Genomic DNA, 72,089 nt, shown 5'->3' on the forward strand with positions numbered 1-72,089 from the left:
ACACTCGTTATGTTCCACGTGTTGAGAGGGATAGGTTGGCTCAGGAGTTCCTGGAGCTGAAGCAGGATTCAGAGTCTGTGATGGAGATCGCTAGGATGTTCACTGAGAGGGCGATGTTTTGCCCGGAGTTTGCTTCGGAGCAGACTCAGATGTCCCGATATCTGAGTATGCTCAAGAGGGACATCAGGCAGTTTGTGTCCACGTAGAGTTGTGATACCTTGTTAGAGCTGCAGGAGGCCGCCAGGCGGCGGGAATTAGAGATGGAGTTGCAGTTACGAGAGCAGAGGCAGGCCCCGGTGCAGTCGCAGCCGGCGCCGAAACGGTTCAAAACCGTTGACTCTAGGTTTGGAGGTCAGAGCAGTCGCACCTGTGAGAAGTGTGGGAAGGGTCATGCCGGATTTTGTAGGTCCGGTGGTGCGTGTCACAAGTGTGGGAAAGAGGGACATTATGCAAGGGATTGCCATCAATTGGTCTCGACTTAGGTTATGAGGATTTGTTATCACTGTCATCAGGTTGGACACTTGAGGGTCAACTGTCCACAACTTGTTGCTAGACCGGTGCAGGCTCCAGCACCGACCCCTTTGAGGATTACGGGTGGAGGTCAGGGTGGAGCAGAGCCTCCAAGGGCTCAGGGACACGCTTTCCAGCTTACAGCATAGGAGGTCACGTCAGAGCCGGATGCAGCTGCGGGTATGTTTCCATTTTAATATCTTGTTATTTGTTGATTATGTGGTATTGTAAATCTGTTCGCCGTTTTCGCATGATCCATAGTATGATCGAGGACCTAGTGGTTAGGGGTTGTAGTCGGTTAGCATCCAAGAGGATAAGAGATCGGAAGATAGGATATATGATCTCGTTGCTTGGAGTAGCAACGATGTTGCGAGAAGTATTCAATTGAGACTCGAATTTCCTTGGAGTTCGGGATATGCGATGTTGGGAGAGTGACTTGTGAAGGTTGCTCGCTCCAGAGGGAGTTAGTCCGGGAGAGAAGGGGGAAACTTATTCAAGTAAGGTCGATCAAGCTATGTCGATTTGTCAGCGGAAGTTAGTAGTTGGTACACCAGGTGGGGAGAATTGGAAAATTCTCTGGTAAAACAGCAAGTATTCGGGTTGGTTAGCTATTTAGATTTATCGGTGTTGTTAGCCAAGAGTGTGGCATCATTGGAACAAGTGACAAACAAGTGGGGCAGGGAACAGAACATGGTTTTAGGGAAGGTAGTTGGTCGATGTGAGGCCTGGGTTTAGGCCACGGAAAGGATTTCGGGAATGGAATGGGAGTTTGGAACCCCTAAAGGGCTAGAACAAACTGCATGGGAGAGATTCCCAGGAAGAATGGTTCAGGCAACGTACATCGGTTTTGAGCAGTCCGGATAGACTGAAGGCCGGGAGGCATACCAGTCAGGCCGAAGGCTCGAGGAATGGTCCAGACAGGCTGAAGACCCAGGAGGGCGGTCCAGACATGCTGAAGGTTCTGAGAGTGGTCCAGATAGGTTGAAGGCCTGGTAAGGAGGTCTAGTCATGTTGAAGACTATATATGTGTTAGCGGTTCGGTATGAGGAGAATGAGGGAATATGTCGCCATGAATTGGAAATCGATATGATCTGGCCCCAAGTGTCACACCTCCGAACCAGACGGCGGAAAACGTCTGGGGGCTTGTGCGTGACTTCATCTTGACATATCATTACATTGAATATAATTGAATCATAACATCATCATCATCACACATGTAATATAACAACATTCATTGTTTACATCGAGTATTGTATTTGAATATTACATGCCAAAATAGTAAGAGTATGATGAAACAAAATATAACACAATATCCATTAGTTTGTTTCGTTCATCCTGCTTCAACGGTCTCCTGGGAATACAAGTTATCTTGAAAAACTTCAACATATATAATGTTGGTGAGTTCATAAGCATGTTTGTGAAAATGATTTGTATAACTTTGAAACCACCAGAAAATCCGATATTTTCTGCAAACTGTTTAGTATGTTTGTGTCAGATCTTGTATTAATGCATGTATGTTTTTGTTTATTTGACTAAAAGGGTAAAGATAATGTAGAAAGAATGTAAAGAGAATGTTCCCAGACAACCCGATGTTGTATGTAAAAGCATGTATGATGCTTATTCAATAACAACAACAATGATAACATGTGTGAACCAAAAATATGAAAGCATGTATGATGCTTACTCAATAACAACAACTCTTCCATCAAACACTCTATACAAGCACTTCAAATAGTCAACAAAGAATTGGAAACCCTAGAAATCTCGGTTTAAGTCCATTATGGACTAGGACTTCCTTATTGGGCCTAATGGGCCAATATGTTTCTAATTTCACTATTATGGGCTTAGAACTCTTATATGGGCTCTAATTGGACCCGCTTTCATGAAACTTAACATTTTGGGCCATAATAGATTTAAAATGGACTAGTTAATCTTTAATGGGCCTTATTGGGCCATAACAAATCCAATTAGCTTTAATGGACTCAAGTCCATTCCTTTATGCTAGATTTGGGTCGTGAATCACCTCCAAGGACTAATTGGGCCGAAAACCATCAAATTGGGCCTCATACTATAGAAGTTAAGCACAAAAGGCCCAAAACACTTCTTCTCTCTCTCTCACTCTCGGCCCAAAGTAAAAAAAAAAAAAAAGAGATTAATGGAGGAATTAAGGGGAAGATGACACCTCACCTTTGTTTAGGGGACAACCAAGCTTAGTATACAACATACAACAATGTAATCACATGTATCTATTCAAAATCCCTCTTTTTCTTCCTCCTTCCCCTACTCTCGGCCGAAACCAACTCAAGACACATCCACACACACTCTCAAAAATCTCTCTCAAACACATAAGAACACCCTCCTTATTTTCATCCAAGTTTTCGAGAATTAGAAGCATTCCAAGGAGTTTTTTCATTCAAAAATCACTTCAAGTTACAAATCTTTAGTAAGTTCTTACTTAAATCCAAAGTTTAACTTCTATACCTCATCAAAAATCATCTTTTAATTCATTCAACTTCATGATCATACTCCTTAGAAGCAATCTAATCTCAAGGACTTCTAAAGAAGCTTGTTAGGCCGAAATCTTCTCTCAAATCTTCATCAAAACCAAATCCAAACCACAATGTGAGTTCATACCCCTCTATTTTCGATTTTCATATGTTTTATGGGGGAGAATACAAGTAAAATCTGTAGATCTATGCGTATTTGTATGTTATGTGTGATTTCTTGTGTATATGTGGTAAATATGTGCCAGAAATGAAAGATATTTCGAGATCCATAGTTCATGAGGGAAAAATATGTGATCTAGGATGTATTACACATAACTAGTTAATAAAATCTACCATATAAGGGTTAAAACAAACAAGTTACAACATAAGACTCATTATTGGGTTATTTTTGTCAAATAAGCAAAGGATTGGGAAAAGATTGCCATTCACGGTTTTCGTAAGGACTAAAAGAGTCAAAACAGTAAAAATGAATGTTTTTATGAATATCATACTCTTTTAAGGGCTAGAAATGTAATTTGTAGCTTAATGGGCCACATTTTGGGCTTTACGGCCCAATGAGCCAAAACTTGTGAAAATTACAACCTTCAAGGGGTTGAAGTGATAAACTTCTCAAAAAAGGGGGTAAAAGGGTGCATAAAACAAATTCAGTGGTTAAAATGATGTAATTTCCAAATAAGGATCAAAATTGTAAACTTTTTGGATTTTGGGCCAAAATTGTAAAAGTTGAAAAAAGTTTGGGCTTTAACCAAAAAATACTTTTCTGGAAGGGCTGAAACTGCCAAAGAATAAGTTTTGAGCTAAAAATATCACTTGAACAAGTCTTTAGGTCAAAAGTGTCAAGAAAATGTTTTAAGGGCTTAAAATGTCTCTTTTTCTATATAAAGGACAGAAATTGTCAATTTTACCAAAGAAGGACTGAAAGGGGTTCAAACCAAGATTTTGAGTCAATTATTTTATTTTTAAGATATTTGAGTTAAAATAAAAATACCAAACTACAATTCATGAAAATGGAAAGATGAAAATACGTATAATTCCAAACATCGTTAAAAATAACCGACCGACCTGGTTCCGGTGCGAAATTAACAATCACCCAATCAAACTTTCCAACAATTAAACTATACCTAAAACAAGTAAACATTCAAATATTTGGGCTTGAAAGTTCCAATCATGCTTGTTGGGCCTTTGTGACCCATTAACATGATTTTTAGGCCCAAGGGATAACAATAAATGTTATTGGGCCTTCTATGACCCAATTTTCATATTTAAGGGACCCTCAATGGCTTTTAAATGCTATTGGGCCTTAGTGGCCCATTAGCATTGCTAGTAAGGTCCAAGTAAATCAAATGCGAAATGGGCCAACGTGTCCTTCGTATACCCAATAGCCATAAATAATTCGAGGGATTAATAGGACCTTGTAATCCTCTTCTCCCCATTATTAGGCCTACCTTCAATTCAGTAAACATATACAAGTCGTTAATCAATAGTAATCAAATTCATGTTAGATTTAGTGAGTAATAGTGGGCGACACCGGTACGGGTCGTCTGTAGTCTGTAATTATAATCAAAGTCTCCTGGAGGGAGAGCGAGAGTTTGTGTGTAGATCTATACGGGGGTGACTCCCCCACACCTCAGTTGTTCGCTACAATTAGACTCGGCCAGTCTTGTAACATCCCAAAATTCAAGACTAAAAATTTCATTTGATAAAACATTACGTTAAGCAAATTCATCGTTTTCAAACATAAACAAAGTGTTAGTTTCCAAAATACATATGCGTTATCAGAGTAAACATTCCCAGGCTGTCTAAGCTATGGTGTGTGCCATGCGATCATCCCGAGCTCCATTATCCGCTACCGGAGGTACCTGAAACCAAAACTGAAAACCGTAAGCACGAAGCTTAGTGAGTTCCCCACCCTACCACATACCATGCATAACCACATACTGCACATACTGGGTCGCGCCCGCTATCCTGGGCCTCGCCCCCTACCTCGGGCCTCGCCCGCTACAACGGCCCCGCCTGGCATCGAGCCCCGCTCGGATACAGATCTGTTTCACGTAGGCCTCGCCTGTCATAGGGCCTCGCCCGCTATCATATAATAGCACATAAACATCTCACATAAGCTAAACACATACTAACGGATCTTGTCCTAAGGCCTCGCCTATCTCTGGGCCCCGCCCCTGACCTGCTACTGATGAGTCACAAAACCCCGTCCATGCTCCTACTGGTAGTGAGATACGGGCCCAGCCCACATTCACTCCCTTCCTGACTTGGGCCTCGCCCCTGCTCTGCTGCTACTGAGATGTGGAACACCATCCACACTCTGCTATTGGTGAGATACGGGACCTCGCCCACACTCACCTCCCTACCAGGCACATACAAGTATCACACAGACAACAAGTAGAAACTATCACATAACCATTCCTTGGGCACCCGCCCGCTAACATTGGACCTCGTCCTGAACAACATACTAGCATATGATGCCTAGGGCTAAGCCCCGGGTCTTCTACTCATGTCTACATGGGTCGGCATTGTGGCCGTAGACCCATTCACACAAAGGGAAACTCACCTGATACTGCTGAACTGCTGCTGCTAATCCCTTTGACCGCTACCTGACCACTGACTCCGAACTGCTGCTCCACTAGCTCCCCGAGCTACCAACATCAACATAACACTTAGTCTAACTGACCTTCAAAGGTCAACCAAGTCAACTCTTGCCAAAGTCAAAGTCCTGGTCAAAGTCAACCTTCCAGGTCAACCCTACTCGCCGAGTCCACTTACTGACTCGCCGAGTTCTTATGCTCAAAGTCCTTCCAATCGCGATTTGACTCGTCGAGTCAGCCCCTGACTCGCCGAGTCTACAGGTTCCCGAATCCTGTCCTGACCAACTCACTGAGTCCTTGCTCGACTCGCTGACTCGAGTCTTAACTCGAAGGGTTTGGGACTACGCGACCTGACTCACCGACTCTAAGAACAGACTCGCCAAGCACACGACAATCTTCATCCAACTCGCCGAGTTCATGCCTATCTTCATCCGACTCGACGAGCTGTTCATCCCACTCGTCGAGTTCCTCCTCATCTTCAAGCTACTCGCCGAGTCCACTCGAAGGACTCGCCGAGTCCATTAAGATCTACTTACATGCAGAGGACTTTCGAGTCATGCATGGACTCCAAACTGTAGATCTACCCTTCCCAAGCCTATTCCCCACGTAAAGTTGCAAACTTTACGTGTAAAGATGGAGATCTAAGCAAAATACACCATGAACTAGGGTTTAAGACCAAGAGGCTCCAAAATCCACCCAATGGCTGATACTTTACGGGATTCTAAACCAAAACAAGCATGGATCTGAGGTAGCAACCTCAGATCTGGACCTCAAGCTCGAAATTGATCTTAGACATGGCTTAAAAGCCCCAAAACTCATAACCAAAGAAGATCTAAAGGAGAGAAGAGAATTAATACCTTCAAATGCTCTGAAATGTTCCCCAAACTTCGGATCCAAGGCCATTCCTTGATGCTTCAAAGATTCCCACTTCTTCTTCTTCTTTTAAATCACTCAAAAATGGCTAAAAGCTTGAATGAGCACAATGGAGGCTTAGGGTGTGGCGTTCTGGGTGTGAGAGACAGTAAAGGAGCCCTAGGAAGAAGAATGAGGCGATTAAGAAGGCTCCAAGCCCCGGATTTAGGGTTTTCCTCGCACAGACCAGACTCACCGAGTCACCTTGGCCGACTCGGCGAGTCGGCCACTTACTCCTCGACTCGGATCCCGCTCGGACTCGCCGAGTCCCTCCTTGGACTCGCCGAGTCGACCCCTAAACTTAGGGTTTTCTTTCCTTTCTTGGCCTTCAAAACTTTGGGTGTTACAAGTCTAGGGTGACAAAATCTTAAGATCAATTCCGGTGTTCGTTAGAATGTCAAGACAAACGAACTAGTCATTATCATGTATGGTTATAACGACTCACAATTAAACAAATCTAACACTATCCGAGTGATCAGGGAAAATCCAAAATCATTCGACGTGACGGTATAACAATTTGAAACGATTATATATTTTTTTCGTTATCGGAAAACATCTAATTTTTCGAGGAAATCAGCATCATTCACTTGTACTTTTTAATAACTATAATGCAAAACTTTTTATTCATGCACGCTTTGAAATCATTCATACATAAACCTATGGATCTCCACACTTTGGTATAAACAGTTGTTTTTTTTTTTTCCAGAAAATATCGGATTTTCTGGGTTTTATAAACTACACAAAACATTTTCGTAACAACCATGCTTATGAACTCACCAACATTCCATATGTTGACCGTTTTTCAAAATAACTTGTATTCGCAGGTAACAGGTAAGCTGAGGAGTAATACCAAGTATGTTAGGGTGTTGTGCTTTTGAAAACTATCAAACAATTTATGTTATGGATTTGTAATGTTAATACAATGTACTTGATGTGAACAATGTCAGTTGTAATAGATTGATGCATGGTGATGTTTATGTTATGATTCATGTATATTCATTGTGATGATATACAATTTAAGTCACGCGAGCCCTCGGACGTTTCCGCCGTCTGGTTCGGGGGTGTGACAAAAGCTGCCATACCAAACCCCGAGGTTGAGTACCAGTACGAGAATGTTTCCGATTAATCCAAGAGAAAAGAGAATGGTCTTCTGTAAATTTCATAACGTTAATTCCTCTAAGTGAGTCGTCATAACCATACTAAATAATGACAATTTCGCCTGTCTTGGCGTTGTTGGACGCCGGTTTTGATTTTTGTTTATAAGGTTTTTGTCACCCTAGACTGAGTTAGTCTAACTGTGTGGGGTGTCATCCCCGTATAGATCTATACACAAATCCTCGCTCTCCCTCGAAGAGACTCTGGTTATAACTACAGACTACGATCATACACTTAATAGGTGCCAACCGACAAAACTCACTAGATCCTTAATCGAATTTACGCGAAGAAAGGTATAATCTCATTCCAGGCCCAATGAACCATGTAAGTGAACCACTAAGGCATCGTTAAACACGTAAATCATTTAAAGGCCCAAATTGGAATGGAATTATATAACATGGGCCCGAAATATATATATATATATATATATATATATATATATATATATATATATATATGAAAGGACAACTAAGGCTCATTTCACATGTAAGGTATTTACAGGCCCAAATAGCACATATATATATATATATATATATATATATATATATATATATATGAAAGGACAACTAAGGCCCATTTCACATGTAAGGTATTTACAGGCCCAAATAGCACACAAATAGTATCCAAGGTCCGTCGCACATGTTAATGGGTCAATGAGGCCCAAATACACATATAAATAGTATACATGACCTATCACACATAAAAATGGGTCACTAAGGCCCAATAACATAGAAAATGATCAAATTAATCCGTTTGTTAGTTTATCGTTGGTTTTGGTTCAAGTATTCACTAAAATAGCATAAAAGCCCACTTTTTGTATAAATGACGTTTTTGGCCCAATAAGCCAAAAATTTACAATTAAGGCCCAATTTTTGTAAGAAATACACTTTAGTCTCCATTTTGTTCAAAACTTGTGTTGATGACTAGTTTGTGGTAAAAAAAATAATTTTATAACCCATTTTTGTCAGAAATATCATTCATGCCTTGATTTTTGTGAAAATACACATTTTCTGGTTTTTGAGCTTTTCCGACCTAGTTGTTGGAAATTTTGTAGAAAAATCATCTTAAGTCGAAATTTGGATCCGTAAATTCTGGAAGTTTGGAAATTTTGTCTAATTTGTTCACAATGATTCTCATAATTTTTAATGACTTCTAACAAGTGTGAAATTTCTCACCTTCATAGGCTGGTCCGAAATTATTTCAAATCTGATAGGCAGTTTTGTAAAATTCGCCAAAAATTGTAGAAAAATCGTATGAAAACATGAGAGTAGTCATTTTAAAGGTATAAATCTGAACTTTATCCATGTAAAACATTTTTGAAAAATAATTCCATTAAGAGGGTCAAAACAGTTTGATATTGGGATAAAACTTTCCTGTCAAGGGCTGTTTTATGAGTTTAATTTATAGATCTTAGAACACAACACTCATTTTTGCTATTTAAAGTGTATAAATCCCAGATCTACTAGTTTACATGTATTATATGTGATAAAACATATTTTTCTCAATGTTTTTATGAAGATCCAAGGGACAAACTTCATGTTCTTAGCATATTTTTAGTTTTATGAAGTAAATAACACAAAATCACCAAATGGTTCAAGAAAACAAACATAATCATGCATATACACATAGATCTACACATAAGACTTGTATTATCCCCAAAAAACCAAGTAAAAATCGAAAATATGGGGTATGAACTCACTTTGGGGTATGGATTTCGGTTTTGATGAAGATAAGAAGAAGGTGGTGTAAGTTATGACTCTAGCTAGCTTCTTGAAGTAATCTTCGAATCTTGATGAGTTCTAGGGAGGATGGTCACGAATTTTAGGTGGTAAGAGGAGTGATTTAATTTTAAATATGTAGTAAATCAACTTAGCTTGTGAGATCTTACCAATGATGATGATCTTTGATGAAAACTCCTCTTGAAACCACACACCAAAACTCGAAAATTTAGAAGAATGAGGATGAGTTCTTGAGAGACTTCTTGAGAGTGTTTGAAGGAAATGAAAATGGTGGGGAATGAAGGGTTTGGCCGAATTTATAAGAGGGAGGATAAGAAGATTGAGGTGATTTTTGCATGGATATCCACCAAGCAAACATGAGGTGTCATAAGCACGATTTTTCTTCTTTTCTCTTTTTTTTTACACATGCATGTACATATATATATATATATATATATATATATATATATATATATATATATTGGGCCGGAATTTGGGCTAGAGAGATGAGAATGAAATGATTTGGCCCATTATTTACCTTGTTCTAATTTCTATGAAGCTCCAAGCATTTTTTTCGGCCCATTGGGCCCTTAAAAAGGTTCACGGCCCAAAATGGTAAAATAAATTTGTTTAGGGCCCATTAGGGTTAATTAAATCCTATATGGCCCATCATGGCCCAAAATGCTAAAGTTTTACAAGTGTGGGTCTAATTAGGGCCCAATTAGGGTTTCTAGACCAAAAATAGTCAAGTTGAAGGTTTATTGGTCAATTAGGCCCAATAAGAGAACCCTAGCTCATATTGGACTAGAACCGAGATTTTTCTAGGGTTTTCAACACCTTATTGACTATAAGAATTATATTGAGTGAGCATAGAGTATGATATTCATTTAGAGTACAAGCCTCACCATGAACGATGTTTACATGAGAATAGAATTACCTAGCTAAAAATGCTAGTTGTGACACCGAGTATTGGTCATGATGATGGAGTTGGCTGGAGGCCGTGCGTGGGCCTAGTTAGTTGTGTGATCGCTTTCAGAGTATATGGGATTTCGAGAATAGCAGTTGCCCTACATGGTTAATGTAGAGTGGAGTTTATCTCGGTGGCACTTATGGGTGCGGTAAGGGTTGTTGAGTAGACTTCCTGGAAAGGAAAGGTATGTAGCTCTGGAAGGAGTGTGGGTCCTTTGAAAGGAAGGCAACAGAATAAATGGGTGATCGAAACTGTTTCAGTTGTTGGTAGTAAGCACTGGGATTATATCAGATATATGGAAGCACATACGGTTAACAAACTCGGGATTTGGGACAGAAGAAGGAGATTTGGGACAGAAGAAGGTGAGACAGCAGGTTAACAGACTCGGGAGTAGTCTGGACCGGTGTTGAGGATTGTATAAGGATATTTCAGTCGGAGGTCAAGGACCTAGAGATCATGATAGGGAGGTGTGAGTGGGTTACACTCCATTGTGTCGAACCGAAGGGTTCGAGGGTGACGCAGGGACAAGGTCCTTGGTTTCGAGTATGGTTGTAGGCTTGAGTTATGTATGTGGAGGTATTTCAATCTGGGGTATTCCATCATGAGGATGACCGGACCCTATGATTGATTGGACCTGGTGTGTTTGGCATTTCAGCCCGAGGTTGTTTGGGCCAGGGAAAGTGGTTACGCAATATGCTTGGTTGATGGGTTATGGGAGCCGAGGGATGCGGTATCCTGTCAGTGCGTAAGGGATAGAACTAGAGGGTGGAACAAGATTCGTTCCAGGTTGCAAGTTATCGAGATTATCGCCAATCTTGGGCGAAGGAAGACGGATTAGTGTCTTGGCAGAGCTCAGTGGGTGTTTATGGAATCTAGCGGTTCAGGGCGTGGAAGCTTGTCCCTGATACAAAGGGTTAGTATTATCAGGTGATTCGTGGTTAATTTGTGGTGCTATTGAGTTGAAAGGCCGATTATCGGCTTGGAGTAGTGGCAAGAATGCCACGTGAGAATAAACCATTTTAAGAGAGATGCAGAAGTAGGGTTTGTAAGAGCATGAGTTGATTGAGAAGTCGGAGTCTGCAGTGCAAGGAGTTTGTTCTGTGGCGTATACTACAGTAGGCTTCAGGGATGAAGCCTAATTTAAGTGGGGGAGAACTGTAACATCCCAAGTTCGGAAGCAAGAAGTTAAAGGACTTAAAGTGTAAATGAAGGGAAAGGAATCGACGAGTAGGCATGCTTAGTCGCCGAGTCGGAGCGGGATTTGTGGCGGGTTTAAGTGGCCAACTCGCCGAGTCGGAGGCTTGGAATCGACGAGTTGGTGCTGAAGAGAGAAAACCCTAATCCCGAGGGTTGCACCCTGTTTAAAGGACTTTATGTCCTTCTCCCAGCCTCCTAATCCTCCTGAGAGTTCCAGAAACCCTAATTTTTGTGTGAGAATCCATTGTTGAGGAGATTGAAGCTTGGAAGAGGAATTCGGTGGAAGGAGATTGAGAAATTAGAGGCTAGCATCAAGGGGCTTGTGTAGATCTGGGATCTACTTCAGTTTGGGCACATCTTGGAGGTAATAAGTTGTTACCTTCCCTCTTTTGCATCTAGATCTATTATCATTTGAGATTTGGGGCACTTTTGGTATGATTGGGAGCTATTTCGAGTTAGAGGCTTAGATATGAGGTTGCTACTTCATATCTAGACTTGTGATGGTCCAAAATCTCATAAAGTTTCAGTCATTGAATTGTTGGTGAAGCCCTTTTGTCTAAAACCCAACCCCTAGTGTGTTTTGAGCTTATATCTCCTTGGTTACACGTAAAGCTTGCAACTTTATGTGAGGGTTAGACTATAGACGAGTGGATCTATGGATTGGAGCCCCTACATGGCTCGAAAAGCTTCTGTATGGATTGGGAACTGGGGAGACTCGACGAGTCACATGGGTGTACTCGACGAGTTGTATGAACATGTGCATGGACTCGGCGAGTTGGAAGAACAACTCGGCGAGTCTATTGAAGATTGTCTTGGACTCGGTGAGTCTGTTCTTGGACCTGGCGAGTTAGGTCGCAGAACCCCAACCTCTTTTGGTTAATGCCTTGGATTAAGTAAGTCGGTTGTCGACTCAGTGAGTCGGAAAGAATGGGACTCAGAGATCGTTGGACTCGGCGAGTCTTGGGGCGACTCGGCGAGTTAATTTGTGTTATGAGAGTTTTCTGGGAATGGGAACTCGGCGATTTGACGGGTTGACTCGACGAGTAGCATCAATCAGGAAGGTTAACTTTGATTGAGGACTTTGACTTTGACCAAGAGTTGACCAGTTTGAATTCCAAGGGTATTTTGGTAATTCTGGTATTTATGGAATTGGTTCTTTGGTAGTGTTCTATGGTGAGGTTCGTGTCGGTGGTCGGAGCAGCTTGGTCTTATCTCGTCAGTCGGCAATTGTAGGTGAGTTATCGTCACTATATCGACAGGGTCTACGGCAGCAAGGCCGGCCCTTTATCGGATGGAAATCCGGGTGTTGCTTGTTATGTTATTGATATGCTAGATACATCCTGGTTTAGGATGGTTGCTATGTTACTGATATGCTAGATTTCATCCTGGCTTAGGATGGTTGCTATGTTATTGATATGCTAGATACATTCTGGTTTAGGATGGTTGCTATGTTACTGATATGCTAGATTTCATCCTGGTTTAGGATGGTTGCTATGTTATTGATATGCTAGATACATCCTGGGTTAGGATGGTTGCTATGTTACTGATATGCCATGTGATCCGTTAGACTGTTTGTCTGGTTAAGGATTGTTATGCGATAATTGTTTTATGTGCACATGGTTGTTTGACGGGAGTTGGGTTGAGGCGGGTCCTGCTTTGTGCTGTAGGCCAACATACCCAGGGCGGACTGGATATTCCAAAGGCCCAGCGAGCGATCCGGATAGGCTGAAGGCCCCAAGAGGGCGGACCAGACGTGCCGAGGATCGGAGAGTGGACCAGGCCGACTGAAGGCCCGGTGTGGGCGGACCAGTCATACTGTAGACTCGGAGGGTGGACCAGGCGGACTGAAGGCCCGGTGCGGGCGGACCAGCCACATAGTAGACCCGATGTGCATGGCTGTTCTATTTGTGAGATGTATGAGTATGTTTATGTGTGGTTGGTATTTTGGGGGTAACTCACTAAGCTTTCGGGCTTACAGTTCAGTGTATTGTTTTAGGTACTTCAGGAGATCGTGGCAAGGCGAATGCGTGATCGTACCGCTCCTCATGTTTTATGATTTTTGTGATATGGTTATGGGGGATACTCTGATGTTTAAACTATTTTGAAAACATGATGCATGAACTTAATGGTTTTTGAATGAGATAAAATGTTTTAATTTGGCTCGAATTTTATGGGTGTTACAGATTATGAGATATTGGGCCATTAGAAATACCAAATATTTGGATTGGACTAAGTGGTTGGGCCTTATAATAAAACCATGTAAAGGTTTGGGCCCAATTTGGAAAATTGGGTCATATGTTGGGCTTTGAATCATAGTTGACTTTTGGGCCTTTGGATTGGGCCTTGGGCTTGAATAAAGCGAAGTTAGGGGTAAAGTAGTATTTACCCCAAGTATGTACTTATGGTTATCAGGTTATGTGTTGGAACCCAATTATTAATTGGGTGTTATTTTAATGTTAACATATCGGGAATCTGTCATCCAGCAGCTAGAGTTTTCGTCTGCAGGACTTCAGCTGTGTGAGGTGAGTTACCTTCCAGTATAAGTGGGTCTACGGCCACAATGTCGGCCCACTAATAGGAGTTGTTTGATAGATGAGTGTGTCTGCGATAATTATCTAGGCTTGCTACTACCTGATATGTTTTATGTACTAACATGATATGATGTTATGTGTGTTATGTGATGGTGGTAGTAGGGGGAATAGTCTCCGGTTACCGGTCGATAGGGCCGAAGGGGTAGTTTAGTACCAAACTATGCTAGACAGATTATGATATATGTGATATGATATTATGTGGTAGTAGTAGGGGTGAAATAGTCCCCGGTTACCGGTTGAAAGATACCGAAGGGGTAGGTCGGGCACCCAGATATGCCTGACAGTATATTTATGTATGTTATGCTATGCTATTATGTGGTAGTGGTAGGGGTGAAACAGTCCCCGGATACCGGTTGAAAGATACGGAAGGGGTAGGCCAGCACCCAGATATGTTAGGCAGTTACCGGTTGAAAGTTACCGAAGGGGTAGGCCAGCACTCAGATATGTTAGACAGTTATCGGTTGAAAGAGACCGAAGGGGTAGGTCGGGCACCCAGATATGCCTGACAGTATGTGTTATATATGGTATGTGGTATGATGGGGGAACTTACTAATCTTCGTGCTTAAGGTTTACAATTTTGGTTTCAGGTACTCATTTTCAAAGGAAAAGAGTCGGCTTGATCGCAGCGCATCACACTATGTTTTCCGCACATGAGATATTTGAGATTACACTATGATATTATTTTATGATAATATGTTTTGATTACTGACACTTTGGTTTTGACATGAGATATTATTATGGATGTTTTTATACTGTTGGTTTTATAATAATTGAATTAAAATGAAATTTTTGGTCTTGAATTTTGGGATTTTACAAGTAGGTATCAGAGCCTTGGTCTAAGGGATTCGGGCACACTCTCGGGTGTGTCTGGACTCAAACTGAGGACTTGGTATGAAAATTTTCAAAAGAAAAATCATTTTATAAAAAGAATTTTGAAAATAGAAAAGAGATTTGAAAAGAACAATGTGTGTGATGCGTGCAATCAGCCGAGCTCAAGTAAGTTTTCCCCAAGATACCCCATACATGTTATGATATGTTATGTTATGATATGATTATGAGAACTACATGCTAGATTAGGGTTGAGGATCTAGGAGGATGCCTTATATGCCTATTGTATGTGCTTGTAGACTTGCATGGTGGTACTGATCATTCAGTGATAGGATAGCCTGTTTAGGTTATACCTGATTGTATGAGCCTTTGAATTGCATGCAGAAATTCCTGATTAGAGGATATAATGGTTGATTGGAGTATGATGGTTAGATTTTCCATGGTCTGAATGTTGTTTGCTTTTGTGCTCTGTGGGACTCTCAGTGATGTGAGTTAGCTACTAAGTGAATATGCTAAGTCACATGGGACACATGCTGTATAATCTCAGAGTGATGGACTTGACCCTATTGTGCAACTCTTGTTTGAGTCAAACCATTCTAGGGATGGGTCTTTTACTCGAAGGATTATCTGATCTCTGTTGCATGTGGCTATATTCATGAGGTAGCTAGTTGACATTACTGGGAATCTTTCAGCAGCTGAGTATTGGGTGGTTTAGGAACCTAGGAAAGCCTAGGATATGTTTTAGTGGGTTAGCAGTGAGGTTTAGCGAGACTTGGATGTATTAGTTTGAGGAAGTGACTTTGAGGATTCAGGAGGATTGCTGAGGAAAGTATGGATAGGCGTGGAAGGTAGTATTGGGCCCGTACTACTGAAAGCACAAGATCCATACTCGAATCGGTGAGAGTCTTGGAGAATCTGAGAAGCTTCGGGGAGGAGTTTGTGACCCAGTTTGGGGACAAAGGATGTTCCAATTGATGCAGCTCATCCATTGGCAAGTGAGCTAGTGAGCGTGACAGGGTGCCAGACCCTGAAGGATATAACTTGCAAGAGTTTGCGGATGCGAGATCTATTTGGAGCACTTTGAGAAGAGAGGGTCGTGCCAGGTGCATATAGTAGAGGGTCCCAGGGAGAGACCCAATATTTCTTATCATCGGATGAAATGCCAGCAGGGCCGGAGTTAGTGCAACATGTGCGGGAAAGTACACGAGGGAGTTTGACATTCCAGGGGTTGGTCATGTCAGCAGAAGGAGTCAGGCCCTACAGCGTCAGACATGAGAAGTCAGAACTCCAGCAGGCGATGTTGCGAGTCATCAAATATCGTCACATGCCAATTGCATACCATGAATTACTAGTCGTTAGTGTAAGATTGCTTCATTTTTGCTGGTTCGGGGTGTTTAGTGTTCTCTCGGTTCATAGTACAGATTTGTCGTCGGGGCAGTTATGGGCTCATTTGAAGCCCAAAGCATGTGAATCCTTAGATTCCTTCAGGAAGGAGGGTCCTATTGTTAGTTCTTGTCATCGAGATCGAAAGGAAGTTTTGCACCATGTCTTCGGAATAGTCGAGGTATCTCAGGTGAGGTGATCAGGATTCCTCCAAATGTTGTGGGTATGTCATCTTCTACTGCTACTAGGTGGATGACGGTAAATTGTACCACACTGGAATTTTGACTGAGTTTGGATAAGTCAGATCTCGGGTCGGTTCTTTGCTAGTGTTTGGGTTATCAAGGATCATATATGCCATCTTGCATGCCGAAAAGTCCTTGATGAACCCAGAGAGGGACGTATCTTGCGGAGTGGGTTCCGCATGTACCGTTATCATTCCGGATCTTTGTTAGGATCTGTGCAAGAGTATTATTTAGAGGATAGTCAGTCAGGGTTAGAGTGATAGTTCTTCGGTGAAGTCAGCGTTCAGTGGTTTTATCATGGTTCGGGCATGGTCAATAATCGCCTATGGAAGAACTTTGGAGTTCAAGGCACTACCGTTTCTAGGAAAGGGCTGGTAGCATGAAAATGGTGGTGTCAGTTGCGAGTGTTCGATGCATGAGCGATCGGTCATTGGATGTTCAAGAGAATTGCATTTCTCGCATGGGTTATGTTTGGTTAAAGATTAGTGGTGTTGCGAGATTGGGAGTGGCATCGAGGATTCGTGAGTTAAGGTGAAGATTGGGGCCTCCAATTGTCAGCATTGGAGGTGGACTGAGGTGTCAAACTGGACCGGAATTCAAGAATACTCTTTAGGATTTCAGAGGATGGGCGATCTTAGGGTTTAACCGGTGATTGATCGCTAGCATAGGTAAGTACGGATTGTCGTCAGGTGGATTATTAGAAAGCAAGAAGGATTGGGAATCCTTCAATTTTCACGCACCGTGAAGACTTAGTAGCACCTAAGTGGGGGAGAATCGACCAGGTACTTAAGAGCAGTAATAGGTGTGAAACTAGGATGAGTTTCGCATCCTCGTCAGGACGAAAGGCGGTCAAGTGGCCGTCTAAGTTGAGGATTGGGTAAGTTGGTAGTTTAGAAAACGTTCCAACTTTTGGTTCGTGTTTTTACTTGGCAACAAATAGCAGGTTTCAGAAACCATGTTACGGCTCCAGTTAGGACTCAAGTTCAGTTGGGTGTTAGGTCGAGTGCATGTTCGACCAATATGGAAAATGGTGTGAGATTACGGGGGTAGCCGTAGCATTCACTAACAGTCAGATAGTATGGAAAGTGTTGCAAGACTACAGGGGTAGCCGTAACATTCACTAACAGTCAGATAGTATGGAAAGTGTTGTAAGACTACGGGGGTAGTCGTAACATTCACTAACAGTCAGGTAGTATGGGAAGTGTTGTTAGACTACGGGGGTAGCCGTAGCCTTCACTAACAGACAGTTAGCATGGAAAGTGTCGTAAGTCTGCGAGTGTAGCCGTAACATTCATGAGGTTGGTAGATAGTGATAGAGTGTCATGAGATTGCGGGTATAGCCGTAACATTCACTAGGTTGGCGGCTGGAAGGTTTACGCATGGCGGCTGCCTTATGGCTTAGGGTTTCTTGATGATACATCTTAAAACGGGAAGGGAAGGCATGAGTTTAACTCCCGTGTTTTCCTTTCAAACTTTAAATCATATTTTACACTTTTGGTCCCTCATTCATAAAGGTTTTTCAATTTAAATCCAGAATTTACCCTTTAGCCCTTGCCTCCAAAAATCCTTTCATAATAAGTCGAAAAATTACCAATTAACCCTTGGCATCCAAAAATTTATTCTTAACTAATCCGGAAGTTACACTTTAACCCCCCATTACCCAAAAACACTACTTTTAACTCCTATGGCTAACACTGATTTCTTATTACGGAGTCATGGCTAAATAAAAAAATTACATCTCGGGGTTTAGTTTTTTTTATTTATTTAATTTAAACATAATTTTACAAGGAGGATACGCAGAAGACGACCTTCCAGACTCGTTATGGTCATTACGAGTTCGTGGTGATGCCCTTTGAGCTCATCAATGCTCCAGCCGTATTCATGGATCTCATGAATCGCGTGTGCAAGCCTATGTTGGATCGATTTATGATTATGTTTATTGATGACATTCTGGTCTATTCCAAGACCTAGGAGCGGCATGAGGAGCACCTGAGGGAAGTATTGGAGACTCTGAGGAAGGAGAGATTATATGCAAAGTTCTCCAAGTGTGAGTTCTGGTTGCGCGAGGTGTAGTTTTTGGGGCACCTTGTCAACCATGATGGTGTTCTGGTCGATCCTGCCAAGGTCGAGGCAGTGTTGAGGTGGGAAGTTATGAGGTCTCCATATGAGATTCAGAGTTTTCTTGGATTGGAGGGTTATTATTGGGGATTCATTCAAGATTTCTCCAAGATAGCGGTTCCTTTGGCCTGATTGACAAAGAAGACCATCACATTTCAATGGGGGGGGGGGGCTGAGCAACAGGAAACATTTAAGACTTTGAGACGGAGATTGCGTGAGGCGCAGATTTTGACCCTGACAGAGGGTGTTGAGGATTTTGTAGTGTACTGTGATGCATTAATCACATGTTTGGGAGTAGTGTTGATGCAACGTGGTCATGTGATTGCTTACGCTTCGAGACATGTGAAGCCTCATTAGGGCGAATTACCCTATACACAATTTGGAGTTGGGGGTTGTGGTGTTTTCCCTCAAGATTTCGCGACATTACCTTTACGAAGTCCAATTTACTATCTACACGGATCACAAGAGTCTGAGGTATCTAATGGACCGACCAAATATGAATATGAGGCAACCTAGATGGTTGGATGTGGTGAATGATAATGATTGTGAGATCCTTTATCACCCCAGGAAGTCCAATGTGGTGGCCGATTCTCTTATCCGCAAGACGATTGCTACCCCGATCAGGGATTTGTGCATGAGGATGAAATTGATTACCCCACTCTTAGAGCTGATACGAGAGGCTCAGGTTGAGGTTAAGAAAGAAGAGCACCGGAATAGTGAGCGCATAGTGGGTCAGGTGGCTTCCTTCAATTATGATAGTTAGGGATTGTTGACTCTTCACCGGAGAGTGTGGGTTCCATATTGGGGTGGTGTGCGTCCGGTATTGATGGAGGATGCGCACAAGTCGAGATTCTCCATTCATCCCGGAGCGACAAAGATGTATAGGTATATGCGGCCCGATTATTGGTGGCCATGCATGAAGCTATATGTGGCTTGGTATGTGGAGAGGTGCTTGACTTGCAGGAAATTCAATGTCGAGCATCAATGACCCCAAGGAAAAATGGAGTCGTTGGAAGTTCCCATTTGGAAATAGGAAGAGATTATGATGGATTTTATCACAAAGTTACCTCGAACGGTGCACAGCGTGGATTCGATATGGGTCATCGTGGATCGATTGACCAAGAGCATGCATTTTATTATGATTCAGGAGAGTATTTCTATGAATAAGTTGGCCGATATCTACTTTCGGGAGGTAGTGACACGACATGGAGTGCCAGTTTCTGTGGTCTCTGATAGGGATGTTCAATTTACTTCTAGGTTCTGGAAGAGATTCCACGAGGAGTTGCCCACTCGTCTGCACTTCAGCACGACTTTCCACCCGCAAACTGATAGTCAGAGTGAGCGGGCTATCCAACCTTTGGAGGACATGTTGCGGGCATGTGTTCTAAATTTTGTCGGTAGTTAGGATACCTATCTTCCTTTATCAGAAATTTTGGCGGAATTTTCGTATAACAACAGTTATCATGCCAACATTGATCGATCTCCTTTTGAGATGCTCTACGGGAGGAAGTGTAGGACCCCGATATGTTGGGGGAGGTCGATCAACGGGTCATGGGGAGTACTGAGATGGTACTCAAGACGACATGATTGATTCAGCAGGTCTTCGGCAGACTTCAAACATCATAGAGTCAACATAAGAGCTACGCAGACAGACATCGATCGGACTTGGAATTTCAGGTTGGAGATATGGTACTCCTGAAGGTGTCACCTTGGAAATGTGTCATCCGATTCAGGAAGCACGACAAGTAGGGCCCCAAGTATATAGGTCCTTTTAGGGTTTTAGCCCGGGTGGGCAGGGTAGTGTATCGTTTGGATCTGCCGGAGGAGCTCATTCATATTCATAGCACTTTTCATGTATCTTAACTGCAGAAAGGCTCGATTGATGATTCCGCCGTGGTTCCATTAGAGGACATTTAGGTGGATAATTGCCTGAATTATATAGAGAGATCAGTGGTGATCCTTGAAAGGAGGACGAAGACTCTGCGACACAAGGTGATGGATATGGTGAAGGTGCAGCGGCATCACCGAAAGGGTTCTCAATGGACGTGGGAGCCTGAGGATAATATGAGGGAGCATTAACCGGAGTTATTTGTTGCAGCGGACTCCAAGGACGAATTCTAAATCAAGTAGAGAAGAATTATAACACCTGATTCAAGGTACTTTTCATTTTTGACCCTTGGTGTGTAAACAGTTTGTAAATTTGGTCCCTGGGGGCATTTTTGTCATTTTTGGAAAAGTAGGAGTATGTTGGGCGTACTTCTCGTACGTTGGGCGTACGCAACTAGGGGAAAAACCCTAAATTTTAGGGTATGGACCCTATTTAAGCAACATTATGACCCATGATCCCCTCATTTCTCAGCCTCCATTACCCTTTGAGTCTCATTTCAAAACCCTAACCCCTCTAGAGAATATTTGACCCTCTTTGTGTGTCTTTTAGTGTGTGTTGGTGAGCCTTGAGGAAGAAGAGTCTTGAAGTAGGAGCTTTGACCAAGGGATAACTTCTAGATCCAGATTCTACTCATCATTTCCAGCTTCATTGAGGTAAAAAGGTTGGAACTTGCTCATTATATGCTTAGATCTAGTATTATGGAGTTTTGTTCACTTTTTAGTCCCATGAATGAGATCTACTAGGATTCTTCCACTCCAAAAGTTTTGGAGTTGCTTCTCTTGATGTTTTTGAGATCCTTAGTCCATAAAGGTAGCATCTTGATGGTTGTGGATCAACCATGCATGTGTTTATGTCCATTTGGTGAAAGTAGGATGCTAAATATAGGGTTTGAGTTCTTTTGAGCCATGCAAAGGTTCCAAGTTAATGACTTTATGAATTAAGACGTCCCCCAAGGCTTGGATCTGAAGTTTGGACGTCTGGTTGTAAACATTAAGTGCTTAAGGGAAAAAGTGCTTAACGGGCGCGTACGTTAGGCGTACGCAAGCGTACGCCTTCGAGTCCCCGATTAGGCAAGCCACCTAGTACGCCAGGCGTACTTCTGGTACATGCAACGTACCAGGACTGGTCTTGGGCTTCATGGTTTGGGCCATATTTGGACTATTGGGGTTTTGGGACTTGTTGGGCCATTGTTAGGCTTTTGGACTTCTTGGATTTGGGCCCATATTGGGCTTTGGGTAACCTTTAGGAATTAGGCCACTATTGGGCTTTTATTGCCATTGAGTTTGGGCTTCGGATATTGGGCCAAGTGAGGAAATGGTAAAATGGTCTTTTTACCCTGGTTGTTGGACCAATGAACTAGATTCCCGGTTATGGTTTATGACCCAATTATTAATTGGGTTTTTATTTGGTTGATTAGTGCGAGGATTCTCCGGTTCAGCAGCCCGAGCATCTATTGACTAACAACAAACCGAGGTGAGTTTGCTCAATATATAGTAGGACATTAGGGATTGTATATGCTTGTAGTCTTTGTGACTCATGTTGTATGTGTTGTATGCCTGTATGCCTGTCTGCTATATGTATGTGGGGTGAAATAGACCCTGAGGTGAAATAGACTCGGCACAGCCTTGAGCTAGCATATAAGTTGAAATAGACTCGGTGGTGAAATAGACCGACATAACCTTGAGTTGGCATATATGTATGGTATGCGATATTTTGGGAAACTCACTAAGCTTCGTGCTTATGGTTTTTAGTTTATGTTTCAGGTTCTTCCGAACCGAAGGGGAAGAGCTTGGGTAGCGATATAAATGATACATTCTGCTAAGAGATTCGAGGGGTATTAGGCCACTAGTTTAATTACTGTAAGACTTTTAATATTTCGTTATGCGTATGTTTTTGTATTGACGATGACATCCGAATGTTTTAATATAAATAAAATACATTTTTTCGAAAATGCTTTGATAATATCATTATCATGTTTTTGGGAACAAATTCTGCAATATTATTCATTAAAAATGATACTCTGATTTTAAATAAGCATAAATAAATCAATCTTTTCTGGCAGTAAGATGCAAAATAAAACAACCAAGTTTCATTAAGAAGCAGACTCAGTCAGATCTGATTTAATTAACAGCTATCAGATAGCCCCTTGAGACTTCAAAGGTTCATAATATTTATAAGTTGACCAAATTACCCTTACAATAATTATGGTATTTTATCATAGACATAGAATATAATTGTTATGATTTTCGAGTGTACCATTAAAATGAAGACCAAAATTGGTTAAATACCTTTTCCATTAGAAAATTGTCACAAGACAATCTTATGTCTGAAAAATTGTCACTGAAACAGTTTGATGTATGAAAACTGTCACTAATCCATGTTCTTTCTATAAGGGTCAAAACAAAGTCAAAAATCGGTTTATTTCAAAAAAAATTTAGATTTCTGATGCATTTTCAATATAGCAATATAATCCAAATAAAAAATTTTAGCTCGACCCCAGCTAGGGGCTACCGCCCCTTGGACCCTGCTCCCGCACCCCATTCGTTCATGGACTTCACCCCTAAATGACAATTTACTTTGAATCTTGAATAAACTTAAACAAACGTACACTGTACACCTTCTCTACTTGTTTAATAATCATCAAGATTGGTTTTAGTCAACAAGTTAATCCATTACACTTAAAATACACGTTGATGATACAAAATCACCAACATGGACTTAGAAGTCAAAAAATTAATAAGAAAATTTTAGATGAACACCCAAAGACCCTCTAAAATCATTATTATTTTGTCATGTATCCTATGATAGGAAAATCCACATATACTCACATGAGAATGGGGGTACTTGGTAGAATATATAGTCTCTAGTCTACTTTCCTTGCAACACAATGTTGCGTAAGCATATTAAACATCAACAATTACATTTGTCTTAAAGGGTTATATTTGCTTTACATTATTTCAGGAACCTTTTATCATAACATAATACTAAGTTTTTTTTATCTAGGCAACTTAATTTTTCATATTATGCTTTAACTAGTTGCCTTATACGCAATTAAATTTCGTTATAGTATCATACATTTAGGTCTCATTCTCACAGTTTTAGCAAGTTACTCTACTTTTATTATATTCATTCATTTCAACAGATAACTTCAAACATCATAACCATACAATGACTATTGATATAGTCATTTTAACGTCATTTCAATTCCATTGAAATAGTTAAGCATGCTTTACTATGGCCTAAATAGTAAATTTAAGTAGTTTTAGTCCTTTGTCCTATTTTTTTACGACTTAACCATTTTTCTTTTATAATTGTGCTTAAATTCGAGTTTTATAGTCCAAACTAATACCAAAAATGTTTTTTTCCCTTTTAAACCCCGGGTATTCGGGTATACCCGAAACCCGACACACATAGCTTATACGGTTATACTCTTTGGCCTAAAAGAGATGCCCTAAAACCCACATCCATAACCACGCCTCCGTCACTGAGCTGTAAAACCCTCACAAAACCTTCATCTGATTGCTACCCGCTGTTCTGCTTTTTTATCATCAATGGCGTTCAAGAACCAAAAAGACAGTCAATCGAACAAGAGAAAGAGAATTCCAGGCGCAACAAAAGGCGATGATGGAGGCAAATTCAGTCCGAAAAAGAAACTTAGAACACCCTCCAACAATCAACCGAACAAGGGTTTTAAGAAACCCTTTGATTCCAAGGCTGCCGGTCAATCGAACAAGGGGTTTAAGAAACCGTTTGAATCCAAGGCCGCTGGCGGAAAACCTAAATACAACAAATCGGATACTTCTCAGGATGCGCCCAAAACGAAGCGAGAACTTCGTATACAAGCTAAGGTTTGTGTGGAGTTTTCCATTGGCATATGTTTTCCGCTCTTATTCATTCTTACAGTTGTAAAGGAGCTTCATTTGAACTTTAGATGTCAAAGGGGTTACGTTTTCCACCTTCATTATCGTTATGTAATCTCAACTTTTCGTCAGAAAAATTGCTAATTACATTCGTCAGAAAAATTGCTAATTAAAACTCAAAGTGCTTTTTGTTGTAAAGAAGATAATATTGACTTACAGTTTTAACTAGACTTGTATCATAGCAACAAAACATGAAACTCCATTTCTAACTAGACTTTTGATATATCTTGTTGCAGGAACTTGCTGAAGCTAGGAAGAAAAAGAGAAGGCCTCATTACACTCTTGAACAAGTGTGCATTTTCTTTCATATACACTGTTTGTGATGGCTTATGAGTAGAAACAAAACATGCTATACACATTGTCATTATAATTTATCATTTATTATTTCAACACAGGAGCTTGCTTTACTATGGGAGAAAATGAGGCGTCGCAATATAGCAAAGGAAGATAGATCAAAGTATGTATAATATATTGTTGCATGTTTTTACTATTATTTAATAATCTCCCGACTTTTGTCATTAATTTCTTTGGTCTTTTTACTATGTTTCAAGGTTGATTAGTGATGCTTTAAGGAGGATGAAGGGCAAAATTCCCGAAATTGCAGGCTCCCATGTTTCTTGTCGTGTACTTCAGGTGAGATTATTAAAGATTTATCTTTTCTGCATTTGAAATGCTCTTCTTTAAGAAGGGTACTTACGTAATTTTCTACCTCTAGACTTGTGCTAAGTATTGCTCAAAAGAAGAAGGAAATGCTGTTTTTGAGGAGCTTCGACCACACTTTCTCACCCTAGCTTGCAACACTTATGCAGTGCATCTCATTACAAAGATGTTGGATAACGGTTTGTAGTAGAATTCAAATGTTGTTTTCTCGACCAAATTACCAAAATACCCTTTTCTCATCATGCCTTTATTTACATTTTGCAGCCTCAAAGGAACAACTAGCAGGGTTTATCTCTTCTCTTCATGGGCATGTTGCTTCACTTTTAAGACATATGGTTGGTTCAGTTGGTATGTATTTATTATAAGTTATAACACACACACATTCACTCATTTAAACCCAATTTTTAATACTATTAAAATTTAATTTTGAATCTTTTTTATCTAGTTGTTGAACATGCTTATCAATTGGGAAATGCCACTCAAAAACAAGCTCTTCTCATGGAATTATACTCCACTGAACTTCAGTTGTTCAAGGATTTAGTATCATTAAAAGAACGCAGGTAAATAGTTAATAGTAAATAGTAAATAGTAAATACACATTTCTACTTGATTTACTTTCTATTTTATTATTTTGGAATTGTTCATATTCTAAAAAATAGGTTAGTGGATATAATTTCAAAGCTGAATCTTCAAAAAACATCAGTGATTAGACATATGTCATCTGTGATTCAACCGATTTTGGAGAAAGGAATAGTGGATCACTCTATTTTACACAAGGCACTTGTGGAGTACCTTACAGTTGCTGATAAGGTATGTTTAATGTTTAAACATTATTTTAATTAATTAATTAATTTTTTTATTTCATGAGTTGTATTTGTAATATAATATGTATGTATAGACATCTGCTGCAGATGTTATTCAACATTTATCAAGTGCACTTCTTGTAAGAATGATTCATACAAAAGATGGATCCAAGATTGGGATTCTATGCATCAAGCATGGAAATGCACAGGTTTGTCAATATTATTATTATTTTTATTTTGATTTAATAACTCTAAATTTACAAATTAGCCCTTTCTTGTAACAGGAAAGAAAGAAAATTATCAAAGGAATGAAAGGTCATGTCAGTAAGATTGCTCAAGATAGATTTGGGAGTATGGTAAGAACTAAGAATAAACCATCTCAACTCTGCTTTAATCTTTTATTTATTTATTTTAATAATTTTTAATTGTTTTATTTTTGTTTGCTTTAATCTTTTATTTATTTATTTTAATAATTTTTAATTGTTTTATTTTTGTTTTTCAGGTACTCATGTGTATTCTCTCTGTTGTTGATGACACTCGGTTAATAAAAAAGGTTGCTCTTGCTTCTTGTAACAAGATGTTTAAAAAAAATATGAGTAAATAATTATTAAAATTCTTTGAATTACAGATCATAATTCGTGAACTCCAAAAAGTGCTAAAGGAGCTTATTTTTGATAAGGTTTTTATTTCATTGTTCCTTGATTTAATTTTTTATATTAACAAACAACTTATTAATTTAAAAAAAATATGATTTCAGAATGGAAGGAGGCCATTATTGCAGCTTCTTCATCCAAACTGCTCACGTTATCTCAGTCCAGATGATTTGTCTTTATTAGATTCATCTATACCTTCTTTACTTATCAAGGTAACTTTTTTTTATTCCTTTTTTGCCCCTGGTTGGAGTTTTTTACAATGTTGGTTTTTGGCATCAGGGCGATTTGGAAACAGAAGCAGAAGCAGAAGAAAATGTCAAATCTTCAGAAGTTGAAGAAGATGAAGATGAAGTTGAAGAAGATGAAGAAGAGAATGTAAAAACTGTGACAGGTGGCAAAAAAGATCCATTACTAAGGAGGCGAGAACTTTTGGTTGATAGTGGACTTGCTGAGGTTTGTTTTCTAGGCGGAGGGTATTTTCGTCTTTTTACATATTCGATAAATCGAGAGGGCAGCTTTTGTCCTATTAACATCTTTGTGGATGGGACAAAAGGTGGCATCTTTGTGGAGGGTATTTTCGTCTTTTTAATTTTTAATTTTATTTTTGTAGAGTTTGATTGATGCATGTTGCGAGAATGCTGAGGAATTACTTCGATCGAATCATGGGAAAGAGGTCTTGTTCGAGGTATAACAAAATTTATAATTTAGTATATTAAAAGGGTAAAATGGTAAATTTACAAATGTGGTTTTGGGATGTGTAGGTTGTTACAGGGGGTGCAGATGGAATACTCCACCCACAATTGGATGAAAAGTTAGAATCTTTATATGAAACAATAGCATCGATTGTAGCAATACCTAAATCAAAAGAAGAAGAAGAAGAAAAAGAACATCTTCTAGAAGATTTCCATTCTAGTAGAACAATAAGAAAATTGATCATAGATTGCCCTTCATTCGCTTCCACTTTATGGAAAAAAGCTTTCAAGGGAAATTGTAAAATGTGGGCCCAAGGTCACAGGTAAACCTATTAACCTAACAACAAATTCACATTTATATTATATAATTATAAACGTTTTTACTTTTAACCATAAAATAATATTTGAATGTTTTCATATATTTGTAGTGCGAAAGTCATTTGTGCATATTTGGAAAGCTCGGATTCGAAGGTGGTTAAAATGGCAAAACAGGAGTTGCAGCCATTACTAGATAAAGGTGTCCTTAAATTACCCGAAAAAAACCAACCAAAAAAAGCTGATTAATCTTTTTTTGTTTTTACTATATTTTGCAACTCAAAATTTTGTCTGATTATGTCACTATGTAGCGTAATTTACAATTATTAACTATGTATTATTTATATCGTGTGTGAGTTGACTTTAAAATGATACTACAATTAATATATTTTTATGTTGTTAAATGTCTATTCTTATACCTTCAGTGTTTATCCTAATGAACAAAGTTATGTATGACGTGCAAATTGTGCAAATTTTATTATTGATTAATTGTGGTTTGGATTATGACGTGATGCTGATAGAAATATAATAAGATATAAATAACAATTTTTTTTTGAGCTAGGGATTTTGAAAAAAAAGTTGAAAGTTCTATTTTATAATCAGAAAACGAAAACGAAAAACATGTTTCAATTGAGGATTTAAGTGTTGAAAACAAGAATTGTCGACTTATTGTAACTGTGGTTTTTTAATTAAATTACAGACAATTGCTTAATTTGGAATATAATAAGTTTCATTAGAAATGATTTATCTTGATGTTGAACCAAATTACAAAAATAAAAAAACCAAATTACAAAAATAAAAAAACCAAATTACAAAAATAAAAAAAGGTAAAGGGGTCATAACTCATAACGCATAGGCCAGTATATAATTCACTGGATCCACTAAACCAATTATTGAGGGTTGAATTAAGTTCTCATTGACTTATGAATATTACCCATCTTTAGAAAAAAAAATGCAACAAAAACAATACTTTAGTCAATTATTGTTGTAAAAATGATAAAAAATTATATCATAAGTTTGTAATCAGGTAATATATATATATATATATATATATATATATATATATATATATATATATATATATATATTAAACTGTGTTTAATATTAAATAGTATATTATTTATTTATTTAATATAGTTTATAATCAGGTAAATATAAATAATAAATTGTGTTTAGTTATATTATCCTTTCATTTAATATGTTTATTGTTTATTATAAAGAAAACACACCCAATTTTCCGGCACCAAAAAAGACATCCTGCACTTCGGTCCATTGGGGCCGTTGCTCACGCGGCAAATAGTTGGGATGTCTATTAGGATATCATTGTAATCTTCCCTTTTAAGTTTTACCAAAATATCCTTCGTTCTTTGATCATCCCCCAAAAATTACCAAAAGTACACAAAAGCCACCCAAAAGTACTTTTATCATCTTTTTAACTTATCACCACTTATTTTTTCAAACATTAGATCACTTCATCATTTTTTTTTCTTTTTAAATTGGTCATTTCAACCGGTTACAAGTAACTTTTCGAATAATGCATGTTGAATTAACACTCTTTGGTAGTAGAGTTGGTATGTCATGGTGATGTGACATTTTATTGTGAATGATATTTATCGCGACAAAATTAAAAGAAAACCAAAAATATAATGTTATTTTCAATATTTTTCAAATGAGGCTATGTAGTGAAAAATGCTCTACATTCTCGATTAAATAGCACAAAAACAATTCCATTTTGAGTCGTTTTTCAATTTTGCCACCCTAAATTTCCTTTCGTCAGAAAATGCCACTTCATCGTGCAACTTCAACGACACACTATAATAGAGTGCCGACTTAGTACATAGTAACCATAAAGTTACCTAGTAATTTGGCGTAATAGCGAAATTGAAAAAAATGATAGCTTGATGTATTATTTTGAAAAAAAAAAATGATAAAGCAATGCGTTTTGTGTATTTTTCCTATTATCTAGTTGGATATTGAATATAGAATTAAACATAATTTAAGAACTAATATTATTTTTTTAACATCAATCAAAAATCTATTAACAAATCAACAAGGAGGCATTAAAAATTATACAACGTTTAAGAATTAATAAATTTTCAAGCTAATAAACCCTATTAGCATTGAACATTTGAACTTTCTATTACATTTGTTACAATTCACGAATTTGCAAATAATAACTATTGATTCGAACAACGATTATTTCTTCATTCATTGTCAAGATGAGACCTAGTAGATGAAATCAGAAACAAATGTGTAGAGGACAACTCCCTAACTCTAAGAATTGATTGTATTATGTTATGTGACATATTGAAGTAAACCGATTAGGTTCACCAACTCCAACCCAATCATCCATGCTTTAGAATACTATTCAACTCTACTCCCATGCACCACTCTTAAAGCATGAATCAACCATACAAATTGTTTGAGAATTCCAAATCATATAACTTTATAAACCGATTAGACAAATGGACAATACCATGTCAAACATCATTCCAAAACATATAGTGTCACCATAACCAACTTTCACACCTTATAAGTATCCATATCAAGATTGTGATCAACCATATTATTAGTAGATTTAACTCAATTTTCCCAAGAAGTCTTCAATATGTAAGTACTAGCATTTCGAAAAGAAGCATAATCACCATTAATGTTTTTAACAACTATATGGATAAAGAATTCAATTCATAAATATAAACCCCTCTTGCTAGTAATCTATTAAAATCTTATTAGTATAAAAAGACTACCAATCCTCAACCCACTTACTCGTTAAGGTGTTACAGTCTTCCGCTAGTTCACTCATCATAACATTCTGTCCACCAACTCACCATTTAAAAAAAGGCTATGCCTTATTCTCTCAAAATCATTTTAATCCACAATTAGGGCTTTGCATATAGAGGAAAAGTAAATACTCAAACTTTCTAACACTAATTTACTCAAAAATTGATCTGTCCCAATTGAAAAACTGCAAATCAATTGAATTTTTATCCATATTACATCAAATAGGTAATCCCTTAATTAAATCAAAGTGATTAAATTGGTTTTAAGGCTTAATTAGATGACAATGCTTAAGGGATTTAAAACTTTCACTCCCTTGAAATATGTAACATCCTCAAAATGGTATTAAAAGTTTTTATGTTTTAGTAAAAATAAAAATAAGTTAATTAGATGAATTTAAATATAGTTGATCAAATAAAAATGATGAATATATTGATATAAACTAATTAGAAGGTTAGTAGAGTGGATCTTATGAAAACATAAAAAAGTATCATAACTGTTAATTTGTTGAAGTTGAGATTTTTTAACAAATAGTCGATGACTAAGTTAGGATAAGAATGTCATGAAATAGACAAGGAATGACTATAATTGGAAATTTTCAAGTTGCTATAGAGAAAAACTTATCAAAGATCCTTTACATAAACTATAAAAGTTCTTTGTCATTTTGAAGGTCTATAAAGTTGGCTAATATGAACATTAGAAATCAAGTCAATTACATGATTATCTCTTATTCAATTTCTGAAATTGCAAAAAATGGATCTGTAATTGGTTATCAATTAAAAGATTTACATAAAAGTTTCAATAGATATGAAAAAGACTACCAAATTTTGTTATGCAAAATGCCTCATTTCCATGTGTTTTATTCACATTTACTAGTTCTACCGAATTTTAACAATTCAATTTAACCGGTTTAATTAGATTTTTATAAAAATTGACTGGCTCATTCAAATCTAGAAATAAACAAAAAGTGGGTGTTAGTTGAACCGCTTCTCTCTAGTTCTTGGTCCAATCGGTTCGAACCAATAGATTAATTTGTCCAATGTTTATGAAAAAAAAAAAGTAAAATTTAAGTTTAAAACAAGAAAAAGATTGCTTTTTATGCAACATACGGATTAGTTTGTGTTTGTCCAATTTTTATGAAAAAAGAAAGTAAATTTAGGTTTAAACCCAAAAAAATATCTTTCGTAATTAACCCAATAAATTAGCAAAAAAGATAAAAAAGAAGGGAAATCATTTTCACATTAGAATGTATAAAAGGTCAAGAAGGTAATTTCAGCGTCTCGTCTCAATCTCTCCGGACTCGTATCTTCCCCGTTGCTTGTCTCGCTGTTCACAACTTTTCTCTCTCCAGATTCGATGTATTAGCGCAAGATAGAATTGTGCAAATCAAGTACCCTGATTTTTGCTAAACAACAAAACTTTGATCTAATCTGCAGTTAATCGAGAATTACACAAACAAAAGGTCGTTGAGTCGCGAATCAGCGAGCTTCTGAGCTGATTCCATGGCGGCAACAACAATGGCTACAGCCGCAGGGGCGGTGGTGTTATTGTACTATGTATTGGCTCGGAAAATGACTTCGGCTGATGCGAAGGCCGCCGATGACGATGAGGGACGGGAATACATGAAATCAAGTAAATCGAAGAGGAAGATCGCGCAGAGGAGGCCAGCTCAGGCGCCTGCCACGTGGTTTGAAACGATTTCGACTCTTTCCGAGACCCTTAGATTCACATATTCAGAAACCCTAGGAAAATGGCCTCTTGGAGACTTGGCTTTCGGCATCAATTATTTGTTGCGAAGGCAGGTAACGCCTTTTTCTTATCTTCGTTTCTTCTAGTTTCTAAAGTTCGAGTTTGATTACCCAAAAGTGTGGATCAAGTTTGACCTAAATTCCTGAATCCTGACCTCGGGCTTCATCCATTAAGTTGGGTAAGGTATCATTGAGCCAAAGTCGACCTGTTAAAGGTTTAGCCTTTATCATTCATGTATGGATATAGTTTGATTTGGTTCACTTCTGGTTTTTATATGATTCTATTGCCCAAAACCACTAACTGCCTGCAATTGGCATGAGTTTGTCGTAATACGAGATCCAATTTTGTATTTCCACTATTTCAAATTAAGTTCACTTAGGCCACAATTCATAGTAACAACTCAAACTACCCTATGTTTATGTCAGAGATTGGTTCCACCCTCTTGCATTTTTTAGTATAGGTTTTAATCATATCTTAAAGTCAGAGGTAAGGGTATCTGTAGGAATTGTTAATACTTACATTATGATTGTATTACTTTGAACATAAATAAGTTGTACACAACTTGTCTTAATGTGCTAAATCTTTATTCAGGGTAATGCACAAGTAGCTAGTGTATATGCTGGAGAAAACAGCATACAACTCAAGGGACCCGAAATCATTGCAGAGTTAAAACACTATTTAAGATTGTTGACTCTCTGCATGCTTTTCTCAAAGAAACCATTCCCAGTCTTTCTAGAATCTGCTGGCTTTTCAGAAGCAGATGTCCTATTGCAGAAGCCAAAAGCAGGGGTACAAAACTACAACTACCTCTTCAATCATCTTTAATAAAATCTTGAATCCCTTTCCTATATCACTGACTTTGATTTTTTTTTTTTTAAAAATAAAATAAAATAACGAATGCAGCTTTTGAAGCCTGCGTTCACGATTATCTGTGATAAAGATTCAAAATGCTTCCTTCTATTGATTCGAGGAACACATAGTATTAAAGACACACTTACAGCAGCAACTGGTGCTGTTGTCCCTTTTCACCATTCGGTTTTACATGATGGTGGAATCAGTAATCTTATTTTAGGTTATGCACATTGTGGAATGGTTGCTGCTGCTCGTTGGATTGCAAAGCTCAGTATCCCTTTCCTTCTTCAAGCCCTCAAAGACAACCCTACTTATCAAGTCAAAGTATATACATACACATAACTACTACCTTTTTATGCTTGTATCAAAAATATAAATACCTATTTGTATTTATCTTTCAGATTGTTGGTCATTCACTTGGTGGTGGCACAGCTGCACTCTTAACATACATTCTTCGCGAACAAAAAGACTTATCATCTATTTCATGCATCACATTTGCACCAGGCATGTATATTACTAAAATTAATTAATATTATAATTATATAAAAATTATCAATCGAATTGTTATACTAAGTTTGATATTCTACAGCTGCTTGTATGACATGGGAATTAGCTGAATCCGGTCAACACTTCATCACCACAATAATCAACGGCTCTGATCTTGTCCCAACTTTTTCAACCGCTTCTATAGACGATCTTCGCACTGAGGTACTATACTATACTATACATACACATACACAACTTATAATATAACTCTCTTTTGACAATTGACAAAATTGCCCCTGAATTTTTTTTAAAATGAAGGTTACAGCGTCATCTTGGTTAAATGATTTGAGAGATCAAGTTGAACAAACTAGAGTTTTAAACGTTGTATATCGTTCTGCTACTGCTTTGGGGTCCCGTCTCCCTTCAATAGCCAACGCAAGAGCCAAAGTTGCTGGTGCTGGTGCTATGTTGCGCCCTGTTTCCAGTAGCACTCAGGTAAAAAAGTAAAAGATTTATTACATTTCATCATTTTACAGAAAATATTCTAATTTTCATATTCTAATTTTTCATAAATTGTAGGTTGTAATGAAGCGCGCCCAAAATGTTGCTCAAGCGGTGGTCAGAACGCGGTCAACTCTCTCTGCGTGGTCATGCATGGGTGCGCGCCGCCGCGCTGTCGGCACTCCACCGCCGGATGGTTTTTCCGAAACTACCCTTATACTTGAAAAAAGCCCCGATTCTACCCCAACCACCCCAACCACCAATAACAACAACCTCGACCGCCGTGACGCCACCATTGACCGCTGTTCTTCTAGCGGCGGGTCGGCTCATGATGACACGGACGAAGAGGAACACCTTATTCCGGTGGACCACATCACGTCGAATGCGAATTCCGACCACATCACAGAAGGTGAACTTTTATATGAACTTGAAAAGGAACTTCAAAGGCAAGAGAACAAAGCGGATATTGAAGAGGAAGAAGAAGCTGCAGCTGAAGAGATTAGAGAAGAGGAGAAAGTTATAGCGGATGCGGTTGAATCTGAACAGGCGATTTCTTCTTCGGATATGTCGGAGAATTACCATTTATACCCTCCTGGGAAAATTATGCATATTGTTTCGGTTTCGATTGTGAGAGATCAGAATCATAGTCGTGATTGTGATTCTGCCATTGATGAACATGTAGAACATGAAGAAGTGGAAAGTGAATGTGTGGGTATTTATGAGACGAATAGGGAACTTTATGGGAAGCTGAGGTTGTCGAGGACCATGATTAATGATCATTATATGCCAATGTATAAGAAGATGATGGAGAAATTATTGGTGGAATTAGAAAAATAGATTCGATTATATTAGTTTGGTATATAGATATATTATATATTTACACATATATTGTAACTGTATGATATGATTGATGAATGGTGGTTGATTAATTTTTTTTTTTCTGTTTGTACGAAAACGATTCGGCTAACTTTATTATCGGAGTTGAATGAAAAATTGACGATTTTATTTTATTTTTTAATTTATTTATTTTGTAAGGTTTTCTATTGTTTTATGTTTGCACTTTTTATACCGAGATCTTGAGCTCCACTGTTCATTAGCTACGAACTCCATGAACGCAATTTCATTCGGAACTCCATTTACGCCGTTAACGTATCCTCCTTGGCGTAGTACGACGTCGGATCGCAATTTCCATCTTCCATCTCTAACTCTACCAGTTCCGTTCCGTTCGCAATTTCGATTTCTACACAAGCAGCGCAACCACCGGAGTCTCTTTCTCGGCCAGTCAACCATGTCCGGCGATATCCTGCAGCCGATGGAACTGACAACGGAGTCCGATTTCGAACAGATTGTTTCTCCCGATGGAACATTATCTATATGCGGCTTCGGTTCCTTGCTTTCTGGTAATCTTCACACTTCTAACGTCTAACCCAAATCATTTGTTCTGAATGTCGACTGGTTTCTAGTTTTTAAACCTAGCAATGCAAATCTGAAATCGATACCGATTCTCAAAAGTTCGATTTCAGTATCAATTAAGGAATAGAAACTTAACACCGTAGGTTTATCAATGTTGAAATCGTAAATTCGATACTCAAACTAAACTTCACCTTTGATCGATTAGAACGGAGCGCAAGGAGTACGTTTCCCGATCTGATCAACTTCAGAGTTGCAAAATTAAACGGATTTAGACGTGTTTTCGCTCACGTTGCTCCCATTTTCTTCGAGCGTGGAATTGCTAAGCCTGAAACTAAGGTACTACTGTTTCCCAGATTAAGTACTTCAGAGTTGCAAAATCACTCTCTGTTTGTTCCAGATGAAACATATAACTATGTCATGATGAGATGATAATTTTTTATGTTTTCAGGAAATTTCAAGCTTGAGTGTGGAGCCATGTGAAGGTGAATCACTTATAGTTACTGTTTTCGAAATCAAAAAGTCAGAGGTATGTATTGAAATATGTTCTATCATTTTTCTTTTGGAACAAGAATCTATGAACAAACTCACAAATTAACCAATAGAACTCACTCTTATGGTAATCAGATTCCATCCTTCATTGAGAGGGAGCATGAATTCCGATTTTTAGCTGTAAGTTACTATGCAATTTCTTTTCTTCATAAGAATCCATCCCAAATTCTCCAGATTTGTGTTATTAGTTCTAACAATGAACGAATATGTTGGTTTCATAGGTCCTCCCTGTAACACTAGAAGGTAGCCAGTATACTACACCCGCTGTGAGTGACACCCTATTAACATATCTACTAAAGAGTTAAATGCACATTTATGCAACAATTACTCACCTTTCATCCAATTTACACAACACTACCAATTTATTCCACAATATTTCACATTTTTATCGATTTATGCAATAATGTTCTATTTTTTTCACCAAATTATCTAAACCGACACAAATTATCAAAGCACCTTCTTATCTACTCATTGCATATTTCATCTAAAAACTATTTTTTTTGCATAATTTGGGAAAAAATATAAACACAGTTCTACAAATGCACATTTAACCTTTTACTAAACGAGTAAATAACAACTTCTTAAGGGATTTACATTTTGTTGATTTTTGGTTATGAATGCCAGGTTCTGTGTGCACGTTATAGCGATGAGGAATATTTACAGAATAGATGCAAAGGTATTTCAAGTATTTAGTTGAATCAAAATAATTAGATAATTAAAATGTATCCAACTTTTGTCCTTTTTTTTTCAGGAAGCCAAGAGGTGTACCATGAGCGATATGGACGATTTGGTATTGAGAAGATTTGGAGAGATGATGTGCTTCCTTGTCGTGTTTATTGTCGGCATTGGTAAGTTTTTGAAAAGTTAATCACACAACAACAAAAAATCATTTATCTAGAGAAAAAAAAGTTGATAAAATGGATAAAATCATTTTGTGTAGCGTATTGGCAGCAAAGAATCTTGGGAATGAAGCGTATGAGAATTTTTTAGATCATACGTATCTTGCAGACCGTATAACAACCCTTGGGAAATACTTGGTGACAACGGGTTGTGGTATCATGGAAGAAGAACCACCCGAGGTTCTTAAGGTTCGATATGGTGGTTAGTCTTGATTTTGGTATTTTTAGCAGTATGGTTCCTAATTTAAAGGGTTTTAAATTAGGAACCCGATTGTAGGCCAACATTTCAATGTTGGCCATAACATTTGCGAGATGAGAATTTATAATGTCAATGTGTATTAGGCTGGGACTCGAGTGATATGTGATTTCTTTTTATCATACCCATGGTGGCGATAGGACTCGCTTTATTTTTTGTCTGTGCAAAAAAAGACGTAAATGCCCTTGTCATCCTCATCAACAAAAATATCTATAGAAACCTTGTCTAGTCTAGTTTTGTTGTGTGTATCAAACACAAGGTAAATGAGGTTTCAGCGAGACATTGTGGTTTGGGAGTTGTTTCCGCTTGTGTTTTTGATCCATCAACATAAAAACAACAGTTCTGATTTTTATACATTTGTTTTGATTCTCTCTATTTTGATTAAAATGAGGGTTATAAAAGTCAAAACAAATGGATGAGTCAAAATCATAATTGGAAAGTGATTTACCTCCAAATGTAGTTTATCTGGGGAAAAGAACATTGGGAGTGCACCGAGGGGAATCTTTTGAATTATAAGCAATGCATTCACTAAGGGGCTGTTTGATAGTTTCTGATTGAGTCAATGTTTGGCTGAGTAAGACGTAACCCCGAATCTTACCTGTCCAAGTAAAAACATTTCAGAGGAGTCAGGACCGAATCCATTAAATCAATTAGAGGTTTCTAAGCGTGATATCAAACAGTTTGAATATGACCGTCTAGTCAAATTTAGTTTCTTAGTCGCTTACCAGACTCAGTAAGAGGTATATTATATCACAAAATAACTACTTTCTAAGTAACTATCACAAAACAACCGCACATATTACAAAATGAGTTTTACATGTTTTTGGCTTAGTTAAAATACTTTGTAATGGTCTCAAATACAAAAAAGTTTTGTTTTTTTATTTAGTTTTCAAAAATAATAGGCAAATTTGCTAATAGCGAATAATTTACCATTATATGTTAATGTCCCGAAAAATTTGTACTATAATACAACAAATGTGTTTGGGGATTATGTTTAAGAGGTTTGTACCATTTTGTATTACAAGTGAACTAGATTATAACCCGCGTTAAACGTGAGGGAACGCATAAAAAAAGTACAAATCGTTGAAAGACATATTTGTAGACAACTTTTTATGTTAAAAAGAATTGGATGCATTAATGGGTTAAAATGAATTTATTCAATTCGTTAATACATATATTAAACAAAATTAATACCATAAAACAAAATAAGAGATGAGTTGATGATTAAAAAATTAACGCTACCTTTGATATCTTTTTCATCAGCCACTGATTACCACAGTGATTCTTACTTACTTTTTTTGACCAGTCATGACAATAAAAAGAATACTAGCCTTCGTCTAAATCAAAACCGATGACAGTAGCAATGATGGACAAACTAATTTCCTATTTCATAAATTTTTTTAAAAATATATCAAAAAGTTTAATATATATATATATATATATATATATATATATATATATATATATATATATATATATATATATATATATATATATATATATAGGGTTGAGATCCGTTAGATCAAAACTAATTCATTAAGGGCACGATCGTCATCTTAGCGATCTCATTTAATGTTTAATTTTTTTGTTTTGTTTTGGAAAGATTAATAAAAAGTTCTAAAAATTAACATAATAAACCAAATTTTAGATTTTCTTTTTAATAATTTTCGGTTTTTTAAAAAAGATGGAGATTTTTTCATTTTTTAATTGAAAAAAATATTTTTTAAAAAAACTGCATTTTTTTCAAAAAAAAAACTACAATTTTTTCAAAAAAACTATAATTTTCTAAAAAAAAATGTATTTTTTAAATAAAAAAACTGTAATTTTTCAAAAAAGCTGCAACTTTTTTTTTTAAAAAAAGTAAATTTTTAAAAATCAATAAATTAAAAAAAGCTGAAATATTTAAAATAAAAACACTAATTTTTTTAACCAAAAAAATCAACGTTTTAGGTGCATATATGTATATTTTTCAAGTGTGTATATATATATATATATATATATATATATATATATATATATATATATATATATATTTCTTATACTATAATATTCGTAAGTAATCATATAAAAAAATTTATTTTTATTTAATAATATATAAACACAATAATACAAGTATTTTATTCGATACAAAATAAAATATAAAAAAACCAAAAAATACTACAAAATTTTAAAGCGTTTTTATGTCTTCGTGTTCCATATTTTCTTTAGTTTATCATTTTTCATCTCTTCAATGTTTTTCACAAATGCTTCCAAATCTACAAGAAAAAAATGATTAATGTAAGAAAACTCACAAAAATACATGTGTGCATATAGACGTAATTTATATGTGGTTCACTTATGATTTATATGCGAATCACATGTAATTCATATGAAATTTACTTGTGAGTTACATGTGGTTAACATCCAAATTATATGTGAATCACATGTAATTCATATGTGATTCACTTGTGATATATTGCTAAAATGAAACAAATTAAAATAAACGATATGGTTAGAAAAAATAAATAATTAAGATGATTCACATGTGAATCACTTGTGATCCATATGTGAATCACTCGTGATCCACATGCGAATCACTTGTGATCCACAAGTGATCCACATGTGAATCACAAGTGATTCATAAAGCTCAATATAGAAGCAATTAAAATAAAATATATGGTTAGAAAAAACAAATAATTAACATGATTTACATGTGAATTACATGTGATTCACATGTAAATCACAAATGATTCACATGTGTCACAAGTGAATCACAAGTGATTCACATGTAAATCTCTTTATTCATCATCATTTTTCTATATAAATTTTTTGATATTATATGAGAATTACCTAAAATCCAATGCAACACCAGTAGTTGATGAAGGTTTGCTTATAAAGCACTTGGAGGGTGGCAGAAAACCCTGAAATGTATTATAACAAAGCAAGAACAAGAGAATGGACTTGAGAGAGAGGTTGGGAGATCAAAATCGGCTAGCCACCACTATATTGTGAATTAGTCTGATTTTTGGGGTTAGGGACTTCTTTTATAGCTTAGGATTACAACCATGCAAACCCTAATGACTCTTTTTACTTCTTAGTCTTTTGGGATAAACCTTCTTGGACTTTCACATAGGTTTAGTCCAACTCTAATCAACATGAGTCATGAGCCCAACTAGAAGTATTACTGATTTACTTAATTAGTTCATGTATCCTTAATTAGTTTCTTTTGATCACTAAATTAATACCAAATTAATTCTTGATAAATACTAATTAAATAATGTGATTCCTTAATTAATATATTATACTCATACTATATTAATAAACCACAATAACCTCTTCTTCAAGTATCCATCCTATCAAATTGTTCCAGAGTGTTACAACCCAAATGGACCATGCTATTATCGGGTCAAGTACATACTAATTATAGCTATGGGCTTAGAAACCTAATCCAATAGTCTCCCACTTGGATAAGTCTAATAACTATAATTTCCAATGTTCTTCAAAACCCGAGTAGCAATCGTAGCTCTCTAAAAGCCAATGTCGAATCCTGACGCGCCATTTAGATAAGGGATCATATAATCCTCTGTTCTTCAAGATATCATGCAGACAAATACATGGAACATAGTCATACTTATTGTCCAGTTGTTTGTTTCTCGATTTATGATTTGTTTGACATAGAATTTAATTGAACACATCAATTTAGGTCTGACTGGGCTCGACACATAAGTCAAAACAAAATCATCGAGGGGCCCAGATATCGCTTTTAATCCTCTTAGGATAAAAGGAACATATAAAATTCAACTTATATGCTTGTACTAACTATCGGTTAAATCATAAACAACAACATTTTTTATAACATCGAGTTACTGATGCGTTTTCGCACTATCAATGTATAACCAACTGATAATTATATCTTTGTTTGAAGATTATATGATATTATCATCTCACAATCACTCATGATAAATTCCATCAAGTGATTGATGTATGTGTGGGTTGATCCAATACTCAAATCTTATTTTAAGATTACTCATGAATGTTGAAGCAAACTTTTGCAATGTCTAACTCCTTAGACAATCATACAAAACACATTCATGACAGTCTACTTACAAACCTACTTCGAAAGTATGATCCACTGTGGATAGTTTAAATAATCTTATTATTCTGGAAGTCAAAAAATACAAAATGAAACAATAGTAAATAAATGACACAAGATAGTAACTTTACTTATAAATAAAATTCCTTTTATTCAGTCATCAAATGTTAATTACATTTTAGCTATTACAAGTTTCTAAATATCTATTTAATCATTAAAACTAATATCGTCCTTCAACCCAATGCTCCTTGCATGTAGCAAGTGCTTATCCCTACTGAGTCCCTTTGTAAGGGGATCTGCTGGATTCTTCTCTGACGATATCCTCTTCACTACGAGTAGTCCTTCTTCTACTTGATGTCTTATAAAGTGATATTTTCTATCAATATGCCTGGATCTTCTATGATCCCTTGGTTCCTTGGCTAAGACAATTGCACTTTCATTGTCACAGAAAATATCCATAGGCTCTTTTACAGTTGGTACAACTCCAAGGTATCCAATGAAGTTCTTCGGCCATATTGCCTCCTTTGCTGCTTTGCTTGCTGCTATGTACTCTCATTCACACGTTGAATCAACCATAGTTTCCTGTTTGGAACTTTTCCATGTTATTGCTCCTCCATTAAGGGTAAATACCCAGCTCAACTGAGAGCGGAAATTATCTCTGTCGGTCTGAAAGCTGGCGTCACTGTACCCTGTCACTCTCAAGTCATCTCTCCCACCGAGGGTAAGGACCCAGTCCTTGGTCCTCCAGAGGTACTTAAGAATGTTCTTTACCGCAGTCCAGTGAGCTTTACCAGGGTTCCCTTGATATCTGCTGACCATGCTTAGAGTAAAGGCCACTTCAGGGCGAGTACATGTCATATCATACATGATCGAGCCAATTGCGGAAGCATATGGTACTCGACTCATCTCTGCTATCTTAGCCTCTGTACTCGAACTCTGAGTCTTACTCATTTTGGTATTGTTTTAGATTGGCAAGTCTCCTCTCTTGGAATTCTCCATGCAAAAACGCTTCAACACCTTGTCCAAGTAGGTACTTTGGCTAATTCCTATTGTCTTTTACTCTTGTCTCTCAATATCCTTATCCCTAGAATGTAAGCAACTTCTCCGAGGTCCTTCATATAGAAACACTTCCCAAGCCAGGAATTAACCTCCTGCAAAGTTGGAATGTCGTATCCTACGAGCATTATATCATCCACATACAACATGAGAAAGCTAACTATACTCCCACTAGCTTTGACATATACGTAGGACTCATCCTCGCTTCTAGAAAATCCAAACTCTTTGACTTTCTCATCGAAACAAAGATTCCATCTGTGAGATGCTTGTTTCAATCCATAAATGGATTTCTCAAGCTTACACACCCTATTAGGGCACTTTGCATTAACAAAACCCTCTAGCTGATTCATGAAACATCTTTAGCCAACTTCCCATTAAGGAAAACGGTTTTGACATCCATTTGCCATATTTCATAATCATGAAATGCAGCAATGGCTAGCATAACCCTTACAGATTTAATCTTAGCCATTGGTGAGAAGGTCTCATCATATTCAACTCCAGGAGTTTGAGTAAAGCCCTTCGCAACCAATCGGGCCTTATAAGTGTGTACTTTCCAATCTATGTCGGTCTTCTTCTTGAAGATCCATTTGCACCCGACTGTATTACGGCCCAATACATTGTCAACCAAGTTCCAAAGTTGATTGTCATACATTGATTGAATCTCGCGGTCCATTGCCTCTTTCCATTTAGCAGACTCAGGGCCTGCCATGACTTCCTTGTAGCTGTTAGGCTCATCCAAATTTACCACTGTACTATCATTGATAAATGTGTCACCTTCAGTAGTAATATGGAAACCATAAAACTCAGGTGCCTGTCTAACTCTACTGGAATGCCTCAGAGGTAAGGAAACGTCAATCGGTTCAACTGGAGTTTCCTCCTCAGGTTGAGCGCTAGTGTTTGAGGTTCCTTTATCACTTAACTCTTGAAGCTCTTCAAGGTCAATTTGCCTCCCACTGTCCTCTTGGCATATGAGTTCTCTCTCTCTCTCTCTCTCAAGACTCCTCTCCTCGCAACGAAGACAACATTGTCACTCGGTCTATAGAAGAGATATCTAAAGGATTTTTGTGGGTAGCCAACGAAAATACAATGCTCACTATGAGGTTCGAGCTTGTCGTGATTTTCCTTTCTCACGGAAGCCTCGCAACCCCAAACCTTGATATGGTCTAAAGAGGGAACCTTCCCTATCCACAACCCGTGAGGTCTTTTGGTAACCTTTTTAGTTGGAACTAGATTAAGGATATGGGCGACAATCTTTAAGGAATACCCCCAGAATGAGATAGGTAACGAAGCTCGACTCATCATGGAATGAACCATGCCCAACAAGGTTCTATTGCGCCTCTCAGCGACACCATTAAGCTGTGGTGTCCTAGGTGGTGTCAATTGTGAAACAATTCCACATTCCTTAAGATAGTTGTGGAACTCGATACTAAGATACTCTCCTCCACAATCGGATCGAAGCATCTTTATCTTCCTGCCTAATTGATTCTCCACTTCTTGCTTAAACTCTTTGAACTTTTCAAAGGTTTCTGACTTATGCTTGATTAACTAGACATACCCATATCTACTATAATCATCAGTAAAAGTCACATAGAAGCGGTTAACATCCCTTGTGGCGGTTCTGAAGGGTCCACACACGTCGGTGTGTATGAGATCTAACAGACCCTTACTCCTTGCACAAGAACCAGTGAAGGGTGATTTGGTCATCTTTCCAAGCAGACAAGATTTACAAGTGTCATCTGACTTTAAGTCAAATGACTCCAAAACTCCATCCTTTTGGAGTTAGGCTATATGCTTCTTGTTGACATGTCCAAGACAACAATGCCATAAGGATGTTTTTTCCAAACCATTGGATGAATCGATATGCAACACATTATTTCCTAAGTTATCTACAACCATCACAATTTCATATATACCATTACAAGAAAATGCTTCAAAATAAAGTACATCATTAAAATAAGCATTAAAACCACCAATTTTATTATTAAAAGAAAAGGTAAAACCTTGTTCATACAAACTATGAAAGGAAATAATATTCCTAGCCATATCAGATAAGTAGCAACAATTATTGAAGTCTAATTTTAAACCATTACTAAGCAATAAAGAATAAACTCCAATCTTGGTGACATACGACTTTTTCCTATTCCACATGATCAAGTTCATCTTCGCGTGCTCCACATCCCTACTTTCTTTTAGACCCTACAAATCAGAACAAATGTGAAAACCACATCATGTATCAAGGATCCAAGAGTTAGCATATGATGAGTTATTAGACATAATAGTATAAATACCTGCAAAGGAGGGTTTGATCTCCCCATACTTTATGTCCTGCAAGTATTTGGGGTAGCTTCGCTTCCAATGCGCTTTTTCATGACAATGGAAACACTCTGCTTCCTTTGGGTTTTAGGAGGTTGTAGCAGGACCACCTTTGGACCCACTAGAATAGGATCCAACATTGGACTTTCCCTTGTGGCTCTTTGAGGAAGATTTCTTCTTCTTTCCCTTCCCATGTCCAATTGCCAAGACAGGGGCAGTAGCAGTAGGAGTAGAAACAACAAATTTTCCTTTAAGACTACTTTCGGCAGTCCTTAAAAAGCCTTGAAGCTTGCTTAGAGTGACCTACTCCTTGTTCATGTGATAGGTTATACTAAACTGATCATAACAAGGACGTAAAGAGTGTAGAATAATATCTATGGTCAACTCTTCATCGAAGTTGACATTCAACTTCAACAAGTGGTCCACAAACCTTTGCATCTTTTGCAAGTGGGCCGTGATGGACTCTCCATCCTTCATCTTGGTTGTAATCATGAAGGCTATGATTTCATACCTTTACTGCCTTGCACTTTGATGGTACCTTTCCATCAAGTCTTGGCACATTTCATTAGGCCAGAAGTCCTTATAGGACTTCTGAAGCTCAACAGTCATGGTAGCAATCATAATACACGACACTTTGGTCGCGTCCCTCTCATGGGCCTTGTATTTAACAATCTATTCGGGAGTAGCGGTAGATTCATCAATATCCTTAAGCTCTTTATCTAGGATATATTCTTTGTCCTCGTAGCGAATGGACATTCGGATGTTTCGAATCCAATCTTTGAATTTCGATCCATAAAATATAACCCTCCCACATAGGTTCATGAGGGAGAAAGAGCCTGAAGGGTTTGGGTTTGAAGTAGTGTTGGAAGACATCTGAAAAGAAAGACAAAGTTCAAATTAGATAATGATCCTTAATATAGCACCCAAATAAAATATTAAGGCTAGGAACCAACACAATACTTTACAATTTGGAGAGGGATGCCGTAATCCAATTGTAAAATATTTGAAGGTAGGTAAATGACGATTTACCAATTTCCACCATGAAAAACGAAATTGATTATTAAGTTTTAATTGGATTGAAATTCCTAGATTCTTTTGAGATTCATTGAAATCTTCAATGGCATGTTTTAATCTCTATTATGCCCTTCAAGTTTGTGATTGGGATGCCGAGGATCAAGAACAAGGTGTGAATAACCATGCAAATTAGCTTGGTACACCTAATGTCACACCCCCAAACCGGAACGGCAGAAATGTTCGAGGGTGGAGGAAGTCATTTGTAGTATCACAACAATTGCATCATAGTAATCGAAGTAAACATAACCATTAGATTATAATATGAATATTTACATTTGCTTGAAAACATAGTTTGTATACACCAAAAATATAACAAAAGATAAAGACGAGACTCCAAAAAAATGCCCCGTCTTCTCCATAAGCTAACAAGAGTACCTGTCTACTATTGTCCTGAGAATACAAGCGATTTTGAAAACATATCAACATAAAGCTGATGAGTTCATAAGCATGTTTTTATAATGGAAACTAGTCACTGATTTTTGTATAAAAATTGTTTTCTATTGTATGTAAAGTATGATTTATTTTGACATCCCTGGTTACTACCAGTATGTAGAATACGTTCTTGTTTGATGACACTGGTTACTACTAGTATGTAAAGTACAAAAGTACGACTGGGAAAATCCCTTATTTTCCCTTGTGAGTTGTTGCTTTAATGGTTCCGAAACGGTGAGGCATAAGTATATTCCATATTTATGTGATTAAAGCAATTTTTCGTGAGCAATGTATTATTACGTAAAAGTGTCTTACTATTGACGAGTTTTATGACCATACTTAAACTTGATATGATGTGAAACTGACGTCGATATCCTTTATGACATTTGTCACCCGTAGACCTGTCGGTCCGACTGTAGCTAGCAACAAGGTGCAGGATAGTCAATCCCATATAGATCTATACACAAAAGCCACACTTTCCCTCCAGGAAACTCTGGTTCATAAGGGTAGTCCTCCACTTATTTAATGTTGTAAGCGGCCAAGGACTTGTCTCCCAATTATGTTAACGACTTTACAAGTAATAATATAGAAAGCGTAAAGTTCTTTCGTACATGAATTCAATGTATGTTTTGTAGAGTAAAAATAATTATACTTAAATAATTATTAACTGTTGTACTCTTGTAATGTGTGTCATAAACTAAATCTGTCATAGTTTATTTGTTCAATCGTGTAAGTAGTTTGCATCTGTAAAACTGGTAATGAAATTTCCCAAACTATACTTATTATAGTTTGACTGTTATGTTCGTGAAACTATTTTGAAAACTATGCAATTAAATTTAGAAAACATCCCTTATGCTCTACATAATACAAAAGGGATAAAGTATCTAACTGTTTTATGAAAACCATTGATTTGTATAAATTGCATAAGTTTTGATCCATTGAAAACCTTTAAGTTTGGCTTGTGTCCCCCCTGAAAAATGTTTAAAAACCATAAATGCGTAGGGGTATGAACTCACAGTTTGTTGTGGGATTCGAATGTAAGTTGATAGGAATTTTGAGTGTCAAATGAAACCTCGGACACAAACGAATCCTATTTAACATATAGTAGTACATATATATGTATTAGATAAGGATAAAACACCATTATTTATGGAAGGAAACCACCTTAGGGACTAGGAAACACTTGAAACTAAATGTTAGAATCACACGTGATTAAAAGAGGGGAGTTTGCGGTCACAACAAAGGGTGTATGGTCATGGGTTTGCGGCCTAATGAGGTTCTCGGCCCAAGAGTTTGTGGCCAGGTGTTTGCGGTCCATGGGTTTATGGCCCATGAGTTTGTGGCCGTAAACACTCGATGAAAGGTTTGATTTGCGGTTTTTGAAGGTCCTTTCTAGCCTCATGGAAGTGTTCTAGGTCACATGCATGGCTTAAGGAAGATTTTAAGGCCAATAATCGACCAAAAACTAGGGTTTGCGGCTAATGAGGGGTGTACGGCCGTAAACCCTCCATGATCATGTCTTTTGGGTCGATTTTAAGGTGAATAACAAGCATTTCTAGAAGATAACAAGCATAAGAAGCAGTTACTTACTATAAGGATGCTTGGAATGTGGTTTTTAGCCACCAGGAACTAGTGTGTGTTCTTGGTGAGAGAGGAGATCTAGACAAAGATGAGTTAAATGAGGTAGGAACATGGATTCATCACTAGATAAGAGATTAAAACACATTCAAGATGGAGGATCACTTACATTTTTAGGATCTTTGAGCAAAATCGATGGATGTAGAGAGAGAGAGATAGAGTAGAGAGAGAAAGCCTTTGAAGTGAGTAAAGTGTGAAATAAAGGCCAAGCATCCCTTATATAGGGTTGAGTTTTCGGCCAAGGGGTGGGTGGGGGTATACGGCCGTAAACTCGAGTTTGCGGCCGTACACTCCTCTTGAAAGGGTGTTCGGCCCGGATGCTACGATATGACTTAGAAAAACTCGTTCTTAGACCCAAATATTGATTGCAATGAGCTTAGAATATTCAATTAGACCCAAAATAATGCTAATGAGAGCATAAATAAATCTGAATTGATTGATTTTTAAACGGTTCGAACATAAAGAAGTTTCGGGTTGTAACACCTAATGTTACAAATCACACAATCAATGTGGCAGTTAACCACACATGCTCCATTGATCAATGATTAACGTCAAGCTACCCTTTGCCACACATTGTTAGTCCCAAATTAGTGTGCCGGTTAACCACACACGCTCCACTAACGACTTAACAAGGTGCAAAGTGCGATTTCATGGAATAACACCATTTTCAAATTTTTCCTAAAGTAACTAAGATTGGGAATTAGTGTCCTATCCTACCCATTCGGCTAATGACCCTCCACCAGTCAAGGAAGCGATGGGTGAGAGTGGACACCCATTAAACCAACATTTTATAGGCAGTAACCTTTTACCCCCCTTATAGATTGACTTCATGAATGAGGCCTACTAACGGTAAGTCTTACTTGTCTTATACATATATAAGTATTAAACTTTAATATTATAATAGTATAAGGGTTGGATTTTAAACTTTTAAAATTCTAGTGTTTGGAATTAAAGTTTCATAAATGAGACTCTTCAAGTTCCAAAACATAAGGGCAAGTTTTGTAACTTGTCAAAACTTTTGATTTCCATAAATCATGGATTTTAAAGTTCCATGAATGAGACCTTTCAAATTCCAAACTTGAGGGCAAGTTATGAAACCTTTCATGAGTCTTGAATTCTATAACTTACATGAGTTTATAGTTTCATAAATTATGACTTTTCATTTTCCATAACTTGAGGACAAGTTATGAAACTTTTCAAGAACCACATAAAGATCAAATGAACTAATCCAATTATCATATAATTAATCATTTACCAATTTGACCTAATTTTATTCATGCCACATGATAACTTCAAATTTTACAAATAACTAGTTTTTCACTAAATCAAGTAATTATCTTAAAATTGGACAAACTTCATGTTTTGGATGAGAATAAAAATTACCATATTAGTAAAATCAAATTTTATCAACCAAAACAGTTTGTGGTAATGATCCTAATCCAAAACAGGCCAAAAACTTGAAAAATTTGCCACCAGATGAGCCAACTCGTTGAGCCAAGCTTTGGACTCGTCGAGTTCATGGGAAAACTCATCCAACTCATCGAGTCCATATATGGACTCGTCGAGTCCTTCAGACAGTGGCCAGAAAAGTCATTTTTCCAACTTTAAAAATCACACATTTGCATCAATATAATAGAAAACACCCTAGGCTCTGATACTACTGATGAGTTTTATGTACTCTAACATTCCTATGGTGCACATACAACCCTAATGATTTGGATCAAAGTTTTCTCTAATTATACATGCAACATTGTTTTTCCAAAGCATAAAGCCTAAACTAGCTTGCAAGGCAACATTTGAATCATAAAAACAGTTAGAAGATTACCTTGTGTAGTAGCTTGCTTGTCTTTGACCTTTAGGAGCCTAGCACCTCAAGTGTGATGCCTAAAATGTGTTATAAAAAACCAAGAACAAGAGAATGGACTTGAGCGAGAGGTTGGGAGATCAAAATTAGCTAGTCACCACTATAATGTACATTTGTCCGATTTTAGGGGTTAGGGACTTCTTTTATAGCTTAGGATTACAACCATGTAAACCCTAATGACTCTTCATATTTCTTAGTCTTTTGGGCTGAACCTTCTTGGAGTTTCATATAGGTTTAGTCCAACTCTAATCAACATGATTCATGAGCCCAACTAGAAGTATTACTGATTTACTTAATTAGTCCCTGTATCTTTAATTAGTTTCTTTTGATCACTAAATTAATATCAAATTAATTCTTGATCAATACTACTTAAATAATGTGATTCCTCAATTAATATATTATACTTATAATATATTAACAAACCATAATAACGTCTTCTTTAAGTATCCGTCCTATCAAATTGTTCCAGAGTGTTACAACCCAAATGGACCATGCTATTATCGGATCAAGTACTTACCAATTATAGTTATTGGCTTAGACACCTAATCTAACACTTTACACGTCCAAAAGTTCTTAATACAAGGTCTTAATCCATTAACACCCTTCTACCAAATGCATGGGACACTTCTAGCCATTGGAACCTCATTTTTTATGATTAAGGACCCCTGCATGGGTCTGAAAGGATGACTCAAAACATTCAGAACATGCCATGCTCAGATGGAGCATTTGGGACCAAAAAGAAGCATAAAAAGAACCCAACAAGAGATCTATCAATGAAACCATAAAGGTATGGACTTTATACCTTTAGATGATGGAGAAGGAATCCAAACTCCCAGATCCAAACCTTGCTTCAAGTTTCCAAGCTTCTTGATGCACTTACTTTGCCTCTAAATCACCAAGAATTCACTTTAAGGCTCTCACTCTTGCACAAGGGGACAAGGTTTTGCAAGAATGAATCAAGGACTTGGAGGCTGAAAGCATAAGGGAAAATGGTCAATAATGATGTTTAAATACTCCCCGAACACTAAACATTAGGGTTTCACCCGAACATTAGTACGCCCAATGTATATATGTGTACACCCAGCGTACTAGGGTGTGCCCTAGTATGCTTAGTGTACTCACATGTATGCCCAACATACTACTCCTGCTCCCAAAATTACCATATTGCCACTACGACTCCCTAGGGCTACATCTTTATAATCTAAGGACCCAAAAATGAAATACTTAAAACCAAAGGAAGGATTTGAAAATACCTGAAACCTGGGATGTTACAATTCTCCCCCACTTGATCTAGACATCGTCCTTGAAGTCTGCTGCAACAAAAAAATTTGGGTAATGCTCGCGCATCCCATACTCTAGCTCGCAGGTCCACCCGGAGCCCCTCCGATGCTGCCATTGTACCTTTACCAAAGGTACTTCCTTGTTGCGCAAAACCTTAACCATTCTCTCCAGAATAGCTACAGGCCTCTCAACATAGTTTAGGCATTCATCAACCTGAATGTCATCCAAGGAGACTACCGCGTCCTCATCTAATATGCACTTTTGTACCTACAAAACGTGGAAAGTGCTGTAAATCCGACTAAGCTCCTCAGGAAGATCCAATCTGTAAGCAACCTTTCCAATCCTAGCAATAACCCGAAAATGACCAATATATCGGGGACCCAACTTCCCCCTCCTCCTGAAGAGGATGTCAATTTCATCTAAGGAATAACCCTAGGCCATCAGGCATCATATGGTCAAACAAATCTATCATGCAATTCCTGAAGATCCCTAGCTTATCAGTAGCATGCTGTTCTTACATATCACAAGATCAAATAACAAAGTGGTAATTTGGGGTGTACTTGTTGGCTCCGACTGATCATACATATCGTATCCTCTTTAGTTTAAAATCGACTTTGAAAGTTATTTTTAAAACCTTTACTTTGAAAATTATTTTTTTAAAACCCCTTTTCCTTAGTTTGAGACAGGATTCACACGAGTGTTCCTCCAATTCACTCAAACCAAGGCTCTGATACCAACTTGTAATGTCACAAAAATTACAAAAAATTTAAACCTTTCAAAACAACCCATTTGTTAAGCAAAGTGTTTACAAAAACATTGTCTCCAAAACATAATTTAAAGTCAGAGTTTCCCGAGATCCAATCCGTCATATAATCGAGGATGTGTACGGTTACGCCTTCGTCTTGCCACAAATCATCCGAAGAACCTGAAACCATAAACAAACTGTAGGCATGAAGCTTAGTCAGTTCTGTTGGATTAGGTGTCTAAGCCCATAACTATAATTGGTATGTACTTGAATTGATAGTAGCAATGTTCTTTTGGGTTGCCTTCAAACCTGACAATTGAATAGGATAACTATTGGAGAGAAAAGAATGATTTATTAATTTATTACTTGGTTAATAAATTAATTTGAAATAAAGATAAATGATTTATTAATGTATTATGGATATAATATATTAATTAGAAATCATATTGTTTGATTAATATTTAATCAGAAATGGAATTAATATTGGGATTAACGGAATTAATAGAAACTACAAGGACTAAATGTGACAATGCTCTAAAGTTGAGCATTGAAGTATTATAGAACCTCCCTTAGAGGTGGGGAACGAAATCTAGAGTGTCATAGGGTTTCATTGGGCTCTAAGGGTGCCTTGGAAGCCTTAGGGAGGAAGTTAAGGGATTAGAGTTATTTAAGATACACCTGCCTTATCCTAAACCTTCCTTATCACCTATATAAACCCCTATAGGGTTGGATTTCGTCCCATGCACTCTAAGAAAGGCTTAGATCCGAATTTTCACTTCCCTTATCTCTCTCCGTAGTAATCCTTGGTTTCTAGGTTTGTTTGTAAGCCATTAGAGGCGCGACACTTGTGGCGCTTGCTACCAAAGTTCACGATCTTCAAGGATTTGATTGTTATTACAATATTACAATAAAGGTATGTATTCTAACCCTAACTATATGTTAATTTTTAAAATTACATGTGCGTCTAAGGGTTTCTAGTTTTTGTGTTCAATGCTTGTATGTCTAATAGTGAAAACAAAGATCCTCAAATTAGGGTTACATGCACACATATGATTGTTTGCTATGTATAAAACCCATCAGTGGTATTAGAGCTTTTAGTTGTTGTTTTCAATTAGATTTGATACAAAAGTATGAATTTGATAAATTAGGGTTTATGGAAAATAAACCCTAGGGCTTGGATTTTTGAAATTAGGTTTTCAAAACCCTAGTTTTCGAAATTTGTTCGGGTTTCTTGAATCCTTTTCCTTTGGCCCCATATTTTCGATTTTAGGGTTGGTAAACCCTAGGTTTTTCGAAAATACCTTCCTCCCCAAGATTAGATTTCAAAATTTTAGGGATTAGGATAATATTATCTTTGGTAATTATCTTATTAATTGTTTAAATGGATAATTAAAGATTTTGAAATATCCCTTCCCAAATTTTCCAAATCTAGGGGATAAAAAGATTAGGTTAAATTAATTATTTAATTTAATGGATAATCCTTTAAGATTTAATAATATAAATTAATTGTTTAATTTCGGATAATTATTAAATCAAAGTTTTAATATTTAAGATTTTATAATTAAAAGGTATTAATTTTTCGAAAATTTTAAATTTGATTAAAAACCCTAGTATTTTGAAAGTGTAAAATACATCCTTATACTATATAAAATCACAAGTCTAATATTATATATATATATATATATATATATATATATATATATATGCGTAAAGAGTCAGTCTTACCGTTAGTAGACCTTATTCATGAAGCTGGTCTATAAGGGGTGTTTAAGGAAGCGGCCTGTAAAATGACCGACATTGGGTATCCACTTTTACCCACCACACTTTTGGCTAGTGGAGGGCCATTAGCCGAACGGGTAGGATAGGACACAACCTTCCATTATAAGTATAATTAAATAAGAAGTAACTAAACACTTTTAAAAATTCCCAAATCTTAGTTACTTTAGGAAAAATGTGGAATTGGTGCTAATCCATGAAATTGCACATCGCACCTTGTTGGTCGATAGTGGAGCGTGCGTGGTTAACCGGCACACTAATATGGGACCAATGAAGGATGGCAATGGGTTTCTTGTAAAATTATCATCGATCAATGGAGTGTGTATGGTTAACTGGTACATTGATTGGGTGGTGATCGACATCGAGAGTACCAAGCTAATTTGCATGGTTATCCACACCTTATTTATGATCCTCGGCATCCCAGTCACAAACTTGAAGGACATAATCGACATTAAACATGCCATTGAAATGTTCAATGAATCTTAAAAGATCTAGGAGTTTCAAAACATTTAAAACCCAATTTTCTTTTCGTTTTTCATGGTGGAAATTGGTAAATCGTCATTTACCTACCTTCAAATATTTTGCAATTGGGTTACAACATCCCTCTTACTAATTGCTGAATATTGTTTTGGATCCTAGCCATGATATTTCATTTGGGTGTTATATCAAGGATTCTTATCAACTAACTTGAAATTTCTACTGTTTTGTAGATGTCAAATGACTATGGTCTTCCCGAATCCTTTGGAAAAAGCTTTCCACTTGAAGGTGATGTTCCACGATTGGATCGTGGAAATGTAAATCATGCTTCACTTCCTACACCTCCTGCAATAGTTCTCTCTGACCCACGTGTTCTAAGACTTGAAAATTTCAAGGTCACTCAAGCCCTATTGGCAAGTAAAGTCACACATTGACAAGTTGGGAATGTTGGGTGTCATTGTCTCAAGGAAGTTGGCTGTTGACTTGGTTCCTCAATCACTTCCCAAATCATATAGTGAGTTCATTAGAGAGTACTATATGATGGACCATTACGTGACCCTCATTGATCTTACCTATTTGCTTATTGCTGCTGAATCAACAACGATTTGGCACACTAGTCAAGCAAATTTGTTGGGAAGATCAACCTCCCAAACTTCATGGACATTGACAATGGCAACATTGGAAGTCAAGAAAAGTCTTCTCTTCCTAATGGAAAGGGATTGGATAAGGTCAAACCGTTTAACCAAATGGTAAAGAGAAAGGCTGAATCTGAAATTGTCCCATGTGCTGTTCCAAAAGAGTCCGTTTGTTTCTACTGCCAAGAGAAGGGGCATTGGATGCGAAGATGCCATATGTACCTGAAAGATCGCAAGGATGGGAGAGTCAAGATGTATGAGTCTGCTTCAGGTAAATCCACTATCTAACTCTATTATGGTCTTATTTGTAGATTCTTAATAAATGATGTGATAAGATTACATTTTGATATTTTGTAGGATTGAAGAAAAGAAAGGAAGCTTAAAAAGGATGAGTGAGCTGAGTTTGATCATGAAGGAATGGATTTCGATCGCATGGTTCGAAGATCGGATTTTTGAGCTGCTACTTAGAAGAGTTAGGATAGATTGCTTAGGAATATTTACATAGTTTTCATTTGTAATTACGATTGTAAGGACAAGTTTTTCTGCTTTTTTATAAATAAAATAAATTTTGATTTTTGTCTTATCCTTTCAATTACTTTTGTGAAAATTGATGTTTGTACGTTTCTATTGTTAGCAATATTGAAAATGGATGTGATTCTTAGTTATGTTATTCATGGAAGCGTCGAAGATTTACCAAATAGAGAATGATTCTTATCACCCAAGTTTCAATTGGACAGAAACTTGGAATTGCGCGACTTGTGTTGTGTGATGAATGAGAACCTTTGTATTTGGGAAATTGAGACTAATTCCTTGTTCACACAAGTATGTGAGTAAAGTGAAGGACTAGGGGATCTAGTATACATTGTTGTGCACTAGGTCAAGTCCGCCACAAAGAATGATAATAATATTTGTCATGATTTGATAAAGGTTTAGTAAATATGGTTATGCTTACAAGATTAAGTGTAATTCTGAATCGTTAAAAAGGTCTCAATGTAAAGCAGAACAAATAGGAAGAATCAATTAGGAAGAAAGATAAAAGTTTCTCCAATCTAAAAAGAAGGGAGAGTACTTAATTATCGTGTTCTATGATTAACCAAGTGATTATGAAACCATGTCGCAATTGATCCTCTAAGGACACCTTAGTGCATTTGTATGGCTAAGAAGAGAAATCGATAATTTTTGAAATGGTTAAATCGATTAAGGAGAATCATACTTCGTTCCAAAAACAAGTCTTAGAGTCGTACCCCAAGATTGTGTACTGAGTGATATGTTGTAAGTAGGTTTATAACACATCATCAAATGCGGAGAAGAAATGTTTCTCACTCCTGCACGTTTGAAATTGGTAAGTTGTGATGTCTTGGATAAGACAAAGACCAACTAAGACCAATCGTGTGTTGTGGTTTTGTCTTGATAGGAACCCGCACTAACTCGTGAGTATTTGTTTGTCAAGGAATGTTTTTTGACAAGAGAATCTTATATGTCAAGAGGTCAGTGGGAGTCTTAATGATCTTGAAAAGTTTCAAGAAAAAATAAAGAATAAACCTAGTTGTTCATCACTAGCACACGACTTGAGGTTTATAACCTATCGTGTTGACATAGTCTTGTTTCTGTGCCATTCCAATAAAGTTGACTATGCATGTGAGTTCTAAGAGTTCTCAATTGATTGCATAAACCAAAACACCTTGATTGCTGAAAGTTCATTGATCTGTATGGGTGAGCTGCTTGACTACTTGGTAGACATGGTAGGCCCTTGTGCTGCCAGGTGGCAAGAAATAAAGATTGAACATGTTCAGTCCATATGAGTTTAGATTTGTCACAAACCTTGTCTTAAGATTATGGTTATGAAAAATTCACATGGATAGAAACACATACACCATAAAATCTAAGTGACAAGGTTTCTCTCCATTTCATGAAAATGATTGTGAGGAAACGCTTTCACTAGGAAGATTTTAAGGAGATAGGGATTGTGAAAATTGCGGTCTCAAATCCAATCATGATTACGACATCCCTCTTCATGGTTCGAATTGTGAGATTTGGAAATTAGTCTGAACATTTGGAACTTATTAATATAAGTTCTGAAATAGTTTAGACATACCTATGGGATTTTTAATAAAAGGGGTATGAAATTAGATAAAGTCTTATTAAAGCATCATGTATCAGAAATATGAACTTTGATAAGAAAGTCAATAAGTATTGATTTCTAGAAGTCCAGCTGTTTTATGAATACATGTCAAAGCTAGTGGGAGCATAAGTGTTATGCAGGTAAAGATATAATTATCATGTTAGTGGGAGCATGATTATTATGTTGCAAGTTAGCAATATTAATTATAGAAAACAAAAGTTTCAATTCGCAAAGTTGCAAAAGTTGAAAAGTCGTTTTGCTATAATTAAGGGAGAGGAACTTATACTTCATTTCAAATCTAAAAGCTTAGATCAAGAAATTTTAATCAATTTAGTCAAAGGACATATATGAATGTTATGTTGAAAAGATTCAACATATTGGAATTCTATATATAACAATATTGTAGCAGGAGTCGGGTAAAATATAACTTCTTTATGCAAGACATTATGTATCGTATCCCATACGCTTTGGGTATAGTATCGATTGCATATGCTGTAATATTCAACTGTTCTAATTTTCCAAATGTCTAGGGCATTAAGAGGGAAAAGGAAAAGAATCAGATATGACTAAAGTAAGTTAAAAAACTGTCAAGTACAATCTAAGGTTCGCCAAGGATTCTTTACTTGTGGGCAGTTGGAAGTATAGAAATGGATGGACCAAATTGACATTATTATGAAAAGATAGGATTCTATTTAGAATGTGTTGTCATATGGAAAATATGGAAAATTTTCGATAATGGGAGTTGGATATTAAGAATTTATGTAGATTAGAAACTTTTATGCAAGAAGGATGTGAAGGGTTTTGAGCATTCTAACACTCCTAAGGTGTACATGCAACCCTAAATACCTTGGATCTATGTTTTCTCTATTATACATGCAAATATCAATTTTCCAAGGTATTATCCTAACTATCATATTATGAAGTACAAGTAATATAAAATCTAGTAGAATAACATACCTCTTTGTTGTAGTTTGATTCCATGTAGCTTTAGAGCCTAGTGCCTCAAGTGTGAAATGGTTCACACAACATACGATCCATAGACCTCTTTATATAGTGTGGAGGATTAGGATTATATTCATGTAAACCCTAATACCCATGACCTTTCATTTCCATAGGATCCATGGTTTAAACACTCCATGGACTATCCATGAAAGCTTAGCCCAATCTAAATGAACTTGGCCCACAACATATATATAAGAGTCCATATTTAACTAGTTCCTTTTGATAACTAAATTAATTCTAAATTAATTATTGATCAATACTAATTAAATAATATGGTTTCATATTAATATATTAGAACTTATAATATATTAATATAAATCACTAGTATCCTTTTTTTTCTCATTTTGTCTATCCAATTGTTCCGATGCCATGCAACCCAAATGGACCATGCCAAGTCGGGTCGAATACATACCGATAATAATTTGGGCTTAGACATCTAATCCAACAAGATGTTCAAAGGAATGCACTTTGAATGTGAGACTTCATATCTGTGGAGTTATCTTGTAACAATCTCTAATAAAGCACTTTGTAATTTCGTTAGCAAAGTCTTTGTGACTTTGGTGCTATGTCATTATAAAAGGATCATTGCATAAAAAGTTAGAAGCTAACACATAGCAAGAATTTGGTATTCTTACACTTGTGATAAGGATTGGGAATTGTGAAATGAGCATCATTGGAAATGTGTTCAATTGATTTATTTCACAAAGTAAGGACCATAGGTAAACATAGTATGCATGCTTGGATTCGATTATTCTTGTGTTTCACTTCGCATGTTTTGACTTCCCGAATAACTAGGTTATTCAAACATCCACAGTCAATCATACTTTGGAAGTAGGTAATGAGGTAAAACTGTCATGAATCCGACTGTAGATTGTCTGAAGTGTTTAGACATAGCAAAAGTCTGTTGCAGTGTTCATGAGTGCTCCTGAAATAAGATTTGAGTATTGGAATAACCCACGCTCACGTGAATCACTTCATGGATTTTATCACGAGTGGTTGTGAGACGATAATATATTATATTCTTGAAACGAAGAGATATAGTTGCAGTTTACAAGTCGGTTGCTCATTGGCAATATGTAAACGCACTAGTAACTTGGTGTTATAAAACATATTGTTGTGTGTGATTTGATGAGTAAATAGGGCAAGCATATGAGTCGATGTTTATCCGTTCCTTTTACCCAAAGTGGGATAAAAGCAATATCTGTGGGCCCCTCGATGATTTAGTGATGACACCCTAAGCGCTTGGCAATGCCTGGGCTAAGTTGATGTGTTCAACTAAAGTCTATTGTCAGTCGTCTTAAATTGGAAATCGGGAAACAACTATTGGACAAAGATAAATTATAATACATGTCTCATGTCCATACTATATCTTGTAGAACGGAGTAATATTTGATCCCTTATCTAAGGACACGTCACTGACTAGGTCAGAGTTCGACAACGACTTTTGGTAGCTAAAACTTGCTAGTCAATTTTTGAAGTTATACTTGAACCTATAGTTATTAGACTTATCCAAGTAGGAGAATGTTGGATTAGGTGTCTAAGCCTATAACTATAATTGGTATGTACTTGAATTGATAGTAACAATGTCCTTTTGGGTTGCCTTCAAACCTGGCAATTGAATAGGATAACTGTTGGAGAGAGAAGAATGATTTATTAATTTATTACTTGGTTAATAAATTAATTTGAAATAAAGATAAATAATTTATTAATGTATTATGGATATAATATATTAATTAGAAATCATATGGTTTGATTAATATTTAATCATAAATTAATTTGGAATTAATATTGGGATTAAAGGAATTAATTGAAACCGCAGGGACTAAAGGTGAAAATGTTCAAAATTTGAGCATTAAAGTATTATAGAACCTCCCTTAGAGGCGTGGAATGAAAACTAGAGTGTCCTAGGGTTTTCTTGGGCTCTAAGGGTGCATTGGAAGCCTTAGGGAGGAAGTTAAGGGATTAGGGTTATTTAAGACACACCTGCCTTATCCTAAACCTTCCTTATCATCTATATAAACCCCTATAGGGTTGGATTTCGTCCCATGCACTCTAAGAAAGGCTTAGAGACGAATTTTCACTTCCCTTATCTCTCTCCATAGTAATCCTTGGTTTCTAGGTTTGTTTGTAAGCCATTAGAGGCGCGACACTTGTGGTGCTTGCTACCAAAGTTCAAGATCTTCAAGGATTTGATTGTTATTACAATATAACAATAAATGTATGTATCCTAAACCTAATCATATGTTAATTTCGAAAATTACATGTGCCTTCTAGGGTTTCTAGTTTTTGTGTTCAATGCTTGTATATCTAATAGTGAAAACATAGATCCTCAAATTAGGGTTGAATGCACACATAAGATTGTTTGCTATGTATAAAACCCATCAGTGGTATCAGAGTTTTTGGTTGTTTCTTTCAATTAGATTTGATACAAAAGTATGAATTTGAAAAATTAGGGTTTATGGAAAATAAACCCTAGGGCTTGGATTTTTGAAATTAGGGTTTCAAAACCCTAGTTTTCAAAATTTGTTAGGGTTTCTTGAGCCCTTTTCCTTTGGCCCCATATTATCGATTTTAGGGTTGGTAAACCCTAGGTTTTTCGAAAATACCTTCCTCCCCAAGATTAGATTTCAAAATTTTATGGATCAGGATAATATTATCTTTGGTAATTATCTTATTAATTGTTCAAATGGATAATCAAAGATTTTGAAATATCCCTTCCCAGATTTTTGAAATCTGACCTGAAGCGATCTCGGCTCAAAAAGAACAATCTCCTCCTCCATAATTTCCATGATCCCCTCCTTGATGGTACTGAAAATCACCGGGGGTAGCGTCAAGGATGCCTCGAGTTACCTCGACTGCGATAAGCTCACGCAACCTCTCATCAATCGGCTCTGCCCTGGATCCTGAACCCGAACCCGATCCCGAACCTGAACCTCCTTGAGTAGCCATCAACATACTTAACTGAAAATACAACATAGAAAGCAATTGATAAGGAAGTTCAAAGGTATTTCTCCCCACCAGACTCTTTAGAGCTTCCAGGTTTGTCCTCGTCTTGGGTACAGGTCCTGTGCTTTTAGTTGTACGGGCCCAATACTACCTTCCACACCTACCTGTACCTTCCCCCAACGCCATACCTGATACCTCTAATTTACCAAACCATAGATAAAACATGACCTACGAAACACAACACATATGCATATCCTAGAATCTTCAGGGATTTATCAATCCTCATAGAACCAGAAACCTCAATCAAAACCGCAAGTTGCCTTATGCATGCAAGTTATACATAAATAGAATTACATAGACTGTCAAATAAAGTTTCTACCCTAAGACCACAATGAAACAAGGAACAAGAAGTAAGGTAGAATCCATCATTCTAGGGATATGCAGTCCTAAACATATACAACTTTGAAAGCATACACTTAGCAAATAACAATGTCAACATCGATTCCAAGCATTATATTCATAACATTGAATTCTCCTAGGCTACAAGGCATCACACAAATCAGACAATTCTCATAAATCCTGAAGGTATCCTTAGCCCTATTCTAGCATGCATTTTACATATTAACATACTAGTTGCAATTCACAAGCATGGTTAAATTTTTGGAATCACTTACTTGAGCTTGACCAATTACGCGCATTGAACTCTCCCTTTTTATTTAAGAAAACGATTTCAGAAAAACTTGACTTTTGTTTCTTTTTTAAAAAGGGTTACCATTTCCTATAATGACCCAAAAATACAAGGTAAAAATTTCATTTTTAATTTAGTAAAAAACACTTTAATAACTTTGTTCCAGACATTGAAAGCATTTCAAACAAACAATTATCAGAGTCTAATCCTAAAGATCACATTCTGCGGAAATCATGGGTGTATGCGCTGTGATCGTCTTGGGCCCCCTTTTATTTGAAACCTGCAGTACCTGAAACAAAAATGAAAACCGTAAGCACAAAGCTTAGAAAGTTCCCCAAATACTGCATACCATATAATAAACATATTGCTAAGCATATCTGGGTGCTGGCCTCCCCTTCGGTCTATTCCAACTGGAGCCAAGCATATCTGGGTGTTGGCCCCCCTCCGTTCTATTCCAACCGGATACCACCGAGCATATATGGGTGCCGGCCTCCCCTTCGGTCTATTCCAACCGGATACCGGGTCTATTTCACTCTCTACCACTACCATATAATAACATAAGCACATAATCACAGAAACATCAACAAATACTGGCAAACCAGACAATTATCACATAGACAATCATCTTACTATAAACATCAACTAGTGGACCGACATTGGTGCCTTTGACCCACGAATTCTACGATGGGAGACTCACCTCGAATGCAGAAGCTCACATAACTAGATCCTTAGCTGCTGCCCTGAAGACTTCTCGAGCTCCAATAGATTGCAAAAGATGTGAACTTTCTGGATCTACAAGCTCCCTACAGGAAATGAGTCATCAAATTTCTTCTTCTCTTACACAAATCACCATAAACACTCTTCTCCAAGCTCCAAAAGCTCAATCAAGGCACTCTAGGCTTTCTATGATGTTATAAGGGGTGGAGGTTGACCTAAAATGACCCAAGGAAGGATATAATGTTGCTTATATAGGGTGTAAGTCGAGAAATTAGGGTTTGGTGCTGAAAGGAGTACGCCCCACGTACCCCTTTGTACGCCTGGCGTACTCAAGAAACACTCGTGATCTTCTCACACTGTACGCTCTGCGTACTCGATGCCTCTCAAAATCCTAGAATTTCTTGCAGCCATAACTCCTTCGTTCTAGGTCCGTTTCCGACAAACTTTATATCTACAAGAAGGCGACGAGAAGCCCTACGCTTCTAACATCTAAGCCTAAAAAAACCACCTGAACAAAATCCAAAATCCATAAAATATCAAAATATCAAATTACGATTATACCCTTGGCCTCTGAAGACACAATCGAACACTTGGATCACTTATACCATGACACCCGCATCTGAAATGGGCCAAATCCTTCCCTTCCCAAGGCCATAAGCCTCATGACCACTGAAGATTGGGCCACGGTCCCTAACAAAGAAGAGAATCCAAAATCAAGTGTTACAACTCTCCCCCACTTAAATTAGATTTGGTCCTCGAAATCACTCCTTACTAACACTCCTAACAAAACAACCATCCTGAGGTATGCAATCGAAAAATTATGCGCATAAGACAACCTTCCAAAGACAACCGAAACCCAAACCCAAACTTCCATCCTGAAGAAAAACAAACCCTATGCCCCCGAAGGAAACCACTTTTACTTCTTTGAAGCCTGAAATCCGCATTGGTCTGACTACCCGGCAGACCGCCCATGCTGTAACATTACCAAACCAAGCCTTTATTAAATAACAGACCAAACATAAACTTCTAACCCTGATCATCTTGATGCTACCGATAGAACAAAGTCGCTAACCCTAAATAGTTGCGGTGCACTTACACTTGACGGAAGGCTCATATAATCCTTCGAGTAAAAGATTCATCCTTGCAACGGTTAGACTCAAATGAGAGCTACGCAATAAGGTCAAATCAATTACCCCAAGATTATTTAATCCCGCTATAAGTGACTTAGTACTTTTGATCAACAAGCTACCCCAGACACATGAATCCCCACCTCTCCACTTTTTCTCAAGGCATCACGCTGCCTTCTATCCGCTTTCCAAAAGTAATTGAGACCTCCTGGGTCCCAACTTATCTGCCAATTATCTGGAATACAAGATTCCCGTACGGTTTCTGAGCCAACAAACAATCACACAGTTGCCCCATGCGACTTCCGAAAGAAAACTTCGACCGACAATAACTACCCGAACCATCTCGACACCAAACTCGATGCTAAGCTGAATGCTACAGGACCAAATGTAGTCTTACTTCATATCTGGTCTCCCCCGACCTACCAATTTCTTGATTCCAAACATGTTGTGGCCTTCCTACAACCTTGCGAACAGACCCACTTTGGCCTAAACCATCTGGAGATATCCGTGAGCAATCACAGATTGTCACAATCTCCCTAATGAACAGGGACGACTGATAAATGTTAAGGGATACCCCGTGGTCTTACAATACTCCCCACTAACTACTAGTGAATGCTATGTGTCACCCCACAGTCTTACAACACTTCCACGCTACCTCAACCACCGCTAAATGCCTTACCGCTAATCTGTCTATCCGGACACCATCCAGAGTCGAGCATGCAGTCGACCAAACACCCAAGCCAAACTCGGGTTACGACTGGAACCTCAACCTAGGTCCTCTAAAGCCCGCTATCTGCCCCACAAGATACGGACCCAATGTTGGGAGGTTTCCCGAACTCCCAACTCACCCAATCCTCAATCCAGACAGCCACTTGGACCGCTTTCCTCCCCAACGGGGATGCAAAACTTGTCCTAGCTTCACAACTGTTCTTGTTCCTGAATACCTGAATGATTCTCCGTCACTTTGGTTCGACTAAGTCTTCACGGAACTTGAGAATTGAAGGATTCCTAATCCTTGTTACTCTTTATTAATCAAACTACTGACAACCTGTGCTTACCAGTGCTAGTACTTAATCACTAGCCAAACACAAAGACCACACAACCTCTAAAGACCAGATGAACACTTCCCGAATCTTATCAAAACTGACAACTCCAGATGCCTTTAAATGATACCACACTCAACTTGCGAAGTCCAAATAACAGATGCTCAGACCAAAAGCTCAATGATAGACCATTTCCCTTGGCGCTTCCAAAAGCAAATCCAAGCACAATGGCTGAAATCATTGAATCTTAACGATGCTGGATAACACTAGTGTTCCATTGCTAGCCAAGCTCAATGATCACCCCAATTCTCGAAATTATGAAGGATTCTCTTGAAATCTTAACCAATTAGATAGTCCAAACCACCTCCCATATTACCATACTAATTCCTAGAGTTCTTATGTTGGCGACGGAAAACCATAACACTTGCCCCGACTGACGAATCTTCATCCCAACACCCATTCTTGAAGAATCCCTGAATCCTAATCGACTGCAACCTAAGAAAATATGAAAATACTCTGACGTTTCTGATGACCAAATCAACTCATGCAACCGTCACTACCATCTTCCCGCTACCCCTCTCCTTCTACCAATCCGCAAAACTTGAACCCACGGTTCTCTTAGAGGCACCTGCCGCTCTTACCGGAACCATTATTTAAACAGTTGAACCCTAATGATTACTAGAGAACCAACTTGCCGAATCTTGAACATAGACCTTCAACACAGTGCCCCTGAACCGATCTCGACCATAAACCAAGATAACACTGAACACTCCAAACCCGCTAAAAGGGAAACAACCTTTCACTAACCACTGCTAATTCATGGCATGCAATTGGCATATAACATTTCTTGAAGATATAACCCAAACATAAGCATATCATTAAACCCAAAGATACACTTACCCAAACTGATGCAAGATTCCAACAACAAATACATATAAAACCGAAAAGAAAGCAAAAGATAATATACCCGCAACCTCGTCTGAAGAAACCTCGAATCCCCCTTCTTGCCAAAGTACCTATGATAAAAACTGAGTTGCCCCAACCACTGAGCAGGGGCAATTCGCCCTTATATGACTAGGCTGATGACAATGATTCCATAAATCTACTTCCAATGTGAATTCTTGGCGATTGTGACCCTTCCATCCGCACCTACCGCACTTAGACCTGCTGCGCACATCCTCCCATGTCCCCTCATCCTGCGTGCACTCATCTCGACCCCTCGGGTATCTAACACCAGCTACAGCAGCGTCCAACTGCCCTGATCGTCCAACCATGCCAGGAGTCCGTTTCCTCTTCCTTAGCTGACTATCTAAACTAATCTCCTGCTCCTGGGTTAACCCGACCACCTCATCGACTGCCTGAATAGCTGAGGCCTGACCCTAGATCCCGACGGCCAATCTATTAGTGACATGCCAAAAGATGTCAGGTAACTCCTCGTGGAGAGCTCACAAAACCGCTACGGCAATCCAATCTTGTGGTTGAATCTCCTAAAGACATGGTGCACAACTCACCTCCGATCCCAAACGACAAAAGCTAACAATAGGATCCTCCTTTATGAAGGGTCTTGGGGATCCACAAGCTTCGGGCTCCAGATGAACTCCCAACTGCCCTGCTGTAATCTCAGCCTGAGAGGTCCCAAGTTGACTGTCCAATACCTCCAAAATCCCATCCTTGACTGAACTAAAGATCACAAAAGTCTGCTCCAACATACCGCATGTAATCCCCGATGAGATGAACTCCTGCATCTGCTCGCTAATCGGCTCAGCACCTGCACCTGAGCCGGAACCCGAACCAAAACCGGAACTAGAACTTAATCCACCTCCTTGAGTGCTCATCTCCAAAGTGAAATACATCATGCCAAATATCGAAACATCCTTAAGAACTCTCCTCCCATAAGCTTCTTAGATTCTCCAAGACTCTCACTAATTCGAGTATGGATCCCGTGCTTCCAGTAGTATGGGTCCAATACTACCTTCCACACCTATCCATACTTTCCTCAGCAATCATCCCGAATCCCTTAATTCACTTTCTCAACAAAAGCACCAAAACTCACTAAACCGCACCACTAAACTTACTGATGTATATCCTAGGCTCTCCTAGGTTCCCGACCCCACCCAATCCTTAGCTACTGAAGGACTCCCACCAAAGTCAATCAATTTCCTCATGAATACAGTCACATGTAACAAAGATCAGATAATCCTTCGAGTAAAAGACTCAACCCTAGAACGGTTGGACTCAAACGAGAGCTATGCAATAAGGTCAAATCCATCACTCTAAGATTATTTAACTTGTGGTACATGTAACTTAGCATATTTACTTAGCAGTCAATTCACATTACTAAGAGTCCTACAAAGCACAAAGCAAGCAACATTTAGACAACGGAAAAATCTAACCAACATACTCTAATCAAGCCATTCTATCCACTTATCCGGAAACAATTCTAGCATGAAATTCTAAAGCTCATACAATCAGGCATATAAAGGCATCTCTCCTATCACATAATACTGAGCAGATCCTTATCCCTAATCTAGCATGCAATTCTCATAATCATAGCATATATAATAATAAACACGTATTGGTATTTTGGGAACCACTTACTTGAGCTCGACCGATTGCACGCATCACACCCCTTTCTTGTTTAAAAATTCCCTTTTTAATTAGATGTTCTTTTTATAAATTATTTCACCAAACCCTCAGTTTGAGTTTAAGCACATCCGAGAGTATGCTTGAATCCCTCAAACCAAGGCTCTAATACCAACTTCTAACGACCCAAAAATCATAGGTAAAAATTTCATTTTAATATAGTAAAAACACTTTAATAACTTTGTTCCAGACATTGAAAGCATTCCAAAGAAACAATTATCAGAGTCTAATCCCAAAGATCACATTCTGTGGAAATCACGGGTGTATGCGCTGCGATCGCCCCGAGCCCCATTTTATTTGAAAACTAGAGTACCTGAAACAAAACTGAAAACATAAGCACAAAGCTTAGTGAGTTCCCCAAATACCGCATACCATTCAACAAAACTATTGCCAAACATATCTGGGTGCTGGCCTCCCCTTCAGTCTATTTCAACCGGATACCGCCGGGCATATCTGGGTGCTAGCCTCCCCTTCGGTCTATTCCAACCGGATACTGCCGAACATATCTGGGTGTTGGCCTCCCCTTCGGTCTAGTCCAACCGAATATCGCCGAACATATTTGGGTGCTGGCCTCCCCTTCGGTTTATTCCAACCGGATACTAGGTCTATTTCACCCCTATCAGTACCACAACATTACATAAAAATATAATCAGGGAGACATCAACAAATACTGGCAAACCAGATAATTATCATAAAGATAATCATCTTACTATAAACATCAACTAGTGGGCCGACATTAGTGCTTTCAACCCACGAATTCTGCGAAGGGAGACTCACATCGAATGTAGAAGCTTACATAACATAGAAACTAAGATAACTAGATCCTTAACTGCTGTCCTGACGACTTTCCGAGCTCCAATAAATTTCAAAAGATGTGAAATTTCTGGATCTACAAGCTTCCTCCAGGAAATGAGTCATCAACTTTCTTCTTCTCTTACAAAAATAACCATAAACACTCTTCTCCAAGCTCCAAATGCTCACTCAAGGCACTCTGGGGTTTCTATGATGTTAAAAGGGGTGGAGGCTGACCTAAAATGGCCTCAGGAAGGATATAATGTTGCTTATATAGGGTATAAGTCGAGAAATTAGGGTTTGGTGCTGAAAGGAGTACGCCCCGCGTACCCCTTTGTACGCCCTGAGTACTCAAGAAACACCCGCGATCTTCTCACCTTGTATGCCCTGCGTACATGACCGGTACGTCCTGCATACTTGATGCCACTTAAAACCCTAGAATTTCTTCCGGCCATAACTCCTTCGTTCTAAGCCTGTTTCCAACGAACTTTATATCCACAAAAAGATGGCGATAAGCCTTATGCTTCTAACAACATGCCTAAGCCTAAGAAAAACCTCCCGAACAAAATCCAAAATCCATTAAAGATCGAGATATCAAATTACGATTATACCCTTGGCCTTCGAAGACACAATCGAACACTTGGATCACTTATACCATGATACCCGCATCCAAAATGGGCCGCATCCTTCCCTTCCCAAGGCCCTAAGCCTCCTGATCACTGAAGATTGGGCTGTAGTTCTGAACAAAGAAGCAAATCTGAAACCGAGTGTTACATTTCCTTAGCTTGAGTTCTGAAACACCTGAGAGTGTGCCCGAATCCCTTAAACCAAGACTCTGATACCAACTTGTAACAGCCCAAAAATACAGATAAAAATTTTCTTTCTTTTTTTTTAGAATAGAAAGTATAATCATAATTTGTTTCTCAAAATCCATTACGTCATTTAATTTCCAAATATCAAAGTATCAATATCGATAAATGAGGAAATTGATGGGAGTGAATATTTCTCCATCAAGCCAGGCCCTTCCCCTGAGTACCGGAAGTAATTGAAAACACCCAAATAATCTGTAAGCAAAAGCTTAGTGAGTTCCCAAAATACGACATAACATATAACCACAGAATACCACACCACGTACATAAGATTGCCATGGGCTACCCCCATGGTCTGATATCCAAGTGCCATGTGCTACCCCCATGGTCTTTCCCGGGAATGCCATGGGCTAGCCCCATGGTCTAATATCCAAGTGACATGGGCTACCCCATGGTCTTCACACAAGTGCCACGGGCTACTCCTGAGGTGTTCAGATAATGAATTGCATAACAATTGTCAATCCACATGTCATATAATGGGCCGACATTGGTGCCTTCGACCCATTGATATAGTGAGAAGACTCACCTCAAACTGCTGATAAAAATAGTGCTCGGCTATCGGTCCATATATCTCACACTGAATATACACATGTTAACCTAATAAGAATTAAGCCACAAACTCAAGGCATAGGCCAAAACCCTAAGTCCAAACTCCTCTATTAAGGCCCAAAAGTCTTTCTCTATTAATGGGCCTAACATCCAAGATCAAAAAAAATTTATGGGCTACAATGCCTAAAAGGCCCAACCATGCCACCTATGGTCCAACAATAAGTTCAAAGGCCCAAATTGTAACATCCTGGATAGTGTGACATCCCCAAAATCACAGCCAGAAAAGACCGGTTTAATTTATGCTTTTAAAATAATTTCAGAGTAATACTTTGATTTAAAGAGTTGCAGAATTTGTTCCCAAAACACAATATGATAAAATAAAGTTTATCAAATCATTTCTTAAAGAAATATATTTTCATTATATAACAAAAGTTGGGATTTCATGTTTCGATACATACCAAAAGCATAAACAGTACGACATAGACCTTAAAACAGTTATTTACAACTACTGGTCTATAAACAAAAATATCTTCACAAGTTGTCCAACTTATGCTCTCGCGTCACTACCTATAATATAAAGAAACCGAGTGGGTCAGGCTTGGGAGCCTGGTGAGCATATTGGGTTTTCAACCCACAATAAATAATTATATTTAACTTCACCAACCAACAATAGCCCGATTACCCATTCCTGTTATCCTCACTTTACGCCCCTAAAACAACTATTACAAGGGACCTAATCTAGGTTTTTTCATCGGGATGGGCATTACTGCAAAGGGGCTTCCTCAAAAATAAATGTCCTAAAGGCAACCATGAGGGGGATAGAGTACATCGGTGAACACATCGTTCACAACACCTACAGGTTATGAACTTGCCATCGTTCCACTGGACTGTCTAGAAAGAGTCCGTGGTCGTCATCGATACTCCGCTAGATGACTAGATTAACAACAACATCGAGACCTCTCATCATTTTATTTCTTCACACATCCACTATCTACCCATGTTCTACCCAACATATTTGTAGATAAAAATGTGTGTGTGTGTGTGTATATATATATATATATATATACACACACACACACACACACACAACATAAAACATGTATAAAACATTCAATCAATACTCATTTCAAATAACACATAACATATAAACACATAGCACATATTTTATGGAAATACTTCGTATTTATGTGTTAGAAGAAAGTAACTACACACTCACTTGATAAGATGATTATCGGACATCATTACAGATCTACAAGTAGCAATTCTTCAATGAAACCAGGAGATCTTCACAAACACTGGGCTTCTTGCGGGCAGAGCTTCTGCTCGAAACTATTTTCTTCTCAGGATCTTTAGAGCATCGGGACTTGCTTCGGGTGTCGGGATGATACCGGCGCTTCGAGGGCATAACTTGCACGTAAAATGAGGTAATATGGGTGAGATAGAAGAAATTTGGCAACCAAACTCGGCTGCCTTCATGTTCTATTTATAGGGTGCTGAACCCCTGATTATGCTGGGCGGAACCCCAAAGTACGCTGGGCGTACTCTCCTATCGACATGTACGCTGGGTGTATTCCTCGTATGCTGGGCGTACTGCGTGGATAAGACCGGAGGCTTTCGAGGCTGCGATGTGGCTCATCCGTGGCCAAGAACACGAGTATGTTGGGCGTACTCCCTTACACTGGGCGTACTCCGCATTTTCAAACTTCAAAAATTCGTAACTTTCGCATACGAGCTCCGTTTTTGATGATCTTTATATCCACGTGTAGGTGAGACTATGCTCTACAACTTCATTTAGACTCCGTCGGCTAATTTTGACTTTATTTTTATTATATTATTTTTAGTAGGCCGGGACAGGAATACTCCGTTAGAAATTCATAACTTCTTCATCTGACGTCCATTTTCATCTGTCTTTCTTCCGTTACACTACTATTGACGATATCTTCGATTCTCGTTTAGATTGTTTCGGCTAGAAATCACTCGATCTCAAATCCGAACTTCGGATTGCATACTGTTAAGCTGAAACTTAGAAAAATCATAACTTCCTCATACGAAGTCAGATTTGGACGTTCTTTTTATGCACGCTCTCAGTTTAACGAACTCTACGACTTTTATTTAGATCACTAAGGCTAAATATCGCTCTATCGTAAATTCACTATTTACGTCATGTAGTGTCGTACCGGTTTTGTCGCGAAACTTTGACAGGTCATAACTTCTTCGTTATAACTCGAATTTCAGCATTCTTTATACATTCGGAAACCTTGTCACGGCCACTGCAACTTCCTTCATAGCTATTGAGTTTATCTAACATTTTATTTTATCGCTTATTTTTATCCTTAATTCATTTAAGTCACACAATTAAGCGTAAAACACATAATACTCAAATCATACATTTTTATTATTATTTCAAAATGGGTTACGAAGGTTAACCTAGACTATTACATCAACATTAATGCCTAGCCTAGAAACACGGGCGTTACAGATAGTTTTGTGATTTAAGGCCAGTGGGCCTTAATCCGAGTATGAGAAGGTTTTGAGGCTTTGAAAGAGAAAGGTTTAGACTCTTTTGGGATGTGGGTAAGGTAGGTTGTGTGATAAAAGAGGTTGGTTTGTGCTTTAGAGCCCAAATGTATTGCTAAAGGTGTTGGTTCGGGCTTTTCATGAATTTTGGATCTGAGTTCAAGTGAGCTTCAGGAGGAATAAAGTTGATAGAAGTGTAGGGCTTCTTGTTACCTTTTCTTGGATATAAGGATCGTCGAAAATAGATTTATAAAGAAGAAGTTATGGCCTTCAGAAGTTTTGTGGTTTCAGGCTTAGCCGAGTACTCTGGGCGTACACAAAGCATACATTGGGCGTACTAGTGAAAAAGGAAGTACGCTGGGCATTCTTTGGAATACGCTGGGCGTACTGACCAGGGGTGGTCGCGCATATTCTTTGGAGTATGCTGGGCGTTTAGTGATTGATATCTTAGAGGAGCTGGTAAAGTAAAGACAGATCAGACCTGAACCGTATTTTAGGGTCTTGGACCCTGTTTAAGCTCCTTATCTCATAACCTAACCCTAATACCTTCATCCTCCATCCCTCTAAAC

At 37.8% G+C, this 72,089-nt stretch overlaps 3 protein-coding genes across 4 annotated transcripts; all 3 read left to right on the plus strand.

Moving 5' to 3' along the window:
* Positions 1-24,056: 24,056 nt before the first annotated feature.
* On the plus strand, positions 24,057-28,063 carry PUM24 (pumilio 24). The gene is made up of 17 exons (XM_079004570.1): positions 24,057-24,464; positions 24,773-24,826; positions 24,932-24,993; positions 25,088-25,169; positions 25,252-25,375; positions 25,461-25,544; positions 25,642-25,756; positions 25,856-26,006; positions 26,095-26,208; positions 26,284-26,355; positions 26,502-26,552; positions 26,628-26,678; positions 26,757-26,864; positions 26,932-27,105; positions 27,263-27,337; positions 27,414-27,667; positions 27,773-28,063. Exons 1-17 carry the CDS (start codon positions 24,168-24,170, stop codon positions 27,906-27,908), a joined length of 2,004 nt encoding a protein of 667 aa, XP_078860696.1. The 5' UTR covers positions 24,057-24,167; the 3' UTR covers positions 27,909-28,063.
* A 3,651-nt stretch (positions 28,064-31,714) lies between these two features.
* On the plus strand, positions 31,715-34,962 carry LOC145056843 (lipase class 3 family protein). 2 transcript variants are annotated; one of them, XM_079004571.1, is made up of 7 exons: positions 31,715-32,239; positions 32,778-32,975; positions 33,090-33,362; positions 33,440-33,542; positions 33,628-33,746; positions 33,843-34,019; positions 34,104-34,962. In XM_079004571.1, the coding sequence occupies exons 1-7, from the start codon at positions 31,940-31,942 to the stop codon at positions 34,860-34,862; spliced, it is 1,929 nt and encodes a 642-aa protein (XP_078860697.1). In that variant the 5' UTR covers positions 31,715-31,939; the 3' UTR covers positions 34,863-34,962. The 2 variants fall into 2 exon arrangements, with proteins under 2 accessions (XP_078860697.1, XP_078860698.1); XM_079004572.1 differs by having other exon boundaries at positions 32,051-32,235.
* Positions 34,963-35,072: 110 nt separating this feature from the next.
* Positions 35,073-37,326, plus strand: LOC145056844 (uncharacterized). The gene is made up of 8 exons (XM_079004573.1): positions 35,073-35,425; positions 35,644-35,774; positions 35,887-35,964; positions 36,063-36,107; positions 36,209-36,253; positions 36,612-36,663; positions 36,739-36,835; positions 36,928-37,326. Exons 1-8 carry the CDS (start codon positions 35,134-35,136, stop codon positions 37,091-37,093), a joined length of 906 nt encoding a protein of 301 aa, XP_078860699.1. The 5' UTR covers positions 35,073-35,133; the 3' UTR covers positions 37,094-37,326.
* The last annotated feature ends 34,763 nt before the right edge of the window (positions 37,327-72,089 follow it).

Source organism: Lactuca serriola, chromosome 6 (genome assembly GCF_051521515.1).
Source record: "Lactuca serriola cultivar US96UC23 chromosome 6, Lser_US96UC23_V15, whole genome shotgun sequence".
NCBI lineage: Eukaryota > Viridiplantae > Streptophyta > Magnoliopsida > Asterales > Asteraceae > Lactuca > Lactuca serriola.

Excerpts from the sequence above, each read along its gene's own strand:
- LOC145056844 (XM_079004573.1), top strand. The coding sequence starts at position 35,134 with ATGAACGCAATTTCATTCGGAACTCCATTTACGCCGTTAACGTATCCT. Across the intron at positions 35,426-35,643 it reads CTTCGGTTCCTTGCTTTCTG|AACGGAGCGCAAGGAGTACG; the intron begins GTAATCTTCACA and ends TTGATCGATTAG. Across the intron at positions 36,664-36,738 it reads TTTACAGAATAGATGCAAAG|GAAGCCAAGAGGTGTACCAT; the intron begins GTATTTCAAGTA and ends TTTTTTTTTCAG.
- LOC145056843 (XM_079004571.1), top strand. The coding sequence starts at position 31,940 with ATGGCGGCAACAACAATGGCTACAGCCGCAGGGGCGGTGGTGTTATTG. Across the intron at positions 32,240-32,777 it reads ATTATTTGTTGCGAAGGCAG|GGTAATGCACAAGTAGCTAG; the intron begins GTAACGCCTTTT and ends ATCTTTATTCAG. Across the intron at positions 33,543-33,627 it reads ATGCATCACATTTGCACCAG|CTGCTTGTATGACATGGGAA; the intron begins GCATGTATATTA and ends GATATTCTACAG.
- PUM24 (XM_079004570.1), top strand. The coding sequence starts at position 24,168 with ATGGCGTTCAAGAACCAAAAAGACAGTCAATCGAACAAGAGAAAGAGA. Across the intron at positions 26,007-26,094 it reads ACCTTACAGTTGCTGATAAG|ACATCTGCTGCAGATGTTAT; the intron begins GTATGTTTAATG and ends ATGTATGTATAG. Across the intron at positions 26,679-26,756 it reads AGGAGCTTATTTTTGATAAG|AATGGAAGGAGGCCATTATT; the intron begins GTTTTTATTTCA and ends ATATGATTTCAG.